Genomic DNA, 69740 nt, shown 5'->3' with positions numbered 1-69740 from the left:
CTTGTCTCTCCCTGGAAGCCCTTTACCCATTACAAAAAGGAATTGAAAGTGATATTTTGATATTCCCATGGAGTAATGGTTGTTAAATCTTTCAGCCTGGGATCCACAGTAAATTAAATGCAGTCTCACAAGGGCTTATTAAACCATGTTAGAAATCCTGTCATGTGAAGACCCACCAGACACAGACCTTGTAGCAAACCCTTTTTGGATCCCAACCCATGGTTTAAAAATCCAGGCTATGGAGGACGATGAATGTGATCCTAATGTGCCAGTCATCCGTCGACAGCCACGGCTAGGGGCTAGTCCTGACATTTCTAGAAGGTTGGCTTCACTGAGCCGGTAGCTACATTTCAGAAACTTGTTTTCCGCTGAGGAGGTTAAGCCAGGGCAGGAAAGTGAATTTTAAATCTACATAGCGTTATTTTTTTATATTCCAGCTAGATTTGAGAACAAAATAAGACCTTCAAATGGCAACTGGCTACCTGCCAAAGTAGCTGGTAGAGTATCTTAACAGCCACAGTCTTTTTGGCTGTGGCTGAATAGCTTGTGGCTATACTATTCATTTCTCACCCTGGATATACAGTTGGAGTGGAGGATATATTAGACCCCTCTCTCTTTAACCCACAAGCTATAGAAAGTGATAAATGGGTTTCCAGACCACCAGTTACAGCCCAGCTGGGAGCAAAACCTGACATTTTTATAGGGTTGCCTTCACCGAGCTGATAGCTGCTTTTCAGGAGCTAGTTTTCCACCAAGCTGATTCCTTAGATATTGCTGCCAATGTGGGCAAAACAAAAAAAAAGAAGTGCAATTTTGACCATGTCCATGTTTTCACATGAACTGAAGGTCTACAGGGATCTTTATAGCAAGTTTCATAACCCTAAGGCTCATGAAACTCAAAATTCAAAAATCAAAATCCATGATAAACCTTAAAAAATGCATGGCTGTCGATGTGAAAATAAGATTGTTCCTCAAAATTTCTGAAAAGTTGACTTGGCGAAGATGCGAGGCTTTCATCTGACAGCTTAAAGATACACTCTACTAAGCAGAGAATGTATGCTAGGCTCTCTCTCCCTCTCGCTGCTTCTCCAATTACACCTGATGTGTCTGCTTGGCTGTCGCCTCATGCTTTCCCCTGGGGATGGAGCGCGAGTAGATGGAGACAGAGATGAGGATGGAAACCAGGGAACAAGGTACTCCTGTCCACATGCATATACATGCACACCCACCCACACACGTATGCACGCATGGCCGCACACACACACACACTTTTACTGTAGACTCCCATGAACATACACACCCCCACACGCTCCTGAACCCAGACCTAGAGATGTGTGCGTGAAAACAAACATCTCTCTACACATAGCTACACACAGAATCACAAAGGAAAACACACATATAAACACACACAGACGCACACTCACACACCTATTTGTGCCCTTGCGCTATTTGTCCAAATGCAGAGAAAGGGGAACAAACACTCCAGTGTATTTGAGCATGAGTGGGCTGATGTGGTTGTGGCCTTACATGCATGAGTAAGACTGTACAGTACATGACTTTAATACCCTGCAGGCCTAGCAATGGTTACTAACACACTGACACAGTTATCAGACCAGACTAATTGGGTCTGGGACTGTGTGTGTGTGTGTATTTGTGTGTAGGAGACTTTTTATATATGCCTGTGTGAGTGATTGTGTGTTTGTGTGTATGTGTGTGTGTGTGTGTGTGTGTGTGTGTGTGTGTCCATTCACGCATTTGTTAGGGACACATATGTTATGTAGTATGTTTGCCCCTTCTCCACTCTCTTACCTCTATCATTGTATAGTGCCAAATGTGTGTGTGCATGTAGATCCTTCATATAGATGTGCATCTGTGTATCTGTGAAAATGAGTGTGTGTGTGTGTGTGTGTGTGTGTGTGTGTGTGTGTGTGTGTGTGTGTGTGTGTATGTGTAGGATACTGTCCATAAAAACTGTTTTTATCACCTGAGAAATATCTCTAAAATAAGAAAAATGTTGTCAAAGTCTGACCTTGAAATGATCATCCATGCTTTCATTTCGTCTCGCATTGACTATTGCAATTCTCTTTTTACTTGTTTTAATAAGGCCGTTCTAAACAAACTTCAAACTGTACATAACTCTGCTGCTAGACTTTTGACAGGAACGCCCAGAACAGCCCACATTACCCCTGTTTTGGCAAGTCTTCATTGGCTTCCTGTCAAATTTCGCATTGATTTTAAAGTCTTGGTTCTCACTTTCCGAGCGCTGCATGGTGAGGCCCCCCTGTATATTGCGGACTTGTTGTGCCCCTACACTTCAGGTCGCAGCCTTCGGTCCTCAGGCCAGAGTCTCCTGAAGGTCCCAAAGACCCGTTTTAAAACCCGGGGAGACCTGTCCTTTCAGGCTGTTGCCCCCAGACTCTGGAACGATTTGCCCTTGTCGCTCCGTGTGGCTGAGTCTGTGGACTCTTTTAAAAAGCAACTGAAGACAGTTTTATTTCGGAAAGCTTTTGGTTGATAAATATTCACTGGAAAATTTCACAAAATGTATATTTATTTGCTTTATTTTGCCTATGTTTTGTACAGCACTTTGTGATTTTCATCTGTAAAAAGCGCTTTATAAATAAATTTTACTTACTTACTTACTTACTTAAATGCATGTAGGAGATCCTGCATATATCACTGTTGTCCTGCAAAAACCCTGCAATCTTGGTGCTTGCATATTTTAACTTCAGTTGAAGGACTACATGCTCCTCTATGGGTTGAGAAAGTTCTACCACCCTTGGTCTCATGAAACACTTTCAAAACTGATTGGATAAACTCAGAAAAGCATGGTGGTCAAGCTAAAAACAAGGCTGGGTTTCTTATTTCCTGAAAAGCGGACTTTCCGGAGATACAAGGTTTGCACTGGACAGCAATGTGTGCGTGTGTGTGCAACTGCCTGTGTGTGGTTGTGTCCCTTTTGTGCATTTGTTATGACCACATATGTCACACGAGTGTCCCTGTCCCGCTCCGCTTTCTTACCTCTATCCCCGTATGTCTTCTGAAATGTATAAATATCTCTCCTGCCAGAGAAAACTGTCAGATGTGTCAGAGTTTTCTATGGAAGCTCTTGGCAGAGGATCACGCACTCATACAACCGTCTGACCCAGTTTCAGTCCTCACATCCTCACAGTTAAGATGCTGAGGGATATTATGCATGTCAGGGCACACACAAAAATACACAGACACGCGCGCAAACACAAACGTTTAGCTAACGCTGAAAATAGCATGCAGGCACGCGCACACACACACACACACACACTTCACCAAATCTCCAAATAATTGCATACAAACACACAAATGTTTGAGTAAATTTGCGCATCATGACACAGACTCACTGACAAATATTTGACCAAATCTGCAGATGGTTAGATACACTCACACATACAGAAACACATACACCTACACACACACACACACACACACACGCACACTCACACAAATGTTTCACCAAATCGGCAAATAATCCAGTATGAAATTAAAAAAAGACAGTCGCATCGTTAATCCAGTCTAAATCAGTCAGTCTGGGCGCATCAATTTAATGATAAATTAGAGCGCTGCAGCACTGCGCTCATCTGTACCCATGACTGTGATCCATCCAATTCAACATCATCTACAAGCAGGAGACCAGACACACTGTATCTGAATGTATCTGAATGTATCTGACTGTATCTGAGTACCCTGCTAGTCCTCCTCCATCTCCTCATCCACCCAAAGATAATGAATGCTGACTAAAGGTTTAAAATCTTAAATTATAATAATGGATAAGCTACAGAGTACACAAAGGCAAGGGAGGGAGCAAAGAATGGAGGAAGGCAGGAAGGAAGGAAAGAAAGACAGAGAGAGGGAAGAAAGGAATGAAGAGAGAGAATAAAAGAGGATAGAAGGGAGGAATGAAGGAAGGAAGCAAGGAAGGCAATGAAGGAAGGAAAGACAGAGGCAAGGAGGAAGGAAGAAAAGGAAGGAAGGAAGAGAGAAGGCAGAGAACAAGAGAAAGGAAGGAAGGAAGGAAGGAGGGAAGGAAGGAATGAAGAGAGAGAATAAAAGAGGATAGAAGGGAGGAATGAAGGAAGGAAGCAAGGAAGGCAATGAAGGAAGGAAAGACAGAGGCAAGGAGGAAGGAAGAAAAGGAAGGAAGGAAGAGAGAAGGCAGAGAACAAGAGAAAGGAAGGAAGGAAGGAAGGAGGGAAGGAAGGAAGGAAATAACATAAAAAGGAAGAAAGGAGGGGAGGGAAGACATGGGAAGGGGAGGAAAGAAGGCAGGATGGAAGGAAGGTAGAGAATTAAAGAGGGATGAAAGAATGAAAAAGAAAAGTGAAAAAGAAAGGAATGAATGAAGGAATGAAGGAAGGAAGGAAGGAAGGAAGGAAGGAAGGAAATAACAGAAAGGAAGAAAGGAGGGAAAGGAAGACGTGAGAAGGGGAGGAAAGAAGGAAGGATGGAAGGAAGGTAGAGAATTAAAGAGGGATGAAAGAATGAAAAAGAAAAGTGAAAAGAAAGGAATGAATGAAGGAAGGAAGGAAGGAAGGAAATAACAGAAAGGAAGAAAGGAGGGAAAGGAAGACGTGAGAAGGGGAGGAAAGAAGGAAGGATGGAAGGAAGGTAGAGAATTAAAGAGGGAGGAAAGAATGAAAAAGAAGGAAGGAAGGAAGGAAGGAAGGAAAGAATCCAGGAAGGAAGCGAGAGACAAAAAGACGCAAGAAGGGAGGAATGAACGAGGGAAGGAGGGAAGGAAAAGAGCTCCCCGTCAAGTGTCAAGTGACTTTAGCGGTGAAAGAGACACAGAAATAAAAGAGCTGTCACTCCGCTGCGGCTCCCAGTTGAGAGGATGAATGGATCACTGACTCCACGCCCAAATTCACTGACCTGCATAACAGCCACCGGTTAACACATTGTCACATCTGATGCCAACTTGATCAAGCACCAAGCGGGAGAAACTGTAGTGATGAGAGAGAGACAGAGAGAGAGAGAGAGAGAGAGAGAGAGAGAGAGAGAGAACAGAAGAAAATAAGTGTATAGCTTCAATGCCTTGAGCCAAACATGAGATGAGAGAGATACAGTGTATGTGTGTGTGTGTGTGTGTGTGGGGGTGGATGGATGCAGTGACGGGACGGTGACAGTAGGTGTGTAACTAATGATGTTGCCTTATAATGAGGCCGCCGCATCCGTTCACACACTCGCACATTTCCATTACACGACCCTCGTTACGCTCCTGTGGATTTATGGTACAGACTGTGTGTGTGCGTACATCTGTGTGTGTGTGTGTGTGTGTGTGTGTGTGTGTGCGTGTGTGTGGGTGGGTATGTGTGCATATCCAAACGCTCAGCCAACGGACAGCCAGATGGAGAGACCAGTATTAAAAAGGATTCAGACGGAGACAAAACGCCCGTCTTACATTATTCATGTCTTGTTTAGCGTGCACTAAGAAGAGAATCCATTCTGCTGCCATAGAGAAAGGTAGAGAGGGAGACGGGAAGAAAGAGAAACAGAGGTAGAATGAGGAAAAGAGCAGGGTGAGAAAAGAGAGAGAACTAGACAGAGCAGATGTAAAAAAAAAAAAAAAAGAAAGACAGAGAGAGGGAAAGAGAGAGTGAGACAGACAGGGAGAGAGATACATCGTTTTTTGATGTACTTCAGTGAAACAGCTCATTAGAAAACAGAGGAAAAAATAAGTACAAAGACACTGAAAATTCTCCCGTTCCCACACCCATCCACCCACCTTCATATGCGATAACAACATAACTGTAACAAAAACTCTACAGTGCCAGCAGCCCACAGACGCACAATGGACATTTTAAAAATACAGTGAGAAACAGAGAAAGAGACAGGTAGAGAGAGAGAGAGAGAGAGAGAGAGAGAGAGAGAGAGAGAGAGAGTGAGAGAAAGCGAAAGAGACAGTGAGAAAGCGAAAGAGAGTAATAATAATAATAATGATAATAACATTATTTACTATACAGCCCCTTAAAAACAGAGTTTACAAAGTGCTTCGACAGACAAAATAAAAGCAGAATACTCAAATTATGCATTTAAAAGGCAATAAAACAATAATAAACAGGGATTAAATTCATAGGAGGACAGAGGTGGTATAATCGTATAATCTAAATAGACAATAGAAAGATGATAAAAAGATGATAAAAAAAACGATAAAGAGACAATAAATGTTGGCCGTACCCCCAGAAGATTTCCTAGTGTTTCCTTGTGTTTCCCCTTCCCTGTGTTCCCAGTGCTCCCCTGTCTCTCTCTCTCTCTCTCTCTCTCTCTCTCTCCGTCTGTCTATGTTTTGTTTGTGTGTGTATTGGTGTTCCTCATTCTCCTGGCTCCCGGCTCTGCTCATGCTGCACACCTGTCTGCAATCAGCTCATCACCTCTCCCAGTCTGCTCACCTGCCTCTCATCAGCTCATCTACCCCGGCTCTTCAACCGTTCTTCGCCAGATTGTTGTTTCAACCTCAGTGGTAGATACGCTTCCAGGCCAATCTAGTTTGAACTCCTAGTGGTTTTGTCTCTTCGTGTTTCAAGTTACTAACCAGCCTCTCTTGTGTCCCAGGGCCATCACCCGCCTGCTTGTCTTCCTGCTTGTCTCCCTCCCTGCTTGTCTCCCTGCCTGCCTGCTAGCAACCTCCGGGCCTCCAAGCTACCCCTGCCTGCCACGCTTCCCCTCATCCCATGGTCACGCCAAGCCCCACTCCTCCTTAACCATCACTCACCCCTGCTGCCACCGGATTCCCGTTCCCTGCCATCAGCCCCTCATCCAGATCCTCCTTTACAATAAAGCCTTTTCTTACCAACGCCACTCTGTCTGTGCCCTGCATTTCGGTCCCTCCTGTGTTCATAACAATAAAAAGCCGATAAAAGAAAAAAAGACGACATCACATAAAAGCAAGTCTATAAAAATGGGTTTTAAGAAGTGATTTAAAAGAAGTCACTGATTCTGCTAGTCTTATCTCCTCAGGCAGGTCGTTCCAAAGCCGAAGAAGCCTAGCTGCTGCGTTCTGGCGGCGAGAGAGTGACTTTTGGTTGATGCCAGAAAGGAGGGAGTTACAGTAATCTAGTCATGAGAAGATTAGGGCGTGGATTACATTTTCCAGGTCGCTGTGTGATAGTATTGGTTTGATTCTGGAGATGGTTCTCAGTTGAAGGAAGCAGGACTGGACAATTTTTTAAATTTGTGGTTTGAAGTTTAGGTCATAGTCAAATAGTACTCCCAAGTTTCTGGCAACGGGCTTCACATTTGCGGACAGAGTACCAAGGCCACTCTCAATATGACTGATAGAATTTGGGGGACTGAACAATATGATTTCTGATTTTGAGTTATTGAGCTGAAGAAAATTCTGTGCCATCCAACAGTTGATATTACTGAGGTAATCTACAACAGCAGCTAGGCTGTTTGGGTCACCAGGTCTCAGGGGAAGGTATATCTGTGTGTCGTCTGCGTAGCAATGAAAAGAGAGATTGTGTCTTTGGATAATTTGGCCAAGTGGCAGCATATAGATTGAAAATAAAATTGGACCTAAAATAGAACCTTGCGGTAATGTGAGTTGTAGAAGATGAGTAGTTACCTATGGTGACCGTGAAGGTTCTTTCTAAAAATTAGGAATAAAACCAACCAAGTGCAGTGTCCTTGATGCCAACCCAGGTGTTAAGACAGTCAATTAAAATGGCATGATCTACAATGTCAAACGCTGCACTTATGTCTAAAAGAATTAAAATTGCACCTTCCCCCCTGTCAGCTGCTAAAAGATCACTGGTTACCTTGAGGAGGGCAGTTTCTGTACTATGTAAAGCTCTAAAACCAGACTGAAATTTCTCAAAGATGTTATTATAACACATAAAAGCTAAAAGCTGGGTTGATACCACTTTCTCTAAAACCTCTGATAAAAATGGAAGTTTAGAAATGGGCCTAAAATTATTAAGAACAGAGGGATCAAGGGTAGGTTTCTTTAAAAGAGGTTGGACCACAGCATGTTTCAAAACAGAAGGAAAAATGCCTTTCTCCAACGAGCTATTAATAATTGATAAAATACTGGGCCCAACTGTGTCAATAACCTCTTTAAGAAATTTGGTGGGGATAATATCAAGGCTGCACGTGGTTGACTTCATGTGGGATATAGTTTCAAATTAAAATGACAGTGACACAGGTTCAAAACTGCTAAAATAACTATTGATGTCCCTATTGGCATGTGTAACTTGGTCAGGGGGAGTAATTTGCTGTCTTATATTCTCAACTTTATTCGTAAAAAAGTTAAAAAATTCCTCACACATCTCTGGTGAGGCATCGGTAAAATGACGGGGAGGGGGTGATGACGGAGTCTATTACCTTAAATAAAATTCTGGGGTTCAAATGGTTTGCTGCAATCAGGTTAGAGAAGAAGGTTGCTCTTGCTTCTTTAACTGCCTTTTGATAATTGTGCATTGCATCTTTCCAGATACTACTCTTCTTCCATTTCCGTTCCTTTCTCCTACAGTCTCTCTTTAATTCCTGGGTGGATTCATTTAGCCAGGGCTGCAATGTTTTATTTGAGTTTTTGTCTTTGTATGGGGCGACAGAATCCAAGACAGTCAGACAGGTGTCATTAAAAAGGGAGACCAGCTCCTCTGTGTTAAAATCTGGATCAAAGGCAGTTAAAGGCAAAGCAGCAGCATTAAAAAGCTCAGAAAACTTGCCAGCAGACATAGAGTTAAAAACACGGCAGCGGACAGGTGTAATGTGATTAATAGGAAGTTGGGATAAAACCACTCTGAATAAAACCGCTTGTTGTCAGGGCTGAGACCACTGCACAGTACCAAGTTGAGGGTGTGGCCCTTAGTATGTGTGGGTTCTTGTACTGCTTGAGTGAGGTTAAAAGATTCAAAAGTATTCATAAAATCACAAAAGTCTGGGTGGGGCAGCAGACATGTATGTTAAAATCACCTAAAAAAAAGAATTTTGTCATATTTTGACATAAAATGAGATAACAACTCAGCAAACTCTTGGATAAAAGCATTGTTTGGTCTAGGCGGTCTGTGTATTATTAAAATTATCACCGGATCCTTAGAATTGAACATAAAACCAAGATGTTCAAGTGATGTTAAACTACTATGTAAAATGGGAGTGCATTTAAAATCCTTTCTGTAAATAACAGCAAAGAGAGTAAAGAGAACCATTTTGGCATTTTCGCCCCACTGCACCGAGGGTATTCCAGGATGGAGGCAACTCTTTATACTTGTTGTCCCTCAGGCCTCAATCTGCCTTTCAACTCCCTCCGTCAGTGCTTACTCTCTCTCTCTCTCTCTCTCCCTCTCTCCCTCTCTCTTATCCATTCACTTTCTCACCACCCCTCCCCTCCTGTGGATTTACACCCGCCTCCTCCAAATTTCACTCAGTTATTTTCATTTTGGGTAATTTTATTCTGGCGATGTTTATTCATGACCAAGGTTCTGAGAGAGAGATAAGAAGCCAAGTGCTGAGCTGGCCCCGGGGGCTGTGAGGGCTGCGAGGGCTCCGAGTCAGTCTGCGCACACACACACACACACATACACACACACACACAAACACAACTTATGCACATGCAAACACACACACAAACACTGCTTACACACACATGCAAACACGCACACAAGCAGGCACAAGCCCACAAAACTCTTCACACATACCACATACCAACAGGCACGCAACACACAAGCACGTCTGCACACACACACACTTTCATGCACACACAAATACATGCCGACATGCCCACGCTCCCACAAACACACAAACAAAGTCCTTTTTTTCGATTTCTCCTCACGTACAAACTGAGTTTTTTTGTCCGTGAACGGCACCATCGTTATCAGATTGAGACGGCGCAGGCTGCTTCCCTTCGCCGTTTCTGTTTGTGAAGGAGAAAATCATTTTTTTAGAGATGTCAGTACAAAAACAGGACTGACCCTCATCTGTCAGCAGCGTTTATCATGATGTCATGACAGATACACACACACACACACACACACACAGGGGAGACTGTTTCATTTCTTAAGCCCCCTCCTACGCATAGTTGTGTTTATATGTTGCCTACTCGTGCTTCTGTGTGTGTGTGTGTGTGTTTGTGTATGTGTGTGAGAATGTGTGCATGGAGTATGATGCATGTGCATCCTGATATGTGATTCATGTTTGACAGACGGATAGATGAGGAGAACCTAGATGTTTGCATGTGTGAATCTGTGTGTGTGTGTTTGTGTGTGTGTGTGTCTGTGTGTGTGTGTGTGTGTACATGTCAAGGTCTAGTGATGCAGAGTCAAAGAGAAAGGGAGAGGGGCTAGAGGGAGAAAGAGAAAGTGATATAAAGAAAGTGAGCACGAGAGAGAGAGAGAGAGAGAGAGAGAGAGAGAGAGAGAGAGAGAGAGAGAGAATGAGGGCTTTGTCTCTCAGAGTGGGTTCAAATCCTTCTTATTCTGCCTGCACTTCCCAAATTTACTCAGCCAGTTTCCCATTTCTACACCTCTCTCTAAGTCCTCAGACAATACACACCAACCTGATCTCCTCTAGTGGGTCTCTCCTCCACCTATAGTCCACTTTTCAAACCCCGTGCACAAGCCAGAGACACAGCATGAGCTTGTAGTCTGGCAGGGGGCCACCTGCTAGTTCGATCACAATAGAAGAACTTCCTTCCCAAATCCCGTTCATGTACTGAAATAACCAGCCGAACAGCACTAACAATCTTCCCCTTGGTTCTTCACTGGTTGCAGTTGTACGTAGTGACTGGGGAGATCATCCATTAAAGCAATACACGAGGTTTTGGGGAAATGTGGGTAAATTGTGTAAGTGTTGGACACCAAAATCATCCATTGTTCCCTGGTAGATCAATTACTCTGGTGATCCATGTTAATACTTTAGCATACAGTGTTAATAGTAGATGACTAGCATTATCTCAAAAGTGAGAACAACTTGTATCAGTTTTGAAGATAAATGGTAAGTTTATTAAATATGCACCGAGTCTGGCAGTGTTATGTAAAATATTGGCAGGATTTACACAATACAAATAACATAGGCTACTGTTTTAGACCTCCAGGGACTATTTTCCCTGTTTCCATAGGAAGTGGATGTGTTGGGCGATGGAAGACTGTGTACAGCTGAAACTCTCTGCACAGCAGATGTGGTCGCACACCTGAAATAGTTCCAAAAATAAACCTCACTATCACATCAGCTGCATTGAGTTAATGATTGTTCATTTTTAAAATGTATGACTCTACACAGGCCATATAAGAAAAACACTGACACCTTTTTATTACTAAAAGGTCAGTGTTCTCACTTTTGAGATAATGCTACTCGCCTACTATCACTTCACATAAAGTGTTGGTATGGAACACCATTACATCTATATGTATATGTAAGGTGTGATCCTCTTGTTTTGATGTGCTCTTCAGTCTAATTCTAATCCAGTCTGTAAAAGCACTATCATTTTGTTAACAAAAGATTTTACAGTTAGCCACTGTCTTTTAAAAAGTTCCATAGTTTCTCTTAATATTGTACTATCAGTTATTTTGTAAGATTAGGTGGCCGTAGCCTATTTCAAAGACATTTTCTTGCTATAGAATGTTTCCTATATTCAATCTTTGGAGAAATAAGGGTTAGGGTTAGGGAAAATGGAGGCAGTGCTATTAGTAAGTCAGTTGTAGTTTATTTTTACATTTTTAACTGAGTGAATTTAAAGTGGATTCACTCCAGCTCTAGTCTGTGGAATGAAAATAAAACCCCAGTGGTGAGGGAAATAGAAACAAAGGAATTGACTACAGGAATATTCTAGCATTTATTAAAATAGAACAGAATATAGCAGAGGTTATCACTCATGTAATTTCTTAGGTGTAATAAACTCCATGTGTAGAACTTCTGTCCCTGGTTCATTAAGGGCAGAGACACTGCACTGCACACACTATAAGAAGAGAGAGCAGATGCAAGCATAAACCTCAGACTAAATTAGAAACACTAGACTGTGACCTCTCGTTTGTTATTTCTTGGTCCAGCAACCACAAATGAATTGGCAGATAGATTTTCAGATGTTTTTCAAAAATCCATTGGAAACCTGCAATGGCGAATTAACATTTGTCTGGAGCTCGAGCACCACCTGCTGGATAGTGGGTGCAGGTGCATAATATATGGTGTGAGAATGAAGACTTGCAAGAATAATTTGGGCCAGAACAGTGGAACAGAAGGAACAGAAGATTAGTATGATAATTGGTGAATTCAAAATATTTATAGCTCGATATAAATATATAAATGTATTTTTGCTCCTGTGATACATTCAGTATATTTTTGACAAAATGAAAAAAAATAAGAGCTCTCTAATTGTGCGCCAATCTCAGTTCAAGCAAAAATGCTGCTTTAGGCTAAAGCAATTTCAGCAACATAGCCTAAGGTTATTTATAACAGCGTGAAAAACATTATTAAGGAGTCTTGAAGTTAAGCCTTTCCGCCACTAGATGGAGAAGTGGGACAGCGGAACTGGAAGAATGGTCCTTTCTCCTCTGTTTTGCAAAATTGGACTTGATCCCATTTCAGGCTGCACACCATTCTTCTGCAAGCCTGTTCGCTGTTAAAGCAGACAGCCTGGTTCCTTGGACGTCATATGATAAGGCTGGAGGAGAGCCAGCAGGGCCCCCGTTTGGAGAGGAGGCCCCATATCTCAGTCAACAGCGCGCAGGGCCCCCTTTATCTCTATAAGGGAGGGAGGCGTATCCCTTTCCCTCTCCCACTCCCTTTACATACCACTCTGACTCTCACACCCATACATTAAATAGCCTACAACCTGCCTCAGACGACGCCCCTCACACGCTGCAACCTATGAGATTACCAGTGAGCGGGCGGAGATCCAAGCCAAGTCCGCCGTGCGTCTTTTTTCGCTCGAGAGGAAATCATTGGGGTCCTATTATTGTCGGGCAGAGCGCACGAGCTGCCCGCGGCATCACCTCGGCAATAACAGAAGGGGTGCCAGCCAGAAGAGGAGGAGGAGGAGGAGGAGGAAGAGGAAGAGGAGAGGAAGGGGTGGCCGAGTATTGAGAATTGACGCTCAGAAATAAACAATTGCGACCGCGGAGGCAGAGACACGCTGTTTGGAAGACGTCTGCGGCGGGAAGAGAAAGGGATCTGCTACTGAGTAAGTCTTGATTTACAGTCTGGTGGTCACCCATGTATTCCTGTGGCTGACCTGGTTTTGGTGATTTGTCCAGCGCTGGTAGCAGCGGCGCAATATTCAAGCCTCCAGCCAGCAGCATCCTTTCACTCGGAGCGGGACGGAGGGATGGAGACAAAAACACTTGTTTGGCTTTTGACAGCGGCCACCTATAGGCTACTGGTGAAATCCCGTACTGTAAATATTGTGTGACGATCGTCGCATTATTATGGGCTTGCATCGTTAGGTTACAATTCGTAAACACACGAGGCGCAACATCATTAAAGGGGACATAAACGCCAGCGTTAAATAATAGGCCTATAATAAAGTCAACCGCTGGTTGTCTGATGAATTGTAGTGAAAATGCTGCATTATTGTGTCAGGTCAACATCATTTATTACATGCCCAGAGGCCCGCTGTACTGTACTCTCAATAGCCTATATACAGCCAGGCCGACAGGTGTAACAGGACGACATGTTTACGCGAATGCCTTTGATGATCCATCATGTAATATCGACCTGTTTTGCAAAGAAGAGTGTTTCAGGATGAGGGTCAGTCCGGCTGTTTTTTTTGCGTCGACGGTGAATTTCCAGTGGCGCCAGCCGTGACCGTGGCTGGGTGAGAGATGCTGGCTGGCTGTTTTCAGTACAGGCTGTGGAAGTGAGCGAGTGTGAGAGAGTAACAGGGTATTTCTATGCTGTGTTGTGATGTGAGCAGTCTGCTCCAACATGGCGCGCATGAGCTGATAAACCATGGCCATTACATACTCCTGTCTGGAATTCACACTGTGCAGCGGACTGGGGCAGTTTTCTAACCAGGCAGTTGGGTTTAGGAGTGGCAGAGCAGATACATCACTTAAAGCCCGAGTTTAGCTCATACAAAATTCAGCTTAGGTTACCATTAGTGATGTCACCTGGTCCCTCCATCCTCTGTCAGAATGTCAATAGGCCTATGTTTATATTCTGTATCTGTCTCTGAAAAACCAATCCCATCCCTGCCTCTGAAAAAGAATGATATCAACTGGACCAATTCCATTACTTTTACAGTTTATTTTGCCTTTCCCTTTGATCACAGCAGGCATAGGCATGGAAACAAAAAGAATTTGGAAAGAGCACTGGACAGTACGTATGTGTTTGTTCTCGTGTCCATTGTTTCTGCCATTCTCCTGGGTTTCTGTCCTGTGAACAGAAGGGACTTCTGTGGTCAATGTCTTTGTTGACAAGACCAATAAGTTGCCTGACAATAATAAGAGTCCAGAAACACAACACACCCATTACATTTCAGAGGGATTTCATGTGGGATATCAAAGATCAAAGTACTGTAAGTCCTCCACTCTTTGGCTGTTTTCTTCAGCAAAATAACTGGAATGTCACCTGTTTGATTCCTGGACTTGCTGGGAAAATGTGGGCAGGGGAAAGTGAATGAGAGATGCTCTGTCCTCCCTCAACAACTACTGCCAAGGTGATAGTGAGCAAGGCATTTCATCCCCTTTTGCTTCAGCGCAGCTACTCAATGGTCAACAGTATTGTATTGTGGTTGTACTGGGCAGCTTCCAGGTGTGAATGTGTCTAACTGCGTGAGTGTGAAGTGGGGCTGCTGAAAAACAGCAAACATGGTGAGCCAATTCTTTCTCATTATTAAATAAAGATGAAAAAATTCTGGAGTTGGCTGCCTATTTATTTTTTATTCTAGTTAATCCTATGGACTGTGAAACATCTGTTATTTCACCCTTCACTATCAGCCACATCATCCAATCCAATCTGTTGTGATTTCTACCTCCGCCAAGGAGGTTATGTTTCCCCGTTGTTAGTTTGTCTATAAGTCTATCAGCAGGATATCTCAAAAACGTATGAACGGATTTCCATGCAATTTGGTGGATAGATAGGCCTTGGGCCACGGAACAACTGATTCCATTTTGGCGGTGATCCGGATCTTGGATGTCCACCATTGGATGATTATTGTTTAGCCTTAACTATGACACTAACAGACATAGAGACTTGATTCCAAATCCTGAGACTATGTTTGCAGGGTCAAGAGATCAATTTAACTTAAAAATTTAATTGATAGGAATGATGTGTTTGGATGTCTTGTACACTCACAGCATGCTGCATAGGGCTAGTTAGATGACATCCTGTGTATTGCTAATTGTCTGCCATGTAGTTTGATTGAATGTATGAGACATGCCATGCCACGCCATAGGCCTCAGCACGTGGTGTGTGAGTGGAGGGTCTATCTCCGCTCGGCTGCTCTGTGTTGTGTCAGCTAGTCACAGCAGAGCTGACAGCACTTGTCTTGTCCACCCAACCATCATTCACCATAGTGGCTCTGGACAGCCAGGTGTGTGTGTGGGTGTGTGACTGCGTGTGTGTTTGTATGACAGTGTGTGTCTGTATATGCGTATGTATATCTGTATGTGCAAGTGTATGAGCAACTTTGTATGTGTATTTATATGTGGGTCTGTCTTTGCTTGTCTGTGTGGAGGGAAAGAAAAATAGATTAAGATAGTGTGTTTGTGTTGTGTGTGTGTGTGTGTGTGTGTGTGTGTGTGTGTGTGTGTGTGTGTGTGTGTGTGTGTGTGTGTGTGTGTGTGTGTGTGTCTGTTTTGTGTGATGACTGTAAATTGGCCTGGCAGGCTGTGCACTGGCTTGGATCAGTTCTCACCAATAACCTAGATAGGGGAAACAGGCTAGTGACCGGAAGGCTATTGGTTCCTATCCCCAGACCAGCTGTGAAAATCTGGCTGTGAAATGTGAATGAGTAACGCTTTCCACTGCTGAAGCAACTAAAGTCAAAGTGCCCTTGAGCAAGGCTAATTGCTCCAATGGAACTCCTCAGTGGCCAACACTGGGAGAAACTGGTTATACTGGGTGGGCAGATCCCAGATGTGAACGTGTGTAACTGTGTGTGTGTGTGTGTGTGTGTGTGTGTGTGTGTGTGTGTGTGTGTGTGTGTGTGTGTGTGTGTGTGTGAATCAGGATGTTACTGAAAGAGAATATACGTCACTGATATGTAATGGTTTAAAAAGCACATGATTTCCAAGACAGAAAAGATACTAGTCAGTTCTTTGTAAGTGTTGCAACTTGTGTGATAACTCTGTAACACCCATTGGTGCATTTTAAATGTTGGAAATGTTAAAATGCATGGCGTTCTTATTGCTGATATTAATGCAAAGAAGTAGATTTGTTACAAATCTATTGTACAGCTCAGAGTTTTCTCCCCCGCTCGCTTATCTGTGAAGTCGCACCGACACGCAGACATTATTGGAAAAGTATGAAAATGTGACTCCCCACATTATTTCCAGGGGGATAAAGGTACCTTTTCTAGCTTGTAAGTGATAGCGCTAATATTTTAATTATAAGAGAGCACTAGCACCATTATGACATAATTGCTAGCTTTTCTGTGGCATGACTGGTTGGTACAGTGTTATTATTACATGACAGCAGGCGTCTCATGGGTTCACGTCGTGCCCCGAGCAAGTAGCCTGAGAGTGATGGATATTGCTAATTGCTCTGACTGACCTTGCTGTCATTAAGAACATTACACCATTTATGCAGTGAAATCAGATTAGTAAGCTAATTGTGGAAAACGGAATCATGTGCATTACAGAATCCCTTACACTCGGTTACTGTCTTGTGCTGAAAGCTTGTTAGGTAAAAGAGAAAGTCGAACTGAAAGCTTGCTCAGCATGTAAACTGATAAGGAGTAACATCTGGGCAGATAGCAGAAATGTGAAGTATTATTAGATAATATGATGCAATCTGCCTCGCCCTCCCTCTCTCTCTTTCCATATTTTGCTCTCTCCTTTTATAAATCTCTATCTCCTCTCTCGCTCATTGATGTCATTTTTTCTCTTCTCTTTTTCCTGACTTTCTTTCTGTGCAGACCCCCTCCTTGCTGCTTCATCATGACAGATAAGGCAAGAGAGGATTTGTTGTTTTTTCACTGTCTTCTCGGCAGATAGTCGCTTTTCTGATAAACGATGTCATTTTTAGCCACTAAGCCCTTTTAATCTCAGAGGAAAATGTGCTCAGACATTACGTATTTCTGTGCTCTTATGCGCCACCTCCTGAAGCACACAGACACACACACACACACACATACACACTCATATGATGATCATCAGTGTTGCTGCAGAGATAAGATCAAAAGCACTATTGATAAGAGGCAGAGAGGGATCCATCCATCTGTGTGCACTGTAGATAACCTGAACCTAAAACAAACACACACACACACACACACACACGCACACATCTGGCTTGAGGCAGAGGAGGAGAATGAATATTGGGTCTTGTCCCTCAGTGAATCAAACAAAGCATTTTGTAATCCCAGAAGAGATGGGATAGATATTGGACAAACATGCTGCACATATACTTAGCGTAAACAATTCCTGAGCCTCTTGAGAGCCTTAAGTGGGGATTGGGACCTTGCCATAAGGCAAGGCACCTATTTGGCCTAATGGTTCCTGTGTTAACATTGATAGGCCGGTCCAGTAATGCAAGGCCATAGGCTTCCTATATCCGGATATACAGTTTGCTGACTGACCAGAGAGAGCACCAGGACGCAGGAGTCTGGTCTCTGTGGAAATGGACTGTCTGTAAACATCAAAGCAATGCCTTTAGCAAGTCATGTCGATGCTAATGCTGTTACTCTGTTTTGGCACAAGGATGAAGGCTGGGGTGAATTTCAGTCCTGAGGACCACTACCCTTTTGCTACTCACTCTGGTTTAACTTCCCTAACTTCTCGAAATACCATTAAGCCTTGATACTGAGAGATGCAGTTGTGGCATTTTATTATCGTAATCAACATTTTTCTTATCTACCAACATTTCAATGATAGATTCTTGTATGCGATCTGAGGATCAGAGCGTTTGCGTTTTGTTGCGATGCCTATACAATATCCATAAATGTCATTCTAATTACAATTTTACAATAGACATATACTGTAGAACTCCAGTTGCTCCAGTGGAGCTGTATGGTGGTGTAGAAGACCTCCCAGATGGATGTGTGGACCTGTATGGATGTGAAGGCTGGTGTTGTGAGGAGGGAGATCGGCCTTCACCTGGAGTGCCAAAATTCAACCCTCTGTGTTGGCCAGCATCCACCTTGCTGAAGTGTCCTTGAGAGGTGCAGGGGTGCTGCTCTGTCGACGACCCTGTGCTCTGACCTCCTTGTGGAGGTGGTAAACAAAAAAATCTTCCCTCAGGGGATCAATAAAGTATCACAAGAGCAAGTGGGCTCAGTGTACATTCCCTGGATGAATACATTTAAAAAAGAAAAAACCTGCTTGGACAGAAACCATTTGCTGGAGCTTGTAAAATCTCAGTTCCTTAATAATATCAGCCTGTAATATCAGACTGTAAACTTTTACATTTTGTAAGACCGTTTCAGTGGGTGTCTTACTTTCGGTTTGTGCTTGTAAACAAGAAGAAGTAAGATACCGCTCCGGGTCACTACATATCGATTTCTGTGTTCTCTCCAAAATAAATATTTTCGAAAATAATGTTCCAGTTACGTTAGGACTCGCCTTTTGTCAGTCACAATCCAATCAAGTCAACGTACAAACCAAAGCAAGGCATTTCCCCTAGCTATAGTCTGTCAAATTAAATGGAAATTAAAGCTTGATTTTACTCAATTAGGGCTTAAAATTGGCACCCTCTTCTTTACTGGGAGTACTGGAATATTTAGACAGTATTTACTTACTTTGAGAAACAAAGGAAAAATAGCAAATATCTCAAAACATGATCAAAACACTGGGAAACGATCTACAATGATGTAAAACAGTAAGGGGGTGCAGGAAATGAAGAACAACTCCAAACACAGTGGAATTGTCCTTTAACCTGCTGCACCACGTCCTGTTGTGTCACGCTGACACTGGGACAAAGTAAGACGTCAGAACTCACACACACACACTCTTCGTCTTTCCCCACGTGTCTTACTGTGTGTGTGTGGCTTCTCATTTGACATGGGTGTTACACAGTATTCCCCCTGTCTTTCTCCTCTCACTGACTGAGATGTGGGGGCCCGGAGCTTTGCCCTCTGACCCCCGGCACACTAACATATGACCTCAGCGGACGTCCTCCAGTTTTTATTGGCATCACGCCGTTTACGTTTGGCAGGGTCTGTATCGTGTCTCAAAGATTGAAGGATGTAGTGGTGTGTGTGGTAGTGGTGGTGTGTGCTGGCCTGGGATTCATGTGTGTGTGTGGCCTAGGGGAATGGCAGGGAGGAGTATTATTGTCCCTGTGCTCTTTTGGTCCAAAGGAAGGAAGAGGGGGAAGTGGCGAGTAGAGCGAAGGAGAGAGAAGTGCCACTCCAAGACTGTGAGTGTGAAAGGGATTTGAGATTAGTTTCCTCCTCCAGAGTCTCTCAGTTTTCTAATGCAGGGCCCGGGTCATTAGAGCTCGAGAGAGAGAGAGTCATTTTCCACAGTCCTCATTCTTTCTGAAGAGGAAACATTTTTGTGCCAGACAATGTTGTGTATGTGTGTGTGTGCACTTGTTAATTTCTGTGGGTCTGTTTGCATGACCTCGCCTCTCTTTCTCTCATCTTCTCTGTCTCTCCACTTAACACTAATAAAGCACAAATGCCATGAAAACAATTTCTATATAAGTGTGACTGTGTGTGTTGTCAGTCTGTGTGTTGGTGTGTAGATTAATGTGTGATAAAAAAGTCATGTTGCTATTATTTAAATGAAAATTGTAATTGCAACTTGAATTGTGATATGATAAACACTTGACTTACCACATCTTATTTCCTTGTCACAAGGCTAGAGGCACAGATTAAGAGGTCTACTAGAAATACATTATTCGAATGAACATGCAAGTATTATATAATTGAAACCATTTGGGCTATTTTCAGGTTAATTTACTGTAAATGTACTGTAAAATACAGCTGTCACTTGACATGAGGGAGAATGGATAAAATGAAAGCGACCCTTCTCTCCTCTGCCCTTCTGCCTTTCTATCTATCCTCTCACTCACAACTGGTTACTCTGATTGATTGGTTAACAGTAGGTAAGGAGGCCTCTAATTGGCCAAATAGTCATCATCATCTCTGTACAGTGTATGGGCAGAGTGTGATTCTCCAACCGCATGTTAAAATCAAAATTTCAATGTTCAAATTGCAGTTTCACTTTTCATTTGATTAACTGCACAGCCCTCGTGTGTGTGTGTGTGTGTGTGTGTGTGTATTTGTGTTCATGACTGTGTGCCTTAATGAATGTCTGTTTGTGTGTCGGATGTCCTGTTGGCTCGTCCCATGCAGTCGTAATGTAGGTCTGAGAGCAGCTCAGGTCATTCTGTGTCTCATGTCCTCTCTCCCATCTTTTGCTCCACTGTTTACTATCTAATGAAGAAGAAATGCCATAAAAACAACTTTAAAAAATGTGTGTGTATGTGTATGTGTGTGTATGGGTGGCAGGATCAAGATATATCACTATGTTGTGGTGTCCAAATCCAGGTTGTTGTGGTGTTTGTTTAAGATAATCCTAGATTAGTGGTGATGAGACCTGATCTAATCTGGCACTACATCCAATACATCTAGCAGACAGACAGATAGATTGAAGAGTCTTGGCTGTCCCAGAGAAACACAGTGTGACTAGTCTCATGTACAGATCAGTACATCATGTACTGCTGACTGCTCCACTCCTACACTGTGTCACATAAATAATGAATACAATGTTTCTTATCAGGTTTTTCAGACCATATGAGTGCAATCGGCTGTGACAATCTCTTTTCTTTTACGAAAACAACTTTTAAAAGTTTAAAAAGTTTTGTTTCAGGATCAGACTTTTTTGTGACCTCAGATACATATTTTGCCCTGACCAACCAACATAGATCTATTTAGTAGTATTTCCCCCAGACAAGTATCTTTGCAAGGTGAAAAGGCATCTGAAACAACATTTAAAACTATGTAACACTAAAACTCTTCATTAAAACCAACACTAAAGAAATTTGGTGGGATTGCATCTCCTTCAGGTGAGATGCTATTCACCTTGGAAATTAGATTTTTTAATGCTTAGGTCAACACAATATCCATAAACAAAGATGTCTGACACTCTTTAAGCATAAAGTTAATCTGTTTAGGGCATTTCAGTCCAGATAGTGAGTGTGTAAAGTGGCTCCTGGGGCCAGAGGACCGTGAGTACAGTGCGGTCAGAAGAGAGGATGCTGGTTCTCTATGCAGGGAGTTAATGTGTTCCTGGAAATGCTACAGCAGCAATGTGCCCAACAGGGAATACAGATAGTCATTAGTCTGTTTCCCTGACCTCTCAATGCTACAAACCTGCCTAGAAACACTGGGAAAAAACAGCCTTAGTTTTAGTCTACTGCCTGCCTGTCTGTCTGTCTGTAGATCTGCCTGCCTGTTAGACTGCTTCCTCTCTCTGTCAGTATTCCTGTCTGACTGTCGTTGTCGGTCTATTTATCTATCTGTCTCCATTTGTCTCTGCTTGCCTGTCTGTGACTGCCTGCCTGCCTGCCTGCTTTCCTTTCTCCATCATAAATGTGATTACTGTTGTAGCTATGCTACAAAGATGTCTGCTTTCATGTCATGCCTGTTTGTGCTGCCTGTCTGACTGGCGTAATTCATGAGCAAGACAGCAGGACCAAGTGCCCCCGATGTTCCTACAAGCTAGACTGATTTCTTTCAATACATCTTAAAAATTCATCACAGCAGTAGCCTACAGGTTAGAGAAGCGGGCTTGTGATGAAAGGTCACTGGTTCGAAAATCTGGGAAAATCGAGAGGGAAAATCGAGAGGGAAACACTCTCTCTTCCCTCAACAACTCTACTGTTGTGGTGCCTCTGAGAAAGGCACTTAACCCCCCAATTTCTCCAGTGGAAAAGCTCAGTGGCCAACAGTGGAAGAAAGTGGTTATACTGGGCAGCTCCTAGGTGTGAATGTGAGTAACCGTATGAATGTGAAGCAGTGTGTCACTGGAAAAGAGCAAGTGCCGCTCAGTCAACTTTTCCTGCATAAATAAAGGTTAAAAAAAAAACCCGCACGACTGCATTAGTTGTAATTTATGCATGGGACACGTTCTCTGCAGCGTTCCCACAAAGAAACTTATCGCGGGCAATGTTAAAAATGGCCCCAAAAGTTCCTGCAATTTTCACAGTGAATGAATCCAACAAACATAATTGACAATAGAATAAAATGTGACATGCTGCCTGAAAGCTGCCTGCCTCCAGTCTCCATGTGTTTGCTGCTCGCTGTAGCTAAGCTGTGGGTGTGTGCTGCCTCATCTCTGCTGATGCTCACAGCGACCTTTCCCAGGTCAGGACGGTCAGTCAGCTAATGACAACAGAGTTCAGCCGCTGCTTCCAGGCCTCCCTCATGCCACTGATGGACTGGTCCAGATAGGTTCCACAGTGCAGAGTCAGCTAAAACTGCCCTGTCTCCACTGTACCCAGGGGGCTGGGGAGGGATGAGGAGATGGATTTAGGGAGAAAATAGGTATAAAGCACCGTCAGCACACTGTCAAAAGTATACCAGAATGAATGTCTTGACAAAATAATTCAATTTACAAACAAAAAACGATCAGGTAGATGATTCACTTCTGATTTTGGCACTCTATTTTTTTTATAATTTAGTTATAACTACACTTTAGTCCAGGTGTATTTTGTGTATAGACACTGCTTTCATCTTATGTTTAGGCTGATTTTACTCTAAGCATCTCCAATCTTTTGCTTCTTCTTGTTTGTGCTGGAGAGATGAGAAAGAAGAAGTTGAGAAAGAATGTGCCTGTATGTGAGGGTGTTTGTGTGTGTGTGTGTGTGTGTGTGTGTGTGAGTGCGTGTGTGGTTGTGGTTTTAATTTTCTCCGAAGGGTCTCCATGTGATGGTGGTGTGGCTTGGTGGGACAGCAGTGGGGTGTGTTTGTGTATGTGCGTACATGCGCAGGCAAACGTGAATTGTGCGCATGAACTCTCTATGCTACGGACAGTTTGCCCCTGAGCCTTTCACAAGTCCAACAGCCTCACTGATTGGACAGTAAACTAACAAGCATGAAGGAAAATTTATATGCCAGTTAATTTTTTTTGACAAGGACCAGTGTTGTTGCACTGTATGCTCTACCTCCCTTGCAGCAAGGTCTAGCGAGGAGGGATGTTATTTATCGTTCCGCCTAAGTTGTATTTCTCTCCCAGCTCAAGTTTTATGACTACTTGGTTGGTAAATGATCCATGCAGATTCAAACGGTGGCAGCGGGTGTCCAGGCCGCTCATCGGTAGGAGTGACATGCTCAAACCGTATCATGCTGTAGAGCTCTTTTGTTGCCGTAGCTCTTTTGTAAGAGTCTGGTTTGGACCAGAGTTAGGAAATGAGGATCCCATATGTGTTGTGATTCAGTTTCAGTCAGTCACGGCCGGGGAAGGCATGCGGCCGCTGAGATGTTGCACCTCCGCTGCTCCATAGAAAACACAAGGGTGTGATTCTTTTACACCCACAAAAACATCATCACCAAGCATCCGTGCCGCAAGCAACTTGAGACACAACTCATCGGAGGTCCGTTTGTTTTCTGAGTTGAGCAACCAAAATAATTTGACGCCAATCGTCGCCGTGTTGATACAGAATAGTTGCCTTAACTTTTGGGCTACATTGCTCGTGAGAAACCGGTCACATTATAACATTTTAAAGTTCATGCTATCACAGCGGTATCTACGATAAATTCTCATTCAACGTTAGTCAAAAGTACGAAAAACTTGTTGCTGCTCCCATTAAAGTTCATGCATTTTCATTCATTTTGCGATTTATCTTTCATTTTGTAACTGATACTTTACTTGCTCCAGGGTTTATGAATAATTTTCTACAAGGGCTAGATAATGTCAGCTGTTAATTGCATCAAAAAAAAAAGAAATTTAAAAAAAAAATACAAAATTGGAAGTAAGAAGTATGGTTTTTGAGGGACCCTAAAGCAACAATAGCTTTGTCCCGTGTCAGCAGAGCAGCAGCAGTAGCAGGAGCAGTCCTTCCCTCTGGCTGCGTCCATTCTCCATCCTGGAGCTCTGGAACCTATTAGAGCAGGAATCTCCAGCAGCGCTCTGCTAGCACATTAGCATGCCTTCACTGACTCTCACTGACAGGGGAGAGACACCGACTTTGGCGCTAACAGACAGACATTTAACCACAGCCGCTGGGAAGTCGTTGGGACGGTAAATGGCCGGTGAGCAAACGCTACAAGGAATGTTGTTTGTCACTAAGGTCAGTGTGGCCTCTGATGTCAGCGGTAAAGTGTGGTTATAACAGCTCTCTCTCTCTCTTTTATTTATCTCTCTCTCTCTCTCTCCTTCAGGATGGCTGAGGTGTCACAACAGGAGAGACTCCAGGCCATCGCTGTAAGTTATTTCTACACACACATACACACACACACATACATGCATGCACAGAGACACACACATTCTCTCTCTCTCTACCTCACAATTTCTCTCTTTCTCTTTCTCTCTCTCTCACACACACACACACACACAAACACACTCCTGCACACACACACACACAGGGGCACAGTGATGACTTTAGAAACAACAAATTATCGCTCCATGTCAGGCCCTGACCGCCAGTCTTAATGACTCTTGTAGTAACTGCACCCACACCGTCATTGTCATCACACATCTGGAAGGGCCTTACATCCTGTGTGTGAGCCTCTGCCCTGATAACGGATCAGGAAAGTGGATGGAAAGTGGTTGGATCGTAAAGGAGGCCACTGACCTCTTGGTAAATCACTCCATTTTCACCCTAAGAGCTGATATCAAGGACCAGACCTGGTAAATAACCATAAAACACCAACACTCAGCCCTGTCTTTGGTAATCCCCAAAGAGACAGAGAGTCTGAGATGACACCCATTGGAATGTTGCCAAAATCAAGAGAAATCTTTGATACAGACTCATGAAACTTTGGGCATCACATTGTGGTGGACTCTAATGTATATGACTAATTTTATGTGTAACTGTGATGTTTTATATAATAGTTATTTACGTTATTCAAGTTCGTTATCTTTACATAGGGCTTCGATAGCCATGTTTGATATTAAAGTGTTCAGGAATTTGTGCTGAGTTTAATAATGTTAATGTTACAACGGTCAATTATATTGGATAGATCTGGGAACCAAAAGTAGGGTTTCATGCATATGTAATGAGCCGTAAAACTAGACATGCCAGCCCACGCACACACCCCTCAACTGATCACAACAAAGCCAAACACACACATTTCCAATGCGGATTTCATGCACTTTACGTGGTCGCGACACGTGTGCTAACGGAGTCTGACAACAACTTTGTTCCAAAGTTTGTCTCCAAAGACGGACTCAACTGCACCATCATCATCAAGCCAAGTAGAAAGCCTGTTTCATCCGAAACAGTGAAGAGAGCCTTGCTGCCTGCCTATCTGCCTGACAAATACACACACACACCAGCACGTGTGTCTGTGTGTCCTGCCTGCTACAACCTCACTATCAGCTATCCTGCTGAGGTTAACTCTGAAGAATCATCGGAACTTCCAGAGTGGGTCGGCCTTGAGAGACCCACAGCCCTGTCCAGCAGCCTGCGTGCTCCAGCCTGCGTGCTCCACTCTGCGGCCTGCTGAGATCAACTGAACAGACGTCGGATCTTCATCCTCCAGCACCTCATCGAGCCGAGACTCCTCACAGCCTCCCGGCCTCAGCGTGCTTCATCTCCCTCCGGACCTTCGCTGGTGTCGTATGTACTGATCATTGTCCGCTGGGCATCATATCATACATCACACATAGCTATTCCATTACATTCCCACTTCACACACATATCACACACCTTATTACGGCTCCCTATAGTTATAGTGACCATTCAGTTATTCAAAGATTCATTTGAGTTTTCCAGATAGTTATACTGTCGCCCTTTATTCCTGTCTTGCTGACTCATGTCTTCCACTGCTCATCTTCCATGATTGTGTCTGCTGAAATGTTGGTTTAATTATCAGTGTTGCATATTTACATGATCATCTATTCCTATTGCCATTGATTCATCACAATTCATAGGTATACCTTTGTATATACTGTACTATATTCACTTGTATTTACCTGATTATTGAGTGTGCTTTAGTTTAGTAATAAACATATTATCTTGCATAAAGTCACCTCCTGTGTTCAGTGTGTGGGTTTAAATTCAAACATGCCGAGAATTCACTCCTTCAGATGAGACCTGTTGATGCTGTCTGTTATCTGGTGCCCCGTTCTTAATTCTCATTGAAGCTAACTCTAAATTATATTGATATCAGACACCATTAATACCTATCACCACTACATATCTGGTGCCGCCGTGTGAGGCGGAGTTGTTTGAATTGCCCATACATTTCTGGCACAGCCCGTGGCGGATTTGCTTGAATTACCCACACAATCAACTCAATATTCAGTGTTCATATTTTAGAGCAGAAGGTATAGGTGTGGCTCATGTGCTTGTTGTACTGGGAGTACTGATTGATGATGCTTGTCCTGTCATAAGAAAAGTGCTTAAGACTGCGGCTATTGCCTTAGTTAAAATAGCAGCTCAAGTTGTGCACCATTAGTGCATTGATATTAATGTTGCAGTATTGTGTGGCATCCACCATTATACTGTAGATTGAGGCATTAACGCCTGATTATGCGTGTACCGCATCCTAGCCGATAATAGTGCTATGAGTGTAGCTCATTAGTCACTAGGCTTATTCTGTCTAGACTGTTGTTTTGAAGTGCTGATCTATACGGACGTGCCTATAGATTTAGCCAAGCGATCGCATTGTGTAAAGTTCCTTGGTGATAAAAGTCTAGCCCACTTTTATCGTCTCTGCTGGGCCGCAGATATGGAACGTAATTTGGGTAAATCTCCACTTGTAATGAGTAATTGAATGAGTTTGTAACTTGTTGCTGTACACTCATAGCTGGAGACCTGTGTTTACCCCTAGAGTAGCTCAACAGATAGCCATTATAGCTGTGCTCGTAGCCAAGCTAACTTCTCAAGCTGTGTTGTAAGCTATTCAGTGAGACCCTCTTGCTTAATGCTCAAATAGACTAAGCCAAAATCGGGTCGAGTGTCGCCGCACAATCACCACTGTGAGCCACAGTGCCATAAGTAAATTCATTGTGTGTAGCGCTTCTCTTGCTGGCCTCTGCGCCCCCACTCTGCATAAATTCCACCTCTGGTGCATCACCGTGGTGACGTTGCAGTAAACCGCTCAGGTTACAGCGGTCGGTCGTAGTTCATATGTAAGCCCACCTCTGTGGCAAAATTGTGAGTGCAGTGCACTTCACCTAAAGTGACTAATCAGACGATTAGGTACCATTAGCATACTATTGTGTGAGTGTCTTGGCTCAGAGAGGCCTACTAACCAGGCCTGCAACCAAGCATTGTGGCTAAGCTAATTGCTTTAGCCTTTACCACAGATGTGCTAGGACCCTCCGAGCCTAGCCTAGCCTAACAGCCTAGCCTAGCATATGCTCATCTCAGTAAGCTAATAGCCTTAGCATAGCATAGGCCGTGCTCTCCTAAACAAATAGGGATTTCTAGCACCCTCCTAGCCTTTATGCATGCTCACATAAGCTAAGCTACTAGCCTTTAGCATAGCGCTAGTTCACTGAGCAATAGTGTCTCTAGCATCCTAATTAGCCTAGCCTAAGATAACTAGCCTAATGCTAGCTGCATGTGCTTGAACAGACTGACTTGCTAACCCACTCATTAGCATAGCCCAAGGCCTGCTTGCCTTAGCAGTGGTATTAGCCAGTGTTCGCTTGAATAAATTGTGCTCACTAACATCCTTGTTAGCCTTTAGCACAGATATGAATGCCCTCTTCCACTAATTGCATTCATTCAATTGGAACATCCAATTTAATTTTGAAATCTACTTTAAGTTGGGATCGACGACCTCCCACCTCAACCTTTCAGTGCAGCCTTGCAACTATAGCACACTATTCTAACAGTTTGGCTTGCTGCATTCCTTAGCCATCTGTTTAACTGCATGCTTGTTGCCTGTCGGCGTGTGCACACATTCACTATTATTTCTAATTACTGTTGTGATAAGCAATCTGAGCAATTGTGACCCACTTAGTATAGAGTTGAATCAACCAATAAGTGAAGTACACAATGGCACCAAAATTTCCTATCATGGAACAACTCCTGAGTGTTCCACCTGACACACTCAACCCGGCGAACATGGAGAAAATTAAAAATGATACTGACCCGGAGTCAAAACTATTAGAGAAGCAGAATGAAGCTCTAATGAAGGCCACCATGGCCATGACTGACCTCCTAGCCCAGGTTGAGATGAAAGACAAACAAATAGCAGAGCTAAGCACCCACCATAGCGACGAAATCGCAATGCTCAAAGACCAAGTCACTCAACTCACTCGATATCTCAATCACTTTCACCAGCGAACCTGGGAAACCGAGACAGAACTGAGAGATGTGAAATGCAAATATACTGCGGAGAATGATTCATGCAATAAATACATGAATGAGCTTCAACAACAAAAGGAAGCCTTGCAAGAAACACAAGGTAAGTATGAAGACCTCCTAAAGGAGCATGAGGCAACTCAACTGGAGTGTGCCACCACAAAAGGTAAGTATGAAGACCTCCTAAAGAAGCATGACGCAGCTCAACTGGAGCTTGCCATCACTAAAAAGGAGAATGAGTTCATCTTATCTGAGAAGACGAAGCGGCAGGAGATCTTGAAAGATGCCCTCCCTGCTACCATCTTGATGAATGAAGGTCATGAGAACGGAGCGCCTCCCCATGGCTTGAGTACAGTTGAAACGACGGCGGACAGAGTCACTTCCATCCCAGCTGTGGAAAGAGTCTTCTCTCCTCCTCAGACTCCCCGAGCGGATCTTGAAGGTGCATATCAATGTCATCAGCCTCCAGCCCCACTGGGCAGGTATACAAGAGACCTAGACAAAATCGCTAGGAATATCTTGAAATTTAACCCTGTCCTGGGTGGCTCAAACGACACAGCGACGTACCTCAGACAGTTGGAGTATCACCTTCGGAGACATCCAGAAGCACAAATGGATGACAAGGTGTACCTCTTGAAAGTCACCTCCAGTCGAGAGGTCAACAGCTTCATTGAACGTCAAGCCCCTGAAGTCCAAGCTAACTACGACTTGTTGGCTCAGGCCCTGACGCAGGAATTTTCAAATGTCAGTGATAATGAACCTGACTTAATAACCGCCATGACTGTTAAACAGTCCAAGAATGAATCACCTCATGCCTATTACCACCGCTTGCGAAAGGCATTCTTCGGTAATATGAATGAACCAGGAATGGAAGAAGAAAAGTCATTTAAGCAACTCTTCATTTGCAATCTGCATCCAGCGACCAGCCTCCACCTAGGCGTCGCTGCAGACGAAAGCATAATGACTAGTCTCCAATTGCGCGAACTTGCCACTAGGGCGTTCAATAAATTGAAAGTGCCTCAGAGTAAATCTGCTGAGCACCATGTTGTTAACAATGACAACTCAAAGGCCGTAGGCCTACGACTTGAGGGTGTGCCAACCTCGCACACTCCGCCCATGGCCATTAAGCCATCGCGCTCACCATACAATAAAGATTCTAGGTTTCGCTCCAAGCAAACTGACTTCCAGTCAGGTAAGTCTAGAGCTGGAAACCATCCAACTGGCCAACACGAACGCCAGCCCGTACGTAACCGCCCGTCAATGCGAGACTACGGTAACCATAGGAATTATAAGAGACCAGATGATCACCATCATTGCTATGGATCCCAGAATGATAGATGGCACCAAAGGTCATTCCACCGCCACCATCGTTACCGATCCCAAAATGATGCACCGCATAGAGAAAGCCAGGATCATGGTAAGTCATTCAACATGTCAGCTGACGAATTGAGATCCATGTGTAAAGAATTCACCTGCAGAGCTTTTGAGAAAATGCTCAGAGGAAAGAAAGGTAAGCAGTTATGACTAGCGGCGGTGGACTATGATCCACCAAAGAATGAGCATAAACGCTCCAAGACCGGCTTGCCCACGACAACTGAAACCAAACAGAACACATGTGTAACTCAGACAGTGATTCCTAACACTGGCAACAGCCAAACCCTGGATCCTGGAGAAACATGTGATGATTTGTATTTGAGGCCAGACAATGTGCCAATGCCTGCCAAAGCTGAAGTTGCAACATTGAAGAGAAGACCGCCTTTCCGCCGGTTCTTGTGCAACCTCACCAGAAAGGGTACAAAGCGAAAGCCCTTTCTTTCAACCAAGCTTGAAAACTCTCTACTCTGTGATGCTCTTGTGGACACAGGAGCTGACTTGACAGTCATGTCAAGTTCCGTGTATGACCAGCTGCAAACAGCCTTGTTTTCAAATGGCAGATACCCCGACATAGACCATTGTGATTTCAGTATCAGAGGTTTCACGGAAAACCAAACCCACATCGATCGAGTGATGCTTGTTGAGCTGAAAATTGGACCCATGGTCCTCATGCATCCCGTCTACGTGTCAGAGATGGACACTTTTCCTCTGATCCTTGGTATGGACCTCCTTGATCGGTTTGAAGCCTTGATCGACCTCAAACGCTTGAAAATCTACGCTCAGGTCGGAGAGCCACTGCCCATTCCCGACAAGTGGTTCCACGAAGACCAGTACGATGCTCTGTGCATGGATATTCCAGCTCAGAAAAACATCCTTGACGATGCCCTTCTTGACTCAGCTCCAGATGAAACCAGCCAGGCTCGAGAGCCATGGCCACCTGCTGAGTTCTTCCACAACCAAGACACACTCTTGTGCTCTTTGGGCCCTTCACAGTCTGAAGGACAATGCCCCCTTGTGGTGAATGGCTTTGACTTGCAAAGCGCTCATGTTGAACATGTGATATTGAGTCTCGGGACAGAAAAGTCTTCCATCAGTCTTGAATGCCAAGTGGGGGACAAGGTCTGCGACACCTTCAGTCAACCAGTGGGGGTCTCCAAGACATTCCTGGCCCATTGGTCAGACCCACAGAAGATCACAGACAAACTCTTCCCAGTGACCCACCAAAGCAAAATTAGTGGGGGTCAGAAGGACCTCACCTTTAAATCGGTTCAAAGGAACCAGAATGAACTGTTCAAAAACCCCATGGGACGCGTAGGGGATTCTCCTGTTGTCAAATAAACAACACATAGGATTTCTTTTAAAGCACCCTGTGTGCTCATTCCCTCTTCTAACTCTTTAATTCATTGCTGCATTGAATAGTTGTAACTATTAGTGCGTGATACATTTAACTGTCCAGTTCACTCGTGATCATTTTAGTAAGAATATTCTTCCCTGACAGATATAACTGAGAGTAAGTTGATACTCTGTGTGCCAGAGCACACCTGCTTCATTGGTGGCGATAGACGCCACAGCATAGTCTAATTGCAGCCCTCAATAGTAACTGCTGTGATCTACAGTCTACTATCTTCAACTGCACTAATTCCAATTGATCAAAGCCTTGTTGTGTGCTGTGCTGTTTAACTACTGTGCCTCTTCTAACCATCGTGCATGCCCACTGTGTCATCCTCACGATGAAGATTTTCTGGGTGCTCGTGTTCCTATTTAGCGCTTATGTTGCTGATCAGAGCTGGACCAAAGATCAGTTTAGTGATGCTGAGATTGACATAACTCACAGGTTACACCAGTTTGAGAAGTTCAAGTTCACACAAGCTAAGCTGCATGGCTCACAGCGCTCCAAACATTTTCTGGGTGTAGTTGCAACAACTGCCTCCGCTGGTGACTCCCTGTTTTCCATCAGGACCTCCACAGTGAACGCAGTTAGGTTGTCCACTGGTAAACAACAGATTCATGATTTACAGGTACAACTGCCCAAAATCCATCAACAGACAACCGATCAATTTACACAAACCCAAACAATTGGTAGAAAATTCCAAGGCACTGTTGTAGTTCTCAACACTGACAGCATTGTTTTCAGCGAAACCTTTAACTCTGCAAGTCACTTATTAGAAGTGATACAGTATGATTTGGCCCATACTCAAAAGGTTAACATGCTAATGACAAACATGCTCAGAGAAGTCAGTTCCTCCATCGACAGCCTGACCATGAGCCGCATCCTTCCATATTTGATGACTTTTAGCCTGGTGAATGACATCCTTTCAAGAACCATAGCTGGTAATGTCATTCCCTTGCAAATGCACCTAGTCTCCAACTTAGGTAATGCTCCTCATCTATGCATGAGCACAGAGGCTCAAGAAGTGGCCTTGCTGCTCAGCCTCCCAAGTGTAGACCATAAGAATATCTACAGGTTGAAGGATGTGATGAAGGTTGGCATGTGGAAAAGTGACATCCAGGTGAAAATGAACACTTCTTCTGTTATGGCAAACCATGACAGTAATTTCAAATTGTATGTAATACCTAACCTAATAATGTGCACATCAATGAAAGACAATACATTTTTGTGTCCAAGCAGAACCTTTGTGAGGAATGACACCGACCAATCGTGTGGCATTCACCCATCGAGCAACAGCTCGCATTGCAGAGCCGAGGTTACCTCCTGCTCTGTCACAGACACCAAAGAAATGGTTGGGAAATGTTTGCTAGTTACTTCCCTTGCGTCCATTACCACTCTCACGCATGGAAGACATGACACGGCTAACAGAATTACTCTACCCAACCACACTATGTGGATCCAATGTCCTAGCCTGTATCCTCTGCCGAAACAAGCCTATAACAGTGATAATTTTGATGGCCTTGGCACTGGCTCTGGAAAGCTCCTGAGCCTGCGTGCCGTCCACTCCAGCACTGCCCCAGCTTGTCAATGATTCATGAAGTATGCCTTCAATGATGACCTTAATTTAGCAATGATATATATGCTCATTTAGCTACCACAAGTTATGGTTAGGATATGAATGTAACTAGTAGTTTACACTTAGACTTAGCGTGCAGGTTGTTTGTCAAGTTTATTAGTGATTATTATAGGAGAGACCCTTAGAGCGCCCTATCACACTGAAGCCACTTCAGACAAACACACTTCTGTTAATTCCACTGTTACATATACACACCTCACTGCCCATGTGTCTGACAATGATCATACTGTGTGCCAGTGATGCTTGTTTGTGTCCTGCAATGATGCTCCAGTTCTTTCCAGGAGACGCACCATTACCGGACAAGTGGGGGAATGTAGTAACTGCACCCACACCGTCATTGTCATCACACATCTGGAAGGGCCTTACATCCTGTGTGTGAGCCTCTGCCCTGATAACGGATCAGGAAAGTGGATGGAAAGTGGTTGGATCGTAAAGGAGGCCACTGACCTCTTGGTAAATCACTCCATTTTCACCCTAAGAGCTGATATCAAGGACCAGACCTGGTAAATAACCATAAAACACCAACACTCAGCCCTGTCTTTGGTAATCCCCAAAGAGACAGAGAGTCTGAGATGACACCCATTGGAATGTTGCCAAAATCAAGAGAAATCTTTGATACAGACTCATGAAACTTTGGGCATCACATTGTGGTGGACTCTAATGTATATGACTAATTTTATGTGTAACTGTGATGTTTTATATAATAGTTATTTACGTTATTCAAGTTCGTTATCTTTACATAGGGCTTCGATAGCCATGTTTGATATTAAAGTGTTCAGGAATTTGTGCTGAGTTTAATAATGTTAATGTTACAACGGTCAATTATATTGGATAGATCTGGGAACCAAAAGTAGGGTTTCATGCATATGTAATGAGCCGTAAAACTAGACATGCCAGCCCACGCACACACCCCTCAACTGATCACAACAAAACCAAACACACACATTTCCAATGCGGATTTCATGCACTTTACGTGGTCGCGACACGTGTGCTAACGGAGTCTGACAACAACTTTGTTCCAAAGTTTGTCTCCAAAGACGGACTCAACTGCACCATCATCATCAAGCCAAGTAGAAAGCCTGTTTCATCCGAAACAGTGAAGAGAGCCTTGCTGCCTGCCTATCTGCCTGACAAATACACACACACACCAGCACGTGTGTCTGTGTGTCCTGCCTGCTACAACCTCACTATCAGCTATCCTGCTGAGGTTAACTCTGAAGAATCATCGGAACTTCCAGAGTGGGTCGGCCTTGAGAGACCCACAGCCCTGTCCAGCAGCCTGCGTGCTCCAGCCTGCGTGCTCCACTCTGCGGCCTGCTGAGATCAACTGAACAGACGTCGGATCTTCATCCTCCAGCACCTCATCGAGCCGAGACTCCTCACAGCCTCCCGGCCTCAGCGTGCTTCATCTCCCTCCGGACCTTCGCTGGTGTCGTATGTACTGATCATTGTCCGCTGGGCATCATATCATACATCACACATAGCTATTCCATTACATTCCCACTTCACACACATATCACACACCTTATTACGGCTCCCTATAGTTATAGTGACCATTCAGTTATTCAAAGATTCATTTGAGTTTTCCAGATAGTTATACTGTCGCCCTTTATTCCTGTCTTGCTGACTCATGTCTTCCACTGCTCATCTTCCATGATTGTGTCTGCTGAAATGTTGGTTTAATTATCAGTGTTGCATATTTACATGATCATCTATTCCTATTGCCATTGATTCATCACAATTCATAGGTATACCTTTGTATATACTGTACTATATTCACTTGTATTTACCTGATTATTGAGTGTGCTTTAGTTTAGTAATAAACATATTATCTTGCATAAAGTCACCTCCTGTGTTCAGTGTGTGGGTTTAAATTCAAACATGCCGAGAATTCACTCCTTCAGATGAGACCTGTTGATGCTGTCTGTTATCTGGTGCCCCGTTCTTAATTCTCATTGAAGCTAACTCTAAATTATATTGATATCAGACACCATTAATACCTATCACCACTACACTCTCAACCTTTTAGACCCCATCTCCTCCACCCATTAGTGGCCATAGGAAGCAGTAATGCACTAGATAGATACAGCTTTCTCACTCCCTTTCTCTCTGTCTCTGTCTCTCTCTGTGTCTGTCTCATCCTCTCTTTCTCCTAACTCTATCTATTCAGTATTTTATGCAAATTGTGATTTATTGCAGTGTTTCCCATACCCACCCAGGTGAATTAACAGCCCGCCAAGTAATTTTTTTGTTTTGGATTCATTTCGGGTGCAATGATGCATGAAGCTGGTGGTTCTTGCTGGTGCCATTTTCAAACAATCAAGACTTAATGCTGCCAAGTGCTTAAAGTGTGTTAGTGAACAATAACCATAATTAATTGCACATATGACACAGCGCATCTGTTGTTAAAAGTTGCAAAGCGTCAGTGAAACTTTTAATGTGTAATGCCATGCAATAGCCACTAAAATAAAGGCTTTTAACTTTTTTTCTAAGAGAAGAGTGCCTTGGATTTGTTTCTCTTCACTGAACCACCCCAACTTCCAATGAGCATCTCTCTACAACACACTGAAGACAAGGCAGCATTCCTCCTTCCTCCTCTGGGCCAATTTGAATGACAGTTTGAAATGTAGCCTAAGTAAAAAAAAGTATCACGATGAAGCCAGTAAAATATGATTTACTGGGAATGAAATGTCAGTAACAAGTTGTCATTAACCCCCCCCACCCACCCAACGGCATCGAAGCACATTGCCAACCTGTGGGAAACACTGGCACTGAATCAGAAAAGCTGAATGGACAAAATGTAATAAAATTTCATCAACATCACAAAAACGTTTTTACACTTTGCTTTCAACAAAGAACTTAGAAGGAAAATAGTGATGGAAACGCATCTGCAGAACAAATTAGCTGACAGTAAAGAAGAATAAAAATTTGACCAACAATCAATTCTTCAAATACTCTACTCTTTCTAGGAAGCATGTTTATTCACTTCACCCCAGATGGAGGAAATACACTTCATTTGCATTTTATTTTTTTGCAACATTTCAAAGGTTTACCTGACATTTGTTCCACAGTTAGATGGAAACATGGCTATAGAAACACTCATCTCTCTGTTTCTCTCTCTCTCGCTCTACTTCTCTCTTAACACATACTCACTTAGACACACAATGCCATTACATTGGATCATACATAGTGCACTCTCCAATGATCATATGCAATCAGTTCTACTGTTAATGACATAGTGTGGCTCTCTTGGAAAAATTCTACTTCATAATGTGCTTAGCATTAATGTGTCCACTTCAATGGTGAGATGCATGCAATCTAATCATGAGTTGTGTGTGTTTGTGTGTGTTTGTGTGTGTTTGTGTTTGTGTGTGTGTGTGTGTGTGTGTGTGTGTGTGTGTGTGTGTGTGTGTTTGTGGTAACAGGAGAAAAGGAAGAAGCAGACAGAGATTGAGAACAAGAGGAGGCAGCTGGATGATGACCGACGACAACTCCAACATCTCAAGGTACACACACACACACACACACACGCGTATGGCACATGCCCTGTTTATATGATGTTTACTAAACTTAAGATGATTCCGCATTATCTTACATCCATTTTCCAAGTCCTAACCCTTGAAGCTGCACTAGGCAACTTTGCATGTTGACGGCGCCAAATGTCAGCAAGAGGTAACTGTTTGAGAAATTTGTACTTCAATACCTAGAAATCATGTGACATGACATCAGTTAACTGCACATAGCACGCTCATGTTTACCAACCTGACTGGTCAGTGTTGCTTTATACCAAAGGGATGAGAGAGGAAAAAGATCTAAGGTTGGTGAGTCCAGCTTTCTCTGGACGGAGCGCTGCTCATTGCTGTTTAGGAGACACTTAAGTTTTGATTCGTCAAGGTTTTGAAGTGTACATACCCAAAACCAGAATTCAATTTGGGCAAGCAGGGCAAATCTACTGGGTGGAACACACTTCTCTATTGCAGCTCCATGTTGTGATTTAGGCTGCTAACCCTTACCATTAACTTCAACCAATCCCTAATTCTAGCCAAGACCCTGACCCTAAGATAACCTTTTCTGTTTTGAATACCGACAGTAAGTCCTGTGTTTTCGGGTAATCACACCACACTCGTTAGACACTTCACACACCCACACAACAACACCAGCCTCAGCAACTCCTTTCTGATCTATCAGTCCCACAGAATGAGATACTCCCCAACTGCTGCTGTCACGGAATGTTCAGAATGGACAGCAGATAACACCAGTAGCTCCTCCACATGCTGTTTATACACACACACACACACACACACACACACACAAACATACGTATCCACATACACTCACACAGACACACACATTCAAATATGCATGCGTGGATACACACACACACACACACACACACATATCAGAGCCAAGGCTTTTGTCAGCGTGTGTGTCAGCACTATCAAAGCTATTTCAGCTCTGGACAATTCAGCTGGTCAGAGATAAGAGCAAAGGTTGTTGTTGTGTATGCGCTTGCGCAGACATGTGTGTGTGTGTGTGTGTGTGTGTGTGGCAATAGTGCCTGTGACCTGCACTATTGCCCTTGCGTGCTCCCACTTTTCTATTTTCAGAGCAAACCTTTGTGTGCATGTGTGTGTGTGTGTTTGCGTGTGTGTGTGTATGTGTGTGTGTGTGTGTGTGTGTGTTCGCGTTACTCCACAAAAGAACATAGAAGCCTCGGACAATGTAGAGGGATCAGGCAGAGGAAACAGATTTCTGTCCCACTCCCACCAACAGGAAACTGCTCTTACACCCACCGCACCCCGCTTTCGTCTGATACACACACACGCACGCGCACACACACACACACACACACACACACAGGGGAAGTGTAGTCACACAGGAGCATTAGAAGGCTCTTTGTGCAAACCGCAGCAAGTATTCCTTTTCCAAAGGCAGTGTTCATGTGGAAAACCCAATAAATGTCTTCATTTACACACCACATTTTTATAGGTGTGTACCTGCCCCACTATTAAACCACACAAATACAGGATCATACACACACCGACACACACACACTCACACAGTGCAAACGGAGGTGAGGTAGTATAATGTTGTTAACACAGCACACAGTAATAGGGGTTCTGTTTTTAATTAGTGAGCCATGTTATATATGATTATGCAAGCAGCAGCCTGCAGTCCTAATTAAAACCTATGAGCATCAACATACTATACTGTCTAAACACAGAAAACACACACACACACTTCATAGAGAAGCATATGATGAGTTCTGTTCCAAAATGAGATACTGAGATACTGTTACTTACCATAACATTAAGTGATAGCACAACATTAGAACAGATTATGGTACTTTTTAAATGGTAGTTAAGTCACTGGTTGACAAAATGGTAACAATTATACTGGATCAACCATATTTTAGAGATACTGAATTATGATTTTCAGGTAATGATTTCTTTTCCAAATGGATATAGTGTTTTTGAATAGGACTCTAAAGAAAGAAGCACCATGAATTTTGAACTCCTAACGATTCTATCTCTGCCACTGATCAGTGACTGTGTGTGTGTGTGTGTGTGTGTGTGTGTGTGTGTGCGTGCGTGCATACGTGTGCATCACAGTTCCGCCCATTGTCTGCTACGTTAGCAGCTTTTACTCCAAAGAACAATGGAACAGACGTAGCTTCAGCGCTCTGGCTTTACGACTGTTCGTGCAGACTAATGTGCGCGTGTGTGTGTGCAAGTGTGTGTGTGTGCGTGCATGTGTTTGCGTGCGCATGAGCGAGTACATTAAGTGATGTCAGACTTTGGGGTAGGGTGTGGTGAGAGAGCGAGCAAGACTGAGAGAGACAGGAGACAGGAGAGAGAGAGAAAGAGAGAGAGTCAGGGTTGGATTCAATGCCCAAGAGACCATGCAGGGCTGGGGTATTTCAGAGTGTTGAATTACACCGTGTGTGTGTGTGTGTGTGTGTGTGTGTGTGTGTGTGTGTTGCAGCTGGGCGTCTGGAGCTGAACCATGTACTCCATGCACTCCTGGAGAGAGTGAGAGTCGAAACACAAGTACAGACAGTCAGACAGATAAACAGAGATAGAAACCGAGGAAGATTCACATGGACAGTTACAACCCCATTCAATTCAAAGAGCACAAAGCGAAAAGTTCATGAACTTTATGATGGATAGAGATGCATACAAGCGAGAGGAAGGGGCAGGGGCCGGGTTGGAGGAGAGGAAAAAAAAAAAACGGGAGGGGGAGTTTTGCTTTGGAAATTCTTGTTGCATCACTGGAGAGGAATTCACATGAAGCACAGGTCCAGATTTTCAGACGGACTCATGGAAACAAGAGATTTTCTAGCACTTTTCCATATGGCCAGTCAGGGTTGCATTTCGCTGCAGAGTCTAGCAGCTGCGAATAAAACACATTGTTACTGTTCACCTCCAAGCATGCCAAATATTTCCTTTGATATTAGCTTATCTACTGAAAAGGAGAGAATGGAGCTGGAGAGCGGCAAGACAAAGATACAGGGACATTTGGCAATTGATGGAAGAAATAAAGATAGATTGAAGAAAGAGATAGAGATGCAGATGTGGAAAGAAAGAGAAGAATGAGCATCAAAGTGAAAATACAAATATTTTTCCTCTGATCTTGTTTATTTTAATCAATATTTGTAAGCATGTGAGTTTCTCCGCTGGCAATGAAAGCAAGGGTGACTAATTCGGTTTGCATGAACTTTTACGTTCAAATGAGCTTTTTCTCACAATAGCCCAGCTAACAGAACCAAAAAGTGCAATAGGGACTCTCAGCTTGTCCATGAAGGTACTCTCTGATTCACTGTCAAGCTCCAGGAGGTGTTGTTTGATGCCTTTTAAGATTAGATGCTGCCGTTTTTATCTTTCAGAGAGACTTATCTAGACTTAACTTCCATGCTCATTCGAGTACAATAGGATAATTCTATTTTAGGGTGGATTTTCTGCTCAAACCCGGAGGCCTGGGTGCCCTGGCAGGGTGCCGTACTCCACTTGGCAAACGAGTTGGCAGTTGGAGGTGAAGTGTTTGACAGAGTCATTGAGTGGCAGCAGTCAAGAGGAGTGCTGGACGCACTCACTGGCAGATTTAGTTTTAGATTGGCTAAAGGGCTCGCCCATTCTGTCTCTGTGAAAGTGCCACTAATCTCTCCTGAAACAAGTCACACCGAAGTCCAAGGGAGAAAGGGTGATGGTGTTCTGCAGTTTGGGGGATTGAAGTACTGCTATTAAATTCATTAAGTGCTCCTGTGCAAATGAGAAGAGCAGCATGAGCAAAGCTCTTCTACCTTTGGAAGTTCCTATCATGGCACACACACACACACACACACACACACGGTTTAGTACATGGGTACAGTGTTGAATGGAATAATAAAATTCAGACTGATTATAGATATAGATAGATAACTATAGATTTTGCAGAAAAGTGAAATAAAACATCTAACTTACCTAACAACTTTTCCCCTTGTTCAACAACAAGTCACCCATTGATCCTCTCTGCTGTATATCTGTTATGTCCCCATGCAGTCGAAGGCGCTGAGGGAGCGCTGGTTGTTGGATGGAGCTCCAGAGGAGGAGGAGACTCAGAAGCGTCTGCAGGAGGACGAGGTGAAGACCAAACTCCTGGAGCAGGTCATCCTCAGGTCAGTATCCAAAACCCCTGCAGGGAATCGCTCCAGGACCACGGCTTCATCGTGATACTCAAGATGACACATGAGCAGCCAGTCAGCAGCGTTTTGTATAATATCGTAATATTGCCTTTAGCCAGAATGTGGATTGGCAAATGGGACAGAATCATTGTGGATAACATGGTTGGCTATAAGAAAAGATTTTCAGAGCAACAATTTTGATGAAAAAATGCTCTTGGTCATAATTTTGAGTAGAACTGGAAATCTACTTTGCCTCAAAATGTTGCCTGTGTATCACAGTCTCTATGGTGTAAAGGAATTACTGATTAAAGTAAGCAGCGCTCTTCTCTAATGAATGTGTGTGTGTGTGTGTGTGTGTGTGTGTGTGTGTGTGTTTGTGTGTGTTTGTGTGTGTGTGTGTGTGTGTGTTGTTTCTGAGCCAGGCTGGAGCAGGAGATTGAGGAACTGGAGACAGGCGCGCCAGCCAATCAGGGCGTGGCCAAAGAAAATGGAGGTAAGTTCGGTACCCATGGCAACATAAGATTACACTGGAAACCATGGAAACACAGCCTGGACAACTGAGTCAGATGGGTAGAGGTTCAGCGAGCCAATAATGGGCTCTGCACTTGATGTTTCAAATCTTTCCTCTCATCCGGAGGTCATTAAAACAATATTTCCTTTCTTTCTTTGTCTCTCTTGACTTTCCACCACTCTCTCTGGCCACCCTCTTCTCTCTTTTGCGCCCCCTCCATCCTGCCTGTGGTGCCCCGCTGCCCCCTACAGGAGAGAACGGAGTAGTGCAGCCCTCTGGTCAGACTCCTAGGAGAGAGGTGACAGGGATCGAGGCCAAGCTGCTGGGCCCCAGCCCCGACCAGGCGAGCGCCGACAACCCCGTCACCCTGGTGTTCATGGGATACAAGACCGTCGAGGAGGAGCAGGAGAACCGCACGGCCCTGGGGATGGAGGGGGTGGACGGCAACGTCAAGGCCGAGTTCGTGGTCATCGAGGACGGGGAGGGGAAAGCCGGAGGAGAGGGGGCCACAGAGGAGCAGGCTCCACCCAATGGCAGCATGGCGGAGAAGGAGAAGGCCAATGGGGGAGGGGAGGAGGGAGAGAAGGAAAAGGAGAAGAAACAGACCTGCAAATGCTGCACGGTCATGTGAGTCATGTGTCTGTGTGTGTGTGTGTGTGTGTGTGTGTGTGTGCATGCATGTATGTATGTATGTATGTATGCCTGAGTGCACGCCAGCCCCTGTGTGGGCATGTGTACAGTTGTGTGTGTCTGTACTTGCAAGTGTGTGTGTGTGTGTGTGTGTGTGCGTGTAACTATGTGTCTGTGTGGGAGTGTGTGTATCAGGACTGGAAAAAAACAACAGAAGTACAGTTACACAGCCAAGATATCAACAAAGAAAGCCAATACAGCAGCTTCAGCCACAACAACAAGAACCACAAAGACTCATAAGTACACTTTACTCTGTATACTTTCTCTGATATGTATTTTACTTTTGATTTCTATTGATATTTTTCTATTTTTCTGTCTTGACATTTATATTGTATTCAGTATGTATATCTTTATTATGGGACTGTGTACTGTAAGTTCATTGTTATTATTGTTGGAAAAAAATGAAAATGTAATAGCTCTCTGGATTGTACTGCTACCCACTGGGGACATCTGGAAACTTTAAATCATTGTAATTTAGTCAAAACAGCAAAATATGAAGGACACAGAAACTTAAATATATATATTTCTCTGTGTAGGCCTACCAACTATTTATCAGTCAATTTCATATTGCAATATTGTCTAAGATATTATTTTAAATAGTATTTTAATATATTGATATCAAATTATGTTTTATACAATGTATTTATTGTTTTTGGTTCTCTTCATCATCTCCAAACATTGACTGCATGTAAGCTTGTAAGCACTACCAGATTCGCGTTACAATCATAACAAGTGTCTGCGCTTTCTTAGACTCATATGTGCTCATATCTTTAGTCACGTAAGTCTTTATATCAGTAACAGTAAATATAATTGGCAGTGTTAGAGATACGCATTAAGTTTAAAAAAAAAACAAAAAAAACTACAGCACGGAGACAAAGAGGCAAAGTAGAATACTGATCTTATTACAAACCACATTAGCTTCTCACAGATACTGTATGCCACACTTACATGTACATGAAAATCACAGCTTTTTTCTATTTTTAAAAAAACAAAAATACAATTCATGTTCAATAGAGTCACGTCAAGCCATTGTGCAATGATTAGAAATGCTTAAATACTTTTGTTCTCTCAGCGGTAACGTCGATGTAGAATCTTATGAGGTAGCACTGCATGAAGCCTTGCAGCTTTATTATCCGTCTTGTCACTGTCAGGTCTCTATATATCTCGTTCACATGAATGTAAGTTCAGGGGTTAAATTGGGATTCGTTCTACCACATTGAGAGAGGAGTGGGGCTTGCTCAGCTCGCCATGAAAAGCTTTTGTCGCTTCATGAACCAAATAAAATATCTGTTAATACTGTAATTTCACTGTGTGTTGGTCGGCTGCTGGTTTCTGTCTTCTATTCGCTCCCAGTTTAACCCCTGGCTGTCTCTGTTTTTGTCTGTAGACCTGGGCCCAATAGTACTTGAATAGATCCAAAGTGAAAAAAGGACTGAAATGTCTTTTCTTACAAATGATCATCACCTGGGGATCCTAAACCGGGATCCGAATTTGAAGAATTTAGTCGTATCCAGGTACCCCGTCTCTGTAGGAATTTGTTTTTTAATGTAGTGTGGGGATCCAGTAGAAAGAGGCCACATAATTAAAGAAACTCTAATCTAACCACTTGAAACTGTTCAAGTCTCTAGCAAGATGTGTCTTAAGTAATTAAAACCCCTGAAATAAGCACCTTGAGTAATTCAAACCCCTGAAAGCCTATTGAAATACATTTTGGCCCTAGTCTCCTCATCTGTTTGGCGGACAGTAGAGGTCATGGATGGTCTGGGTCAGTGATGCTATGCCGCCTACACTTCTTCTCCCCCCAGGCTCAACCATGCCTCCGTGTTTCACTGACACACCATCACCATTATCCCACTGTTTTTCTTGTTTTGTCCCCATCATCATCAAACCGCAACCCCCACCGTCTCCGCTCGCAGACATGCAGTTTAAAAACCTCTGAAGTTGGTGCTAACATTGAGTCTAAATCATAACTCTCCATCCACCAACTGCCGTTAGAACACTCGTTCTCTCTGTCATACTCAAATGACTGGTGAGGGGGATTGTGGGAAATATAGTTCACCGGGACTCTACTGCCTCCTGCATACACTTGTTGAATAAGAGAGTCTTTTTGCAGCCCTCAGTGCCAGATGCATTCTCTCAAGTCCTGCCTGCATTTAAACGCTCCCTTCTAACATTCCAAGGGAAGTCAACAGGCGGACGGACAAAGTATACCTTTTTTCATGTGTACAGTTCCACTGTAATTGTACGACTTACAACTTTCGTTTCTTATATTGACTCTCATGTTTTTTGTTTTATTTTTCCCTATGGCCTCTTTGCAGGGCAGTGTATTGTATTTGATGTGTGTATTTTTAAAAAAAAGATGACTACATCTGTGTATTGTTGGTGCCTTTGTCAGGTTCAGTTGGTTGGACTTGTCTGTCTGCCATCCATATTAGCCCGCGGTTTGTCCAGCTCCGCTCCTGGTCATGACGACCCGCTGGAAATGTTGCCTTCTAGTCTGGAGGCAGAATATTAACACCAGTTTTTCACACAATAACATGTAAATGCAGCTAAGAAGACAGAGAAAGTGCAGAATATTGTTGGTGTCTTGAAGAAACTCTGTATCCCCAATTTTGCCTTTTTTTAGATTGTTTGATTTTGTTTTACTGCAACTGACAGCTGATATTTTTATCCCACATGTAGAAAAGATGTCAGAACAAAAGCCAAACCACACCCTTTAAATTGCATTTGAAGCAGTCAAAAATGGACAGGCTTTAATGGGATAATCAACAGGTTTTTCTCAATTCCCCAAAAGTTGGAGTTTTTTGGAGATACAAGGTTTATGCAGGAGACTGACAATTATGTATATATGTACACATATAAGTATGTGCATATCTATATATACATATACGTATACTTATAACTGTAATGGGGAGTAAATTTGTCAAGATAAAACTGCATAATAGTGGGTCTCTGGAACAGGAGCGGAGACAGCAACCCTGTGTTAGACCAATGCCTGTTCATCTATTCTGTGGTCGTCCAAATGTTTAATCTTGAATAAAACTACTGTTTGTTTACAGCAAGTCAGACAAGTGTCTGTGTAACTAACCAAATGTACACGCACGCACACGCACATGCACACGCACACGCACACGCACACACACACACACACATACACATACACAGAGAGTCATGCACATAAGCCAAAGCTAATGATGTGAGTGGTTTTGGCATCTTAGCTTCCAAATATATGAGTCAGTCAACTCACTGGTGCTAATGGAGTCACTCACAGATGGGTATAAGGGAGGATCCTGGGGAGATTTGCAATGGTGGCGCCATGCCTACAGGCACAGGCGCACACACACAATTACACACACAGACACACCATCCATTTTCTGTAGGAGTAACACAAGGGCTGGTAAAATACTAGAAAAGCAACCTAACTTAGATTTATAGATGAGTAATCAGGTAGAGGAGTGAGGTCAGAGGTATGATTTGAGAAATGAAAGAGAAAAAACATGAAACAGAGAGCTTCCAGTGGTAGCTTGTAGAGTGTTTATGGAAATTCAGCTTCATCAGATCTGCAGAAAATAGTTTTTGAAAGTGCACTACCCAGAAAATGCCACTAGAGAGCACACCACTACTATTTTGGAATTCAACCCAGCATGGAGGTTACAATACTGGCCTATTCTCAGCTGTAAGCAAGAGTAATTGAGTGTGTGTGTCTGTGTGTGTGTGTGTGTGTGTGTGTGTGAGTGTGTGTGTGAGAGAGAGACTATTATAAAGGGCATTCTTCAGAGGGAGGTCAGGTATGCCCATGGACTATTTAACAGAATAGTTGTAACACGATACAGCTTCATGCTGCTTCAAATGAATTGCAATGAGAAATCTTGAGCCCAGCATAAACCAGGCTTATATACATACTCCATTCAGAAAAGATATCATTTGGCTCTATTTAAGATATAGGACCACTAAACTCCACCAAACCTGTGTCACTGAGGGCTCTAGTACACTCTCCTGTTCATTCTTCCACTTCCCCCTATACAAACAATGTGATTGTTAAAACCTCTCTTAGGATCTGGGTTCAGTTTAAGCTCTATTTTGGTTTACAGTCATTTTCCACCTATGCCCCACTAGCTGCTAACCATGTTTTTCCTCCTTCCCTAGCAGACTGTGTTTTCTCGATGTGGTCAAATCTTGGTATCGATACTTTTAAAAGACCTGTATATTGATAATGTTTTGCAACTCTCGGACAGATTTTCACTTCCCAGGCAACATTTTTTCAGATATTTACAGGTCTGTAGCTTTGCCCATAAAACATTCCCCATGTTTCCCAACCTATCTAATGATTCCATTTTAGATGGTTTCCTGACACCAATCCCAACTCTGAAAGGCTCAATTTCATATATCTACAACCAAATTAATCTTTTACGTCCAGAGTCATTAAACTCTATAAAGACCCTTTGGGAGGAGGATCTGGGGGAGGTAATACCTGAGGATGTTTGGGCGGAGATTTTAGAACGTGTACACATATCTTCTGTTTGTGCAAGACACGGTTTTATTCAATGTAAAGTGGTACACCGTGCCTACTACACTAAGGATCGGTTGTCTAAGATCTATGACGGTGTATCACTAGCCTGTGATAGGTGTCAGCAATCTCCTGCAAACCTCATACTCATGTTCTGGCTTTGCCCATCCCTACATAATTATTGGACAGAGATTTTTGTCTATCAGAGATAATTGGGGAAAAAGTAGAACCAAATGCTCTCAGTGCATTGTTTGGAGTCTTCCCCTCATTGCCTTCCCTCCCTACATCCAAAAAAGACGTCTTAGCTTTTCTCACCCTACTGGCTAGAAGATTAATCTTGACCGATTGGAAATCAACTGTATCTCCTTCTCATACCCACTGGAGAAGAGACATCCTTTATTTTCTTAGATTGGAAAAAATCAGACTTTCATTAAGTGGCTCCTCCAATAAATTTGGGAAAATATGGGGTCCATTCTTCCAATTTGTTCAGAGGATAAATTTCCCACTCATTCCTGATTGAAGCAACTTTTGCGGTCTGGATGGGTATCAATATTGTGTTTGTTGTGGCATGGGTGATATGCTGCTGTACTGACTGTTAGTGTCTATTACTGACACGGTTTACTACTAGCTGACTGTTTTTTTATTATTATTATTATTGTTTGTGTTTGTTTGTGGTTGTGTTATTTTAGTTTTCTCAGTCTTTGTAAGCTGTTTAGCAATATGTCAATTGTCACTTTTTTATAATGTCTTTTTATAGAGGGAATATATACCTTTTTACTTTTTATAAATGCTCTGGTGACACAATTGTATGTTCTTGCAAAACCCAATAAACAAAGTTAAAAAAAAAAAAAAAAAGACCACTGTTCCATATCACAGCACAGAGAAAATGTTATGTGCTTTCATACCCCTGACACACACACACACACACACTACAGTAATCATATCACTGTGTATCTACAGGGTGTGGTCAAAACTAATAAAAAACATCACTGTAATGGATTCGACCAGTACAAAAGGGAAAAAAGCAAGTAATGGGGAAAAGAAGAAAGAATAAATGGGGAATTTGAAATGAATTTAAGTGTCTAAAACAAACGAAAAAGAGAAAATCCCACTCCTCCGATATTAAATACTACTGTAATATTTGCTGGGTGGTGTGTATTTCTTGGCAAAAAATCAATCAATTCAACCATTTGAGGGCTAAGCAAAATCAAATTGCTGCTAACATAATCATGTTTAATTACCTTCCCTCTATGATTAATTTGTTGAATATAAGCCTCACCTACCTCAGTATTAGGTTAGCAGTGAGAGACACAAATCAGGATGAGCACACACACTCATTCTTATATAATGTGTGTGTGTGTGTGTGTGTGTGTGTGTGTGTGTGTGTGTGTGTGTACCTGTTCCAAAGCTTGGTCTGTGAAGCAGCATGTGGTCGGTCAGGCAGGCCTCAGTAGGATTTGATATGAAGTCAGTCAATGGAAGCCTTCCAGCATCTGGTTTGGCAACATGCTGTCAACAAGGAGGTCATGGTCCACACACTCAGTGTATCAGAGACTTTGTTTGGAGAGAGAGAGAGAGAGAGAGAGAGAGAGAGAGAGAGAGAGATGTGAGTCACACAGTCATACATCATACTCCAATCACACTCCCCATTCCCTACCCTTCCTTGTTTCTCCAAACCCCCCCTTTCACCCCAAAAAATAATTGCTCTCTTTTTCCCCTGGCCGTGATAAAACTTTGAAACTAACATCAAAGTGCATCAAAGTGTTTTCAGCACCAGGCGCTGTCCACGGGTCATATTTTCCAGGCACAAACTATCTTTGCACACATCCAATACACACCATATTTTCCCAACTGTGATGGTTGGCCACTTTCTCTGTATTTGTTGTAGTTTGCCACCATAACTGTGTTACTTTTTGCTGTTGCCTCTCGACCTCATTATTTTAAGACAACTGATCATTCTGTTCTACTGCCACGGCCTCCAAAACGAACCTACAAACAGTTAAGCAGACGTCCATGTAGAATAAATAATTGGACATCTTTCTTGATGTGGAAATTTGCCGCGGCCTTCTTTTTTTTGTACAAATGATAGTCGTCTTGTCCAATCGTGGCTCTAGTAGACGCTTGTCCCCGCCCCTTTTTGGCTCTTGGAAGTGGCTGGACTAATCAGCGCTCGCCTCCGTGTGTTCAGCCATTTTGTAAGAAAATCAAGCAAGTCTGCCGCCCTACCTTCGCTTCAGACCTGCAGTTTTTATTGTGCAATGGACGGGTAAGTGAAAAAGAACCACATTTATGTCTTAAAATTTCTAAGATAAACCGACGGTTGTGTGACTTCTTTTGATATGTCGTTTGTTTGTGAACTTGTTCTGGTTGCGATGGCTGCTTCACTTAATCGTTGGACGGGGAAAGTTTACTTGAAACATTTTTTTTTCTCAAAACATGCAACAGTTAGCAGGAGCGTTAGCTAACTAGCAGCAGCTAGCCTCAGCTACTGCTAGCTAATTACGTTAGCCCGTTTGAGCGAGTGTATTTCATGTTCTTATTTAAACGACACTAACACTTACCAAACTAACCTAAACAAGAGTTACCATGTAATTGCACTTTGTCCTTTTTAGTTGCTGTCTGGCAATAATCGATCGTTTGATAATGCTGACGTTAGTGAACATTGGCTAACTATACCTTGGTAACTTGGTTTCGTGGGAACTCGAGCGCTAGCTAAAGCAACGTGTCTCATTTCCGCATTCATTTGTCCGCGGAGTGCCAGGGCCATGTTGAAGATGCCTGGCCTGAGCGTTTCGTAGTCGCATTGATTATATCAAAGATTTCAACACGGGGTTATCTAAACTAGGTGAGTCATTTAATAGCTCATCGTTAAGTAACTATAGTTAAACGCATTTAGCGCTGTTCTGATCCATATCAATTCGTCAATTCTAAAGGGCTCTGCAGAGCGAAACTAGTAACGGTACGTTTGTTTTCCTCGGCCTGCAACAACCTGAACTAAAATCGTTTATTTGGGGGTCCGTTTAATAATTTCTGCGATGTTGACCACACTGAAATTTGCTCTTGTGTTTTGCCAACTCTCTTCAGCCGCCTAGACGCTGACCTGTATCCTCTGGGATCCGGCTACGTCCCTGAAATTGAGTAAGTATTTGTGCGTACCTGTAGCTTTTCAGCCTAACATGACATGGTAAAAATAAATAAATTAATGGACCTTTAGAAGGGACAATTTCAAGCAATGGGCCTAATACATTTGCCGGAGACAGGGATGCGCCTCCACGCCTATATCCTGTTTTCCGTAGACATTTTATCTCAAAGACAGGTTGCTATTTCATTAACTTAAAGGCATATGTATGGGCGTATGTTTTTATACAAAAATCGCCCCTATTAACGGCATTGTTCTTTAACAGCCCTGTTCTGACTTTGGCATTGATGATTCATTGAGAGTCTAAGGTGCTTCCTGAATTTTGAGCTTTGTACATACAATGATCTCTGAATGAGGAAGTCGGCCAGTTTACCCTTTGGTTGAACGATAATAGGCTATATAATTTATGTTGTATGCACTGTATGTTCCCACAGTGCTGAATGCTCTTCTGTCCTGTGTTGAGCCTTTTGGATTTCACAAGAGATACTAAGCTGCATTCTTTTTTTTGTCTTAATTGAAATATTTTTTTCTCTTTCACAGCAGTGTCCATGACATATCAGTTGGCACCAAGGTAGGCACTGTTTGTTTTACCTTCTCTACTCAATTCTTTTTTCACTGTTGCTCATTTCAATGATTTCAGGTAGACTACAGAATGTTTACTATGAAGTAAAATGGGTTGCATGTAAAATTAACCAATTTATGATGTGAAACTCTTAAAATGTATGTTCATGTTCCATATTTTAATTATTTTCTGTTGTACATGTGGGGTTATTCTTGTTCTGAGGCCCATGTTTTGGGTCGTTTTGGATGTTTCTATCATATCATCTGGACACGTGCTGTAATTGAAATCTCGTTTTGGCAGGATAAGCAATAGGGTCAAATGATTAATTTCCACAGTATTTACATTGGTCTAGCAGTTGTGGCAATTTTCCAAACATGTCCCACTGCAGCTAAATGAAAATAAAGGAAACACTGGTTTGAGCAAGTATTTCACAAGTCAGTCAGATTGGAAATAAAGAAGAACGATGCTGACAGTGGTGACTGAGACGCAAAGTCTGTCAGTGTTTGGTCAGTTATGCCGGGCTCAGATTACAGGAGTTTTTCGCCGATTTATCCCCTCCCGACAATCGGAGGAGAAATCTGGACCTGAGTCTTGGTCTGAACCCTCCCGAACCGTTCGAAGACGCATCGGAGCCGCCCCGATAATTTCTAACCTGTTTGATATTTGCGAGTATCTGCACGGCGACATCGCGTCATTGTGCCTTTCAACATTGGACAATACAACTTTAGCTGACGGTATTGCCTAGCAACGGTAAACCTTTTAGCACTAGGCTAGCAATAGCGTACCAATGTTATAACAAACGGATATTAAAACTGAAATTCTCTTTTAAATTTTCACCTCCGGTCCTCCAGAACGGACAGCCCGCTTTATGTCTGTCTCTCAACCATTTCCTCATCCAAACTCGTCTGGTCTTTCACTTTTCTTTGGCAAACTACTGAACACACTAAAGCAGATGTTCCGCCTCCATGTTTGTAAACATCTGCCTCCTGCCTCTCCATGGTCACGTGAGTTGTCGCATACAGAAGCTTCGTCGGGCAAGATAATCCTAATAATATCTTGTAGTGTGTGATGCACCGTAATGTTCTAAACTTGTAGTGTGAGCTTGTTTGCGATTTGAGAGAAGAAAATCGGTTAAGTTTCTCCTCATGTGCGTGATGCAACCCGATTTCAAAATCGGTTAGGATTTTAAAACTCCTGTAATCTGAGCCCATCTTTAGCGAGAGCTTCCTCTGTAATTACAGAACTGCTGTCCAAAGCCATTTCTCATGTGTAATGAGTTGGCAGTTAGTGGCTGGCTATCCTTTTTTTTTTATTTATGGAAAACAACCGAAATGTCAGCACAAAAAGGTTGCAGCAACACTCAAGACTGTGGACATGGAATATTTGATGAATCAATTAAAGTAGATTATTTGAGGCAGGGCTGCATGTTTTCCTGTCCTGCGTATGTTCAGTTGTGGCCGTTGTGAAATGAAACTTCCTGTTGTTCATTTCCTTTGTGCATTTATAGCTTGTTGGCCTCGCTGGAATGTTAAGAAAGTGGTTCAGTCTTGTCCCAATGCTTGAGAGTTAACCAGTCTCCTTTTTATCAAGAGGCTACTCAGCCAACACTAGTAAAACAGACCGTCCATTCTGCGTAATTTGATGGCCTCTCATAATGCATTCATGAAAATTTCAAGTGATGAGGGAGGTTATGTGGCCTATGTAACTAAAATAGCAAGCTGATTCTGCGTGTTTGTGTGTGCAAACATGTTAAAGAAGGAACACATTTGTATTTGGCAAACTGCTGCTTGGTACTTGTGTACCCAATAAAAATGCCTGTTTAATTACCAAGCCTTGGTAACAGGGCCTGGGGCAGATGGTGTAGGTGGAGTAATTGAACACAACTTAGGGCTGTTACCGTCCTCCCACTGCCCTCCTCATCCTCCCGGGCAAAGGTCTTTCGCTGTTTAAACAAGCACTCTGATACACACGCCCAGAAAAGAGACACGCACTGCCCCCCCTCCTTCATTTGCAGCTCATTCAATCAGGCCCATTGTTTTTTAAGCATGACTAACAATGCACCATGTAACGGCCTGTGATCGATACTTGAGATTTGAGAAGGACCACTCCCGGTGTGAATTGTCAAATTTTCTTTGTCTTTCACTTTTCCTGTTTTCTGAGTTTGATGTGTTGTGGGAACGATGATGCAGAGTTACGGAGCGCTGCCTCGCTGGAATCTGTAATTATTCCGTCTGGGCAGAGCGTCTGGAATTCCGCGGTCGCATTCCAATCTCCCCCCTCCGGCCCCCCCAGTGTGGCACAGCTCCCTGCCCCCCCCCCCACCCCCACACACACCCCTACCCCCGACCAAGGCCGATCACAGTGAATAAACATGCCTGTACCTGCACTGTTCTCTCTGTTCCTTTCCTGGGAGTTCACCGCCTACTGACCCCCCCCCCCCTGCAGAGTTGCATGCAGAAGTCAACACTGGACAAAGTAGAAGTTAAACATCTCAGGTTTCGCTCCCTTGTAAGACAGTAGTGCTTTTCCAAATGTTGCACCAGAGTAGGAGAGTCTAAGTGTAGCTGATAGAGGACAATCTGTCAGTGTGGTCTTTAACAGCGCTACAGATTCAAGGTGTTTTAAGTGCACATGGATTTAATTTACCAGCTAGTTTTCTGAACATTAAGGTTTTGTTTTTTTTTACTTAATGCAAACCAGGTGTGATGTGGTTGTGTGGGGCGGGGACATTGCCTCAAGTCACATTCCCTTATCAAGTTAGTTCAGGGTAGGCCATTGTCAATGAAAGGAAACCGCTCAACATTTTCAGTTTGTGGGCCTACAATGTGTCATCATCCCCGCAGGTTACCATTATACTGTCAGCGTTCTGAGCAAACAAAGGATAGAGACAAGTCGATACTCGTTTAGCGGGTTTGTGTCGGAAGAATGGGTTTGGCTCGGTCTTGGAGTCGGCAAACAAAGCCTTGCTCTTAAGCTCTATCTTTTTCAACGTTTTAGCCCTGTAATTTAACCTTGCCTGTGCGCTGTCTCTCTTGCCTCTCAACCTCACGCCTTCAAATAGCCACAGCTACATTGTTCAGTCGACAGTAACCTAATCCTCCATTTTGTTGTCTGTATCTGTCTTTCTACTTGATGTGCCTGCTCTGCTCTGTACTGTGCACTGCCTTGGCTCTGTGGCTATTATTAGAATGAGGAAGTAGGAGGGGAGAGAGAGAGAGAGAGTGGAACAATGACCATCAGTCCCCAGGAGGAAGTAGCCTAACCCTAGAAGAAGACCTGATCTTATTCCCCTTCCTGTTTGGGGCCGGTCTGTTAACTGGTAGTGTGACACTGCCCACCCACAACCACTGAGTCAGGCTGGAGTCATTTCCACCATTTCCCATGGCCTGGATCTGTCCATGGCCCATTTATCAAGCAGTAATGTTGTTTTTAGTGTTTTTCTAGGCAAGTCCGGCTTCTAGGACATGCCACTCCATTAATTTCTGATGATTTGTATTTTGCATGGCTATGCCCTTTTGCATTTTTACATTTCTTATCAGATCTTTGAGTTGAAGACAGTATGATTTTTGACTCGCCACTCCCATCCATTTTGATTGAGATTACTGTTTTCCGCTGTCCTTTGGTTTCCTGAGTGCAATTTTTTAATGTAATTCTGAGAGAGATGCACTAAGACAATGATCCATATTTTTTTCAAATGGGATCTAATTGTGAAATTCATGCTCTCTTTCTGGTATCCATGCTCATTACAACATATTCATCTTGTCATTTTGAGGCCTACCAGAAACGGACCTGCAATTTGCATCCTTCCGTATGGTTAAAGAAACCAGAACTTGCTCAATAATCTTAGGTCGGTCATACTTGGGTTTGCATTCCATATACACAAAGGTCAATGAAGATTGGCCCCCTGATACTGAGTAGTGAAAAGGGAGAGGACTGTCTCTCGCTTCTTAAGTCCAGGCATTGAGATAGCAGACCCTATTTGCATGGGCCCCAGAGTGAGTCAGTCAAACCATCTGGAAGTCAAAGGGTAGTTTATACTACTGCTAACAGTCAGTGTTGTGCTGTCATAGCAACAACTGTGTCCCAGCACCCCACACCCACCTCCACCAAACGCTCTCTAAGATCTGCTTATTCTGTCTTTTTTGTGAGTAGTCGTGCAGCCCAGCTGGAAATCCCCCACCTTGCAGTTGGAGCTCAATATTCACAGGGCAGAGAATAATGCTAGCAGACCTGCATGGCTGGTTGTTGTCAAAACGCTCCGGGGCTCTTCAACTCCCAGAGAGCGTCCTCGGGGCTCCATATGTGTGTGTGCTGCTGCGTAACAATGCCCCTAGTCTCAGCCCGAACAGGACCTTCATTGTAGAGTGACGGAGAGCTTAGGCTGCTGAGCCACTCCTTGTGACTGCTACACTTCATCTCTCACACGCACACAAGCACAAACGCACACACACAGCAATGAGAACAGCCTTGAAACGGCACTTTTTTATCAACTGGAGTGAGAGGGGCCAGACAAGGCTGTCTTAGAAGACAGTACAGTAGTGTAGGCTGGGAGTGTCTTCCCATCCAGAATGCTTCAGTGTGTTATCCTTGCTCTTTCCACTTAATTATGAAAAGATGGCTTGTACTGGCTGACAGCCTGCTGTCGAGTGGAACTCTTACTGCTATTATATCTGTTACAATCCCGATACTAGCTGTTTTTCCCTGAGTGTAATCGCTGTGAAAACGTGATCGTTTGGACCGTTGCCCCGAGTCAGAAATAATAGCCTGTCGTGACTGTGACTTTACGGCTTCTAACTTGGCAGTGGCGTTGGAGAGGAGGATAAAATGGAAGGGGAACACATGATTATGGTGGGAAGCTGAATATCCCTGCTGGCAAACTAGGTCACTGTATTCTTCTAGTGAGAAAGGTGGAGTTCTTCTCAAAGCATGTTTGCTCGATCCTCTTTGGTTATCAGATGACTTCCTGCTTTCTCACACAATGACTTGGTAATGTGAGAGCTGTGCACTCCACCTGCCATGCTGTGCCCTCATTGGTGAATGCACTGAAGTGAACCTTTGTTTTCTCTCTGCAGAGGGGATCCGACGAACTCTTTTCTTCCTGCATATCCAACGGGCCCTATATCATGAGCTCAGGTAGGGGGGTTGCTATTGGAGGGGTGAATCCTTTTTTATTGAAGTGCCTGTTGGCTGTCTGTGTTGTTTGCGTTGCCATGACAATCAATCCATTATTCAAAGAACCGGAGCCTTCTGTTCTCTCCCTGATTGTATCTGCGTCTGTTTTCTGTTGCAGCCAATGGCAACGACAGCAAAAAATTCAAAGGTGACATCCGGAGCCCTGGTGTTCCGTCACGCGTCGTCCACGTCCGCAAGCTGCCCAACGACATCAACGAGGCTGAGGTCATCAGCCTGGGACTGCCCTTCGGGAAGGTCACCAATCTGCTGATGCTGAAAGGGAAGAACCAGGTAAGGACTGGCAGATGCAGGTCTGTTCACCAAACCTGTACAGCTCGCACTCATGGGCGAAATTTCTCTTTAGAGACCAGGTATCGGCTTTCTAGCTTCATGTCCTGACCTGAAAATGATGACAATGACGCTTTTGTCATATTCCCACGGTGTAGTGGGTAGGGAGATTAGCATCCTGCTGAAGTGTCCTTGAGCAAGACATTGTATCTAAGGATAGACCGATATGGTTTTATGAGGCCGATGCCAATATCAGATTTTTCCCACCCATATGCGTTATACATTTTTGTAAGAATTGTAGCACAAATGCAGGTGTAAAACAGGTTAAGCCTTTCAAACATGTTTATATTAAGATAATTGAGTGTTTTTTTTAAACAAAAGACCATGTTAGTTTTATTCTGTTAATGATAATTTGACAGTTGTATTAAGTGACATGCCTAGAAAAAAGGTCACAAAAATGACAATTCCACAATCGACCAAATATCAGCAGGAAAATTATCCGACAGATTTTGCTTTTTAAAGCTGATATCTGCCAATATATCTACCACTTGCAGGGGTACTGACCTGGGGGCAAGCAAAATGAGAATTTCCCCACAGGGGTAAATAAAGTATCAAGCTATTATTATAACAAACTGATGCCAGACCGGTAGCTAGGGGCAACTGCTGGTGGTGTGTTATAATGCTACTAACATTAAAAGTGAACTTGGAATGTACCAGTTCTCTTTCCCATGATAGAAATGCATTCAGCCAAGTATGGGCAGCTGCAATAGATGCTTTATTTACTGTGACGGGAGAAACAAATCTAAAATGTTTGTCTTTTCCTGTAGGCGTTCCTGGAGCTGAACAGTGAGGAGTGTGCCCAGACGATGGTGAGCTACTACTCCTCTGTCACCCCAGTCATAAGGAACCACCCGATCTACATGCAATACTCCACCCACAAGGAGCTCAAGACGGACAACTCCCCCAACCAAGTGGTATGATCTCACTCTCCCACACACTTGATTTTAATGCTGGCTATTGGGGAATTTAGGCTTACTGTACTGTTGTGCTCATTGTAAGTCATTGAGATTTAAAGTGTCAGCTAAATGCCTAAAATGTAAACTTAATACAGTCACAATGCTGCCTCCTGACACCAGACTCAAATTTATTGGTATAAACCTTGTGATCCTCTTAAAGACTTGGCACAGAGCGCAAAGCAATATTTGTGTGAAGGTTGCAGACTAGACACAATATTTCAAGGTAATAATTCTGCTAATTCTGTGCCAACGTTGTGCAAAGGATTACAAGGAAACCACAGGAAGCCCAGCGTACTAAAAAGACTTCCGTCGTCTCGCACAAAGTCATGTCACGCACTTATTACACACCCTTAACCACCCGTGTTACAAAGTTCCTCTGCTTTGCCTGTTCTCTCCCAGCGTGCCCAGGCAGCGCTGCAGGCGGTGAATGCGCTGCATGGTGGAGGAATGGGAGGCATGGCCATGTCAGCAGATGCAGGTGGCATGGGGGGCGCACAAGCCCAAAGCCCTGTACTCAGAGTCATAGTGGAGAACCTCTTCTACCCCGTCACCCTGGATGTACTGCACCAGGTACGTTTTTATTTTTTTGTCCTTTTGTCTTGTGTTCTCTGTATTTTTATTGTTAGTGGGGGGTGGTAATGTGGGTGTTTTATGGTGACCCCAGGAAGAATGGGTTACACCTCGATGCCAACTAACAGGGATCCACAGGGTTCAGCTTTAAGATTTTTTTTTTCCGCTTACCCGGTCAGATGGGAAGGTCAGAGTTCTACTTTCCCCTATGTTTTCAGTGGCCAAGCAGGAAAAATTTCAGTAAGCTGTATACGTGAGTGGTGTGATTCATACAGCACAAAATGACTGAAAAATAAACAAAAAGTAAATAATTGATTGAATGTTTTTTTAACCCTGATCCAAATATACGTAAACACACAGTTTGCCCTTTTGTGAACTTAGTCAAAGCCCATGAATACTGCAATCATCTAAATCAGTTCCTAATTTCTCTTAAATGTTGATGTGTAAGATTTTAAACATATTTCCCATTAATTTGTAATGTAGATTTAACTATTTACCTTTTACCTTTTTGGCACGCTGATCACATAAAGGTAGCAAAGTTCATACAGCTGCCAAGTACACAAACACACAGTGCACTTTATGCAAACTCATTCACAGCTTGGCCAACCAGCTTGAAACTGTAATATGCTTCAACTCCATGGATCACCCACTAGAAAACATTTATACAAACAGGCATTTCTATAGTTTGTTTCATATTATACTTGTTTCATTTGTGTTACAGTGGCCACTTATTATTCTCTATCCCTGTTTTTAATCCATGTTTGTCAGAGACAGTTTTCATGAAAATGTTCCTTTTTTCTGCCTTAATGTGTTGTCCTGATGACATCCCCAGTCATGCTGTTTTTTTCCCCCCAGATCTTCTCCAAGTTTGGCACTGTGCTCAAGATCATTACCTTCACCAAGAACAACCAGTTCCAGGCTCTGGTCCAGTATGCTGATGGCATGACAGCTCAGCATGCCAAACTGGTAAGACTGGAACTCTGCTTTAGCTGCAGTGCAGGGTATAATTTAGTATCGATTTATCAAACTTGAAACACTGTGGTTATAATCTCCAGTAGCTCAGTGTAGAGAGGAATCTATAAACAGTTGAAATCAAACCACACACTGTCTTAAGCCTCACACCTCTATGTCTGTCTCAGTCTCTGGATGGCCAGAACATCTACAACGCCTGCTGCACCCTGAGAATCAGCTTCTCCAAGCTCACCAGTCTCAATGTCAAGTACAACAACGACAAGAGCAGAGACTACACCCGACCAGACCTGCCCACTGGGGACTCCCAGCCCTCCCTTGACCACCAGGCCATGGCAGCTGCTGCATTTGGTAAGACAGGATGTAATTTGTTTTTTTGTTTTTTTTTCCTGAATTTTTGTGTTTTTGGCTCTGATCACATCCCTAAATATACACACTCCCGGATTGTTCTTGTTGTCTTCAGGGACTAAAAAAATCTCAAATATTATTATCTAAATTCAAGGCCTTAAAAGGATTTGGAAACAGTCCTTGAATGCAGTGAAATACAGCATGTTGAGTGTTAAATTTGCTTGCAGAGGTCTTAAATTTCTGGGTTCTCTGTTTTTGACCTATATTCCGATGCATCTAAACTTGTTTGAATTTTCACATTTACTTTAAATGGGACAATTGCAGTCTCACATTGTATTGTAACAGCCATTTAAAAAGGTGTTGACTCTAAAATTTAACATGATAAAACTTGAAAATTGTAATTTTTCAGGGTTTCCTGCCTATTTGTTTTATATGCTGATCATTATTGCAAGTACACTTGGATTGAAAGGGTATGTGTTCTAATTTTTGTTTCTGTTATTTGTCTCCTCCTGTCCCAGCTGCTCCTGGCATAATCTCAGCCTCTCCCTATGGTGGAGCTCATGCCTTCCCCCCGACCTTTGCCATCCAGCAGGCAGGTTGGTACACAAACACCTTCTTCACTCCGCTATGCCATTTACATTCAGGCAATCATCCCTTCTCTAAACATTTGCCTGTTGAGTATCTAGTAGCTAAACTTTCCTTGACCCTACCACACTTCATTTATTTCTTTATTTTTGTGTTATTCTAATCAGATCCCTACTGTATGGTTAGTCAAAATGCAATAATTTGACAGTTTCTTCTCTACCCGTTAGGTCTGTCAGTGCCTGGTATTCCTGGTGCCCTGGCGTCCCTGGGTGTTGGCCACGGTGGTGTGGCGGCTGCCGCAGCGGCTGCCAGCCGGCTCGGCCTGTCAGGGCTTGCAGGCGCCGGGGGACACAATGTCCTGTTGGTCAGCAACCTGAACCCTGAGGTCAGTACAGTTACTAGGCCTAAACGCCTCTACGTCCTCCCTCTGTCTCAATGCAGTGCTGAGCAACTTTGCAACATTATATAAATTTAGTGCCATGCGGTTACACCTTGAATTATCAACCTCCACCCGTCTCTTCAAGAGATCCGCCGTTGTGCCCCCATCTCCCTCTTCCTTCTGATCAAACCAGTCGGAGAACTCCTATCACTCTTTTTGAAATAAAAAGGGGGGGTCATCTAGTCAAAACCTCTTTCCTCTCTCAGGACCTCTCTATGTGTTTGACCAAACCTGCTGCATTTCTGACCTGCCACTTTGCTCACTGTGAATTTTTTTAAGTTTATTCAAAACACTAACTTCTTTTTTTTTAAATCTTGCCATTTCATATCTTCATTTTTGTCCATTAGTTGAAATCATTCTTGAGTTGCTGGAGAGACAATATTACTTTTTTTAAAGAAACACATCATGTTCATGATTAGTTATTTTTGCATATGCTTAGTGTGTAGAATGTATAAGTACTTTTTCACACCCATTACATTTACTGTAGCTATGTAGTCATTACATTAAGCATGTTAATTTTAAAACCAGCTCTTAAATCTGTGAGAGGGATTATTGGAATTTAATATTTAGGGTTGACTGACTGTCTTAATTACAATGTAATTTTGAATAATCTAAAAGAAACACGGTATGTAATTCAAAAGTACATATTGTCTCTGCCTTTTTTCTGTATTTCATTGTTAATCTTTTTTCTCCTTTTTCTCCTAGTGTTCCCATAGTGACAGTGCATTTTAATTTAGCCAGTTCTACTGTCTGAAGCACTACATTTCTTTGTGTATACTGACCTTGTTTTTTACTTCCTTTTTCTTTTTCTCTCTCTCCTTTCTCTTTTCCCTTCTCCCTCTCTTCTTTTTTGTTTTAAAATCCCCTCACCTGAACTCTTGCCAACTGACTGCACGCCCCATGACCAATTGTTCCCTCTCTCCTCCCCCCTCTTCCATTTCTCTGTTACTACTCCAACCACTCCCTCTTCCACCCCCACAACCCCTCTTCTCCCCCCCCCCCCCATCCATTGTCCCCAATTTGGACACCACCCAACATTTTGAAAACGCAACCAAAACACAACACAACATTGGCACCTTTCTGGTCCCCCTGATTTTGCCGTCATCATCTTTCTCTCATCCTCCCTTCCACTCTTTCTTCCTTTCCTCCACAATCTCCCATCCTCATCTTTCTGTTCCTGTCTTCTTCCTCCTCCCTCACCCTGTTGGAACCCTCTCCTCCTCTTTCTGTCTTCTCTCCATTCTCTCCGTCCCTCATGCCTCTCCTCCCTCCATGGTACTGTGGCCTTCCTGTGGACCTCGCTGCCTGTGGCCTGCGGACATGTCCCGACTCCACTCCACTGTCCTCCACTCCGCTCCGTCTCTTTTCCCCTGTCCCCTGTCCCCTACTCCCCCTCCCTTACCCCCCACCCTCCCTGCCCCGCTGCTCCCCCTGCTGTCTCTAAAGAGCGTTACGCCACACTGCCTCTTTATTCTTTTCGGTACGTTATCATCCTTTCATCTCCTTTTTATTACTACTGTTACCTGACGAGGTGGGCTTGTCTCGTCTCATGATGTTGGCTTTTTTTTTTTTTTTTTAACCACTGATGGCTCATCATCAGGCTACAGAGCTATGAGGGGCGGGGGTGTCCGTGTTTTTTTGTGGGGTTTGTATGACCCGTTTTGGTTGTTGTGGGTTTGTGTGAGTGTGTGTGTGTGCGTGAGGAAAGTGAGATGAGAACACTACACAAAGCTGCAGCATTTCATTTAAATTTGAACAGCTCTGGTTTACTATCCACAGGCAACAAACATTTGCCGTTTTTCGTCTTCAAAGACAGCGAAGCCCCTCGATGGAAATATAGCCCTCCTAATATAAATGTGGGGATCATTTGGTTCAGAGATGAGGCGGGAAGCTGTTCTAAATTCTGAAGCGACACCCTCAGGAAGCGGATAAAAGCCAACACTTTGTTTGGTTTCGCACGGTCCAATTTTAATCCATGGAAATTCATCGAATTTCATTTTTGTCTGGTTGATTTCTTTCTGGTTGCCTTGAGTCACTCGGCAACAGTGCATAAAAAAAAAAAATGAAATGCTGCTTCTTTTTAGTGATTGCGAGTTGACATATCCCTGGGATTATGTCACCATACTATTCTTTTGCAGTTTGTCTCAGTTTTCCTAATGTAGGTATCTGCATGTTTAGTTTATTCTTGCATGTCTCTCTATCAGGCCCTGTCTGTCAAGTAATCAACTCTTCCTTTATTGTAGTGATTATACCAATCAAAACCACTTATTTTGTTTTACTCCTTGATTTTTGCCTTCAAATCACTACCCCCGTCGAGCATAACCATTTAGCTGTCGTTATCCGTCTAATTGTTAACTGAAAAGGCTTTTCTAGGATTAGTTTTAGAGATTTCATACAGAATGACAGAAAACCAGTAGAATAGCCTGATTCTGGCTTGAGTTATTGAGCCAGTCTTCCCTTAGTGACAGAATGAGTATCATTGTCCCTGATTTGATGGTTCAAATTGTTTTCGTTGCTGTGATTGGCTGTGTGGCTCCTGGTTAGGCTGTTCTGTTCTTGGTTGGGCTTGTATCATGACACGTTCCTCTCCTTCCCTAGGTGTGTATGGCGATGTGATGAGAGTGAAGATCCTGTTCAATAAAAAGGAGAATGCTCTGATCCAGATGTCCGATGGCACACAGGCTCAGCTAGGTAGCTACATACCCCCAGCCACACAAACACTATTTGCTTGTCTAACATTTTCTTTGATCTGTTTTTTCCTTTCATCTTGGATACTCCTCACATCATTTTACCATACATAATTTTGTGCTTTTGCTGAGTGGGCCTCAACTGAGCAAACAGTACAAGTCTTTCTTTGATAAATAGCTAATTGTAAACTAAAAAAGCTATGTTTAGTTTTTTAATATCGTGTTTGTTTGAAAGCTCGCCAAGGAAAGAGAAGTTATACTTGCAGCTAGAAGTAATGCAGACCAGTCTTCTATAGAACAAAAATGTTTTGAAATCCACAAGCAGTAAGTCGGGGAACTAGAGTGAAGGTTGGATACATTTCAAGAGTACTTACTCCCAACATCCAGTTAGTTTTAGATCTGCAAACAGCCTCTGGCAGTGCCTAGGGCATCAGGGGACATTTTTTCCACAGTCAGTGGAAAACGGCCAAGTGGACTCTGGCTGGACCAAATTACCCAATAGAAAGCAATTGACTATTTGAATATAGAAATCTACTGACAGATCAATTCTGTAAGCAACAAAGAAAATTGGGTGACATAAATCATAATACTGGCTAGCCTTGTTTAGACCTGTAGAGAAAACCAGACTAGTGAGTGTGTGGCGTTTTAAACAAATGTTGACTCTCTTAACATAATCTTTCACAGCTATGAGCCACCTGAACGGCCAGCGGCTTCACGGCAGGGCCATGCGCGTGACTTTGTCCAAACACACCACGGTGCAGCTGCCCAGGGAGGGACACGAGGACCAGGGCCTCACCAAGGACTACAGCAATTCACCGCTGCACCGCTTCAAGAAGCCTGGCTCCAAGAACTACTCCAACATCTTCCCCCCCTCTGCCACACTCCACCTCTCCAACATACCGTGAGTGCCGCTGCTGCGAGAATCTCATTTTCATTCTCATGCTCTCTCTAGCAGCTTTTGTGCTCTAAGCTTTTTCCTTTGTAGTCTTGACTCAATTTTATTTCTATGTTTAGTCCTTGGGTTTAAGTATTTGTGACAGTATTTTCTAAACATGCTACTCCAGAGGTGCATCCATTAGATTTAATTATGCCTCTTGTGTCTCGATACAATATACCAATAGACAAACACAAAAAGCAAACTAATAAAACAAATTTAAATCTACATAGACACTTGGTGTTGTGTTGACTCCTTCTGTCTTGTCCTTTTCTACACGCAGGCCTGCCGTGGTGGAGGATGACCTCAGGGGGCTGTTTGCCAGCTCAGGAGCAACAGTCAAGGCCTTCAAGTTCTTTCAGTTAGTCTCACTCCTGTTTCACTCTTTGTTTCCTTCACCTAATGTTTCCTGCCTTAAACGTCAATCATATTGGTTTTTACCAGCCAGTGTTTGAATTCATTTCTTTCTTTGTAACTCTCTTCGACCTTGACAGCTTTAAGTCTGAGTCAAGTTGAGGAGAAGTTGCCATGAAAAGAAAAGGGTTTTTGTTTTGCCCTAGTGTCTGAGTAAGGCGTTTTGTAGAGCATACAGTACAATGTCCTGAGGAGTTTCAGCTAGCAAAGTGCAACACAGAAAATAGTGTGTATCGCACATTGTAGCGGGAAACGTGTAACACTTTGCAGAAGTTAACATTCATTCCTATGTGTGTGTCTTTTTAGAAAGGACCGCAAGATGGCGCTGATCCAGATGGGCTCAGTCGAGGAGGCCATCGAGTCCCTCATTGAGTTCCACAACCACGATCTGGGAGAGAACCACCACCTCCGAGTCTCCTTCTCCAAATCCACCATCTGAGTGCCCTTCACCCAAGTGCCCTTCCTTCCTCCCTCCAAGTCTGTTGCCATCTGAGTGCCCTTATCCCAAGGTTGCCTTCAGTGGAAATAGCCACCATTACATATTTATGGCTGCTTTTCCTTCCAGAACGTTGCCCCCTGTACCCCACTTTCTAGTCATTTCCCTGTCATTAATTTGATCTGTCATCGGTGGAGTCTAAAGTGGGGTCTTGGCAAATGGGCAACATTCTGCAAGGAAATGTCTTGTTGTATTGGAGGTAAAGTAGGGGCAGCTGATAAACTGTCACTTTAGACCAAATTGCTTAAAAACGACACCCTCCACCATGGATGTATACTGTGGATGAATCAAATCCACACCAGACACACTTCAGCATTCCTTTACTATTACTATGATACTTGTATGGATATATCTATGTGTGTGTGCCTTTTTGAATTGCCTCTTTGAACCTATTGGGCCAGTCAGAAGGAGTTTGAGACAACAGATTTTATTGTGGTTCATAGACCACCAAACAATTCTTTTTTCCGGATTCAGTATCCATTTTTATTTTATCTTCTCATAAGTACCCACCTACTTGCTTTTGGGGATCCATACCACTAGCTTAAGTCACTTACTAAGGAAGCTTTTTTTTTATTTAATATCCCTTTCTATAGTCTTGTGCCTTACTTTGCCCCAGCCAGATTGCCTTAAACATTGCTCTGGCTTCATTTGGAAATGACTTGGCTCTTGAAATGCCTTCCTTCATGCCTTTTGATTTGTACCAGCATTGTTATAAGGGGGGAAAGTGGCTCATTCAGTCTTGTTTTTCTCTAAAACAGAAATGTTTATATGAGGATTTGTGTGCATATAGCCCCAGTATACGTATGTAGAAACTATGAATGTAAGTCAAATAGTTGCCTAATATTCTTGCTAGGTGCTGTAGCTCTGGTAGGTGTGTTGTGGCGGGAGTAGAGCTGTATCCAGCCTTCCTGTCTTACAGTCCCCATCCACCTTTATTTACTCCTTCTCACTAGAGGCACTGCTGTATGGGGCCTCATTTAACCATATTATATTCTCCTATAGGTGGACACCTTTTCTATTCTTTTGTATCTTTCTTTTTTTTTTAATGTTAGCATTTACACGTGTATCACTTCTATACTGTACTGATATCTATGTGTAGTGGCTGGGTTTGATGACAGTCACGGTGCCTTGACTCCCTGAGTTAGTATCTCTGAGGCTGAAACATTTTCTGGCCTGGGCAGTTGACCCTGTTTACCTCTCGTTCAGGTGTTTATCTTACTCTGCCTGCCTGATGAAGATGCCTTCATCCCCTTAGAGCAGGTAATCCTACCTGTTTCTTAGAGAGGGCAACTTGGAGACATTTGTCAATTGATGTTGATGGCAGTGTTGGTCAAATCATTACAATCTGCCAGTTGGTTTGTTTCTAAAAACCCAGTAGATTCTTTTTTTTTATTCAGGACAACAGGGTGGGTTGGACCTCGCCCATTCCCTGTCTGTCCACTTAGGCTCTAGTCAGGTTCTTTAGTGCACTTTGCCTCCATGTTGGGTCCAAGTTGGCACCATCACGCTGAAGTCTTAAACGTCGTCACATTCCTGCGTGCCTCCAGCACCAGTTTCCACAGCCTCGACCATAGTAGTCTTGGACCAGATACAGATGCGCTCTGTTTCTATTTTTGTAAAAGATTCTTATGCATGGTTTAACAAAGCTTCATGTAGCTACAAACGGTTATTGCTGTTAAGGACCAAAGTATCTTCCACCCCTGCTGTTTTGTAGTGTTGTGATCTCTGAAATGTTTATTTTTTCATATTCCTGCAATTCCACAAATAGTCAAGGCTTCAAATACCTTTTTTCCCCATTTCTCAGATGCCTTGGACAAAAGTCACATGAATTTAAATTATCTTTTGGGTAACTGCTTATACTGTATATTGTACCCCTCTTGTTTAATTGACTTTAAAGAGCCTACGTTGGTAGAGAATGCTTTAGAATGGATACTTAATTGAACCACAGTTATAGCTGTGACGTTGATGGTGTAGTAGATTATATATGCCTGTCCATTTTCGTTAAAAGCTTTTATTTTTCATTCCTTTTTTATATGGGGGCGGGGAGGGGTAAAGCGTTGTATGAAGCGGGATTGATGGTTGTATATATTCATGTTTTTGTACCACAAAATCATTTGGATTATATCCACTTTACATTCAAAACATGTATATTTTGATAAAACAACAGTACAGACCTATTAAGCTCTCTTGAGCTGCAAAGACAATTTTTGTACCACAAAGACATTAAACCTATCTGAACACAGAAGTGTCTCTGTATGTGCCCCGCTCCCCCCTTGCCATTCTGTTCTTCTCTCTTACGTCTTCTGCTGCCTTCAATAAATCTTTAGTTTGTTCCTTCTTTCATCTGGCCTCGTTTGGTTTCTGTCTCTTCCCTCTGTCCTGTGGAACTGTATCGGTTAACATCTTGTAACATTTTCCACATTTCCCATCTTGTTTACTACTGGTGGGTTTTTTTTTTAATCTTTTACTGTATTTCCAACTTTGTACTCATCCCATCTGAAACCTGACTGACCGCTCATCTGGACTGAGCTCATCCTCCGCTCCAATCCCTTGATGAAACATAGCTGTGATGATGAAGGCACAGGCTGGCAGGGTGGAGAGTAAATTCGATATTCATAGCTGGATATTTGCTATTCTCAATGATTTTGAATAATCCTCACATCTCCTGTGCTCCATTTTGACCTTTCAATTAAACGGGTCTGGCTGACACGTAGAAGATGAACCGGGTTGCTGTGGCAACCAAGTCGATGCGTCTCAAAAGATGAATAATTAAGACAAACATGAGCATGGTTATCGGGCATATCTGGCATCCATGCTTATCAGTGAGTTCCTCAAGGATGTGAGTGATTGAGGTAAAAAAAAAAAAAACTGACAAACACTGGCTATACACCTCCTGAACCACTAGGGGGAGGTCTTGCTCTGCTGGTGATGGAAGAGGCTGGTGAACAGAGGTGACTTTACCTGCCACTCACACAATGTCAATAGTTAGTGGCTTAATCTCTCAAGTGCCTCCTTGGGCTTTCTGGTATTATACCATTTTTTTTAAACTTCCTTACAAAGCGGTAGAGGGGATTAACCTCAGATCCTTCGTGCCTTTTGAGAAGGGGACAAATGAGGGAAGAGGAGGAGAATCAGTCCGGTGGAGTCTCTCTATTTGTGGTTGAGAGGAGCTGGATTTTGTTGTATAATCCCAGCACCTTGTGGAGTGGAGCCTGGTCATATATGCAGTGAGCTCAATTTGGACGCTACTGCTATGGCACTTTATGTTTTTGTTCTGTTATTTGGGTAAGAAATCATACTTGAAGGTCAGCCAGTCAGCTATCATTTTGAGGGTATTAGACGGGTGTAGGGTATCAGGTCTAACGTGACATTTAAATCAATACTGCACATTTTTGGGTGCTAAAAGGATATATTGTTGAACAGATGAAGATGATATGAAATTGTTATTTTAATGTTACCTTAAGAAAAACTATTAAAATGCAGTCACATATTCAAGTGTGCTGCCAAGAAATGTTACCAGACTCTTGACATATTCTGGCACCTTTCTTAGCCTGAACTTAAACATCTTTGCATATCAATGTATCCATGCCAGTCACAAAACATCATGGCAGGAGCTTGATGCTTTGGTGCTGCTTTGATACTTCACACCCTTGTTTACTTGCAGCAACTTAGTATTTCACTCTGCGCCAAGAGTAATTTAGAGCAGGGTGCAGTCTACACAGAATCCTCATCGGGATATATTGAAATGCAAAGAGATTGTATAATTGGGTGGAAGGGTAACTCAAAGTAAGATGATACTAACGCAGAGATTGGTGATATTTTTGGGTTACGAAGTTCCAGAATTTATTGGCTTACAAAATATGCTGCTTAATATAATCTTAATCAGTCAAGAAGCCTTTGAAAGACTGAAATGGGGGGGGAATATGCGCAAAAGTTGCAGTCATTTATTTTCCACTTTTCATCTGATATCAAAGAATGTACTTTCACATGACATCCAAAATCAGTAAAGTAAACTGCCAAAACATCGAAAATGTCACTGTCTCAATACTTAAAGTAGTTCAATGTGCCTTCCATGTAACTGTACCCCCCCTCCTCTCCATTTGTTTGGGAGTCCTGGCCTGTCGTGTGTTTCATTCTGGCTTCATCCAGCACTGTGTGCCTGTGATTAAATGAAACCATGTGGAGTAGTGATTCCACCACATCTGGGAACGTTTATTTGCATTAGTATGTGGTCTCTAATCAAGCAAACACTGAGGCCACACACACACACACACACACCCACCCCAGATCAAGCCTGATGGTGACTGAACCAGGGCAGGGTGAACTAGCGGTTAGAGAGACCGTCCTGTATAGGAACGGTCACAGGTTCGATCCCAGCAGCAGCCAGTGTGTCCTTGAGCAAGACACTGAATCTCTGCCTTGTAACACTGAATAAAAGAGTTGGCTGAATATAAATGGGCACAGTATTAGTCAATAATTTGAAAAAAGGAGAGGCCTTTCATCTGCTCTGTATTATTTACATTTTGGAGCCGGGAGATAATTCACATGTCTATAATTCATGTCTCTCTTGAGTGGAGTTTAAGTGGAGAGCAATCTCAGATTTAACCAACTAGCTATTCCAGGATTAAAGGCCCTGTTACAGAGACATACATCCACTCTCTAGCCCACGTTCACTGACATTTAGGATCACTTAAGAAGCCTTCACATCTGAATTCATGTAATAATGTTTAGTCTGCACAGCTTATATGAGATTTAGAATTACTTTTAGTGTGATACAGCAGAGGAGCATAAGCCTGAGTCTAAGGTGAATGATGTCTTTAGTCCATGGTGGCTCCCCTTAAAAAAGCCATCAGGAGACTATCCACCTGTTTACATATGCACGCCTCAGACAGATGTTGAATAATTCATCCACAGAGGCGGACAACATGCAGCTGTATTTGGGTTATGGGGGTGCATGGGTTCGCTCCCTGCCTGAATTCATGCAGCCCAAATTATAGGCATTACTTTGCAGGCAGAGCAGGGCATCGAAAAACTAGGACACTTTGCATAAAGGATCCAACCGAGAGGCACAATAAGATGTGAAAGATGGAGCTGCAGAAAGGTTCACGGTTTAAAATTATAACACGGGCCTATTAGGATTGGGAAGGACAAGTCAGTCGGGCTCATTTTGGAAAACAGTCTTGTTGTTACTGCTGAGAGTTTGCAGTCTACTCTGCAAGTAATATCCACTTAAGTAATTTCCTCTGGTATTGAGTCTGGAAATCTTATTTTATTCAATGCGAGTGACAAAATCTGCCAGAGGGGTGAGATAATTTAACTTGTTTCCCATACAAATCAACTTGTTGCAAGAATTTTCTTAATACTAGTGGAGTGATCAGCCTTATTCTGCCTTGTTTCAACATATTAGCACATGCTGCTAGAAAAATTGAAACTGAAACATTTTAAACTGCAATGGAAACAAGTGCAATTACCTCACCCCGTTGGCAGAATGGTTTTCTTGACTTAAAGTTTTAAGGCTGAATATGAGACTAAATGACTTGTTAAGATGGATGTGTTTTGCATTGTAGCCTACACACACACACACACACACACACACACACAACAGAGCAGGGATCGCAGCATTCTGTCAGACAGAGCTATCTGGAGGTTTATGGCTCAGAGGTTTTGGAGTCGGTGCTGCCTCTGCTTGCCCTTTGGGCCTAATGGACACTGATGGAAAATGACTCCAGTGTTCCACCGATCCATCAGGCGCCTTCTCTCTCTGCGCCCATCCATCAGTCCGCACCTTTCAAACACAAA

At 43.1% G+C, this 69740-nt stretch overlaps 2 protein-coding genes across 4 annotated transcripts; both read left to right on the top strand.

Moving 5' to 3' along the window:
• The first annotated feature begins 13002 nt into the window (after positions 1-13002).
• On the top strand, positions 13003-41756 carry palm1b (paralemmin 1b). Its single transcript, XM_071525419.1, has 6 exons — positions 13003-13147; positions 24455-24497; positions 36380-36460; positions 40493-40608; positions 41037-41107; positions 41377-41756. The coding sequence occupies exons 2-6, from the start codon at positions 24456-24458 to the stop codon at positions 41754-41756; spliced, it is 690 nt and encodes a 229-aa protein (XP_071381520.1). The 5' UTR covers positions 13003-13147; position 24455.
• A 6773-nt stretch (positions 41757-48529) lies between these two features.
• On the top strand, positions 48530-64435 carry ptbp1a (polypyrimidine tract binding protein 1a). 3 transcript variants are annotated; one of them, XM_071525399.1, is made up of 16 exons: positions 48530-48588; positions 49407-49460; positions 50002-50032; positions 55096-55156; positions 55314-55486; positions 56311-56457; positions 56899-57069; positions 57925-58035; positions 58209-58389; positions 58905-58982; positions 59199-59356; positions 60857-60890; positions 62009-62101; positions 62782-62998; positions 63315-63392; positions 63752-64435. In XM_071525399.1, the coding sequence occupies exons 1-16, from the start codon at positions 48581-48583 to the stop codon at positions 63882-63884; spliced, it is 1728 nt and encodes a 575-aa protein (XP_071381500.1). In that variant the 5' UTR covers positions 48530-48580; the 3' UTR covers positions 63885-64435. The 3 variants fall into 3 exon arrangements, with proteins under 3 accessions (XP_071381500.1, XP_071381501.1, XP_071381502.1); XM_071525400.1 differs by having other exon boundaries at positions 55096-55157; positions 55309-55486; XM_071525401.1 differs by lacking the exon at positions 48530-48588 and adding an exon at positions 49212-49281.
• The last annotated feature ends 5305 nt before the right edge of the window (positions 64436-69740 follow it).

The sequence above is a fragment of the Centroberyx affinis genome, unplaced genomic scaffold (genome assembly GCF_046629955.1).
Source record: "Centroberyx affinis isolate AG114_WGS23_722 - 3 ecotype Tasmania unplaced genomic scaffold, CSIRO-AGI_Caff_v1 ptg001292l_1, whole genome shotgun sequence".
Taxonomy (NCBI): Eukaryota; Metazoa; Chordata; class Actinopteri; order Beryciformes; family Berycidae; genus Centroberyx; species Centroberyx affinis.
The sequence above is the reverse complement of the archived record's forward strand: the minus strand, read 5'-3'. Positions and strand labels throughout refer to the sequence as shown.

What these genes read in the sequence shown, in the direction of transcription:
- ptbp1a (XM_071525400.1), top strand. An exon ending in ACAACTCCCCCAACCAAGTG is followed by an intron (nt 56,458 to 56,898) that starts GTATGATCTCAC and finishes GTTCTCTCCCAG; the next exon opens with CGTGCCCAGGCAGCGCTGCA. An exon ending in CAGCTCAGCATGCCAAACTG is followed by an intron (nt 58,036 to 58,208) that starts GTAAGACTGGAA and finishes TGTCTGTCTCAG; the next exon opens with TCTCTGGATGGCCAGAACAT.
- palm1b (XM_071525419.1), top strand. Translation starts at nt 24,456, where the DNA reads ATGGCTGAGGTGTCACAACAGGAGAGACTCCAGGCCATCGCT. An exon ending in AGAGACTCCAGGCCATCGCT is followed by an intron (nt 24,498 to 36,379) that starts GTAAGTTATTTC and finishes TTGTGGTAACAG; the next exon opens with GAGAAAAGGAAGAAGCAGAC. An exon ending in GACAACTCCAACATCTCAAG is followed by an intron (nt 36,461 to 40,492) that starts GTACACACACAC and finishes GTCCCCATGCAG; the next exon opens with TCGAAGGCGCTGAGGGAGCG.